General features: G+C 38.2%; 1 pseudogene and 2 gene segments (V, D, J or C); all 3 read right to left on the reverse strand.

Annotated features, from left to right (window-relative positions):
- Positions 1-1,654: 1,654 nt before the first annotated feature.
- Positions 1,655-2,221, reverse strand: LOC131405454 (T cell receptor alpha variable 14/delta variable 4-like). The segment is given in 3 exon segments: positions 1,655-2,000; positions 2,125-2,131; positions 2,173-2,221. Coding segments are annotated over 3 exon segments (402 nt in total).
- A 6,437-nt stretch (positions 2,222-8,658) lies between these two features.
- On the reverse strand, positions 8,659-13,499 carry LOC131405455 (uncharacterized; annotated as a pseudogene).
- Positions 13,500-28,702: 15,203 nt separating this feature from the next.
- On the reverse strand, positions 28,703-29,338 carry LOC131405456 (T cell receptor delta variable 1-like). The segment is given in 2 exon segments: positions 28,703-29,079; positions 29,259-29,338. Coding segments are annotated over 2 exon segments (432 nt in total).
- Positions 29,339-72,089: the final 42,751 nt, after the last annotated feature.

Raw genomic sequence — 72,089 nt, forward strand, 5'->3', positions numbered from 1 at the left:
ATGCTATGAAAGGAAAGTTCTCTTAAATGTGTATACACAGATGGATATGTAGGAATATATAGAGAGAAATTTATTTGCAGAGAAGGAAAGAAACTTCAAAATTCAATGAGGAACATTAAAAGTGCTTTATAAACTGAGAAAAGTAGCATTTTCCTGAATTAAAAAAAAATAGGAGAACAGATATTTTAAATGCCAATATAGTCATTAAGTGCAATGTCAACTTTCCGGTTTCCAAATATTTTTTATTTTGTTTCTGTTTCTTTTAATGGATGGATATTGAACATGAGTAAAATGAGACAGAATTGTTAACATTTATATTAAAAAATAAAAGTATAAAAATTACCCCCCAAATTCTTGAAAAACAGTAATAGCGAGCAGTCATTTACCCTCACAGGTAATAAAATTTCATGTAAAATTATCCTCTCAGGTTTCATAGAATAAGACACATAGATAAATGGAGCAAAATAAAGCATGTGGAAAAGAGGAACTTAGTATAGTACAATGATGGTGATTCATATTAGGAGAAAAGGATGCCATATTTATGTACAAATAAACAGGTTTGTGTTTCAACGGGGGACATTCTTCTCATGCCCCTCTACTATCCACTAAGTATTGATCATTTTATGGATAAGACTGCTAAAAAGTAGGTAAACCTCCAGAGGGAAATTGAGCTCTTTCCTGCTAGAGATGTTAATAAGATGGAATGAACTCTTAACGTAAAGTTTGTCACATAGTAGGCACCTTAGAAAGTAAATGTGAGAACGGTTGATTCACAGCAAATAAAGCTAAATTAAACTAATTCGTTAAACAGTAGGAAACAGCATGATACATAAAAAGAGGAAACAGAGAGATTTCCTGGCTTTCCTTATTGAAATCAATGCCTGTAACATAACTGAAGGAAATCAGAATATGTCACCCCACATGTGCCTGTTTGTCATAAAAATTATTTTGAGATGAAGGAAATTATGAAAGAGTAAATACAGAAAAGGCTCCCCCTTTTCTGCCTAAAGGCAGGAAATAACTAGTTCTTTTATAAAAGAGAGTCTTATCAGCCCAGAGATGGTGCCAGAGGAATCTGCAAACAAACTTTGTTAAACCAAATCTTATGGTGCATGAGGACTGTGGCCCATGGTTGGACTGCCACTGGCCCAAACCCCTATGTTTTGTCAATGCTTCACAGATTTATGATTTCTTTGTCAGTTTAATTCTTAGGCCTGCCAGGGAGTCAAAGAGGGTAGAGGAGAACTTTTCCTCCCCCGCATAATACATACTCAGTAAATATTTATTGAACAAATTGATCTGAAAATCCAACATTCACTTGTATTTTTCCTGATTTTTCAGTCATATGTTGCTGAGCTTCCTTAGCCAATTCTGCTAGCACAACTAATCACCAAATGGCAAATATTTTATGTGGCTGTTCTTTCTCTTCAGTCTTTGGTCAAAAATACTGTATGTCTACCATAAAGTCAGTGATTCAGGGGTAAGGACGTTTTTGATGAACGATAACTCAGGACAGGGTTTATGAACCTAGAAAGGTATATTCTTAGAGTGAACGTTTTCTCTCTAACCCTACAGCTGTGTTGCCACAGTCTTAGCCACTTCCTGTGTCTGTGATCACAATTCCCTGCCTTGGTCCCTACAGCAGGTGCATGTTTCAAGGAGAGCCCTGGAGTTTTGATACACCTCCCTCCAACATATCTGTCACTGTGGACTCACTCAGGGCACAGAAATACACTGCAGAGTCCTCCAGTTGTGAAGCTGAGATGACAAGGTTGATGGATTTGTTTGCCTTCTGGAAATTCAATGAGTAGCGACCTTCTGAGGCATTTTGCTGATAAGAGTTCTGACGAATAAGGAAAATCATCACCCCACTACTGGGCTGCTTGTACCAGAATAGGCTATAACTTCCACCACTGGTATCATATGTGCACTTCAGGGTCACAGCCTCCTTCTCCTGCACTAACGTTGCCGGTTGGGCTTGATTTACTTTCTGGGCAATACTGGATCTTGAAGGAAAAACGATAGAATCAGAAAGCTTTGGGATATATGGTGTGGGACAAAAAATTCTATTTCATACCCTTCTATCCCTCCTTCCCAGGGTACCCGCAAGGCACTGGCTGTAACCCTGGTCCTTAGGACAGAGGAGGCATATTCCCACTGTGCCATCCCTACCTAGCCACATTGAAGCCATGACCACCTTCAGAAGGCTGGAGAACACCATGTTTGAGTTCTTCCACTGGATGGAAAATATCTTGTTCTTCAATTTCAGAGCTTGCACTGTGAGGTGAGCCTGAGAGAGTGAGAGAAGAATTACTGGGTATGTGCTGCTGCTGCCCCAGGACAGGAAACAGGGGCTTCCTCGTGTAGCAGGTTGGTGTTAGTCACATCAAACTTCTCTGTGCACTGACTGATAGTCTCACCTAACCCAAGCTTCCTTTTGAATTAAACAACTCTTATTTTGAAGACAATTACATCTGAAAATAAACATGAGTAAAATTTTATATTAAAAGTAAGATTGATGATTCAATCTAATGCTATGTTCAGTCATTGTATCTGTAATGGAACTGGGTGGGTGGCATTTGTTTAAAAATACTATGTGTACTGGATTATGGAAAATACATAAGATGTAATTATCATATATCCTCACAGCTACCTATGCTGTTGTTTCACCCAAGGTAGAAATAAATCACTTTATGATAAGAAGTGAAAGCTTATTGGACTAATCACTGTTGCTCTTTCGATCTATCTATAGTTACAGCAATATTCCTCCTCACTATCAATGTCAGTTCAGTTGCCTATCTAGGGCCAAAAGCGGAAAAATCTAATCACAATGTGATGAAGATTTTAGACTGAAGCCCCTCAGACATTAACTCCTGTTACAAAGTTCTCCATCTCTTTTCTTTCTAGTTTTGACAGCCCAGGTCTATTCATACAGACCAGAATAGACACTAGAGTTTTGTCATTGAGTTATCCAACCGATGATTTATACTTTTCCCATTACCTCGATTGGGGCCCTAATGAACCACAGTAAGTATCTATATTCTGGATGCCCTGGTCTGAACAGAATATACCCTACATGATGCCATATACCTCCATAGGACAGCTGATCATAGGATTGTAATAAAACTTTCTTTTTGTATGTATTTTAAAAGTAAGGCCGTGCATAGGAATATTACTCAACAAAATGGAAAACGACAAATATCCATTGCCTATCTCTTGATACAGTAGCCAAAGCTAACTATTCTTCTCTCAAAATAATTGTAGCCTCAGCTAAATTGGTGAAGCATCTTCAGATCTTACACTGGAATCTCCATTAAATCTGATGGTACCCCATACCATGCAAACTGTTCTGCTAAATTATAGAAAAACACACAATCGTTTTCTACCCGTTCGCTGAATATACATGAAATATTATTCATTTTTCTTCATATTATTCAACTTTAATACATTTCTCAATCAAGGGAATATCATGATTGTACTTCTGTCTTTCAAGAAGTGTCCATGTCCAGAACAGATTTGTTTTAAAATATCATGCCAATTTCTGCATCAGTAAGTTTTTTAATAATCTTATCTAAAAATTGGAAGAGTCATACCAGACTGTTTATGAAATAACTACTTCAGACTCCTTTGTAAAATAAGTCCCTTAGCAGAAGCAAAATTAATTCAAGTGGCTGAACTTGTGGATCTCTCTTGGGCATGTCAATTTACAAAAAATTATATTTAGCGTTAGTTAATATGTTTTTAATGTAGTTCACAGCTTCCAAATACTATGTAGACAATGAAATTCCTTAATCATCTAATATTTTCTTAACCTTCTCAGATATCTCATGTATCCCTATTAAAAATGGCCACAAAATACATGAATTACTTGATGTCTTCATACAGCTCAAAGAAATTTTTGTCATAAAGACAAAGTGTAACAGTATAAAAGACACTGTATGAGCTAGGGAAAAAATACTTGTGCAAATCATGTTGCTAAACATCCCTTTCTGACTAAAAAACTTCCTTATGCAATCTCCTCTTTGAGAACACAAAGAAAAATCCTTGGAAAAATTCAATAATTTCATCTTCGACGCAGAAAATGTGGCCCCTAATTTTGTAAAGATACACTAGGAATTATTGATTTGTTTAATTCATGAAGACAAGATATATCAAAGCCAGGACAGTTGTCTGCTAGAGCCAAATGTTCTCCAATGAACATTCGCTAAAATCCTCCAGAGACAACACATCATGGTACGGACATATTGGCTGCAATATAAACAAACACTGCTGGGGAAACTTTTCTAGTATAGCAGAAAATGGGGCTAATTCAAGCCTTTCTTGGGACCAACAAAATCCCATAAAAACTGTAAAGATGGGGTATAAACTGGAATACTATCCCAAGCAAACATTTGAGTATCTGCAAAAATATCTTACTTTCCCTCCCTGGGTCATTTATATATGGCAGTAGTATCTTGTTTTCTACATGGGTTGAAACACTCTCGTGTCAGAAAACCACAGCACTCACAAGATAAAATTCAACTTGATTTTGTGTTTGCTACCTGTGCCACTTCTATTTATCTCTATATAGAGGAGCAAAGTTCTCTGGGACAGTTATGAAAAGTTTTGCCCTCACTCAGAAACTTCAGGTTTCTTAACACCCCTCTAACCTCTGAAAAAATGGAAAGAACAAATGGAATATTAAAACTGAAATTAGTTACTGTAGCAGACAATCTCGAACTCCTATGGCCTAAAGCACTATTAGGCTTAGTTCTCAAGGCCTTGCATTCTACCCCTCACAAAATCATGTGTTGCCTCACTACGAACTGGCCACTGATAGGCCCATGTAACTCAGAATGTCCCAAACCACGCATATTCCAATCTTTCATAAACTGAACTCAATAAATAAACCCATGATACTCAGTCTTTTCATCAACATTCACACGTTGCCTTTCTTTAATCAGCCCTTACATGACCTTAACCTGGGTGATTTGGTGCTCTGAAAAATCCCAGAGAAAGACTGCCATTGAGCTTGTGAAAATGAACTGATTAGATAGTACTTATTGCTAGTTCAGCAGGTAAAGTACATCATGCATCCTTAATTGACAGGAATTAAAAAGTTACTTACACTAGAGGTCTTAAATTGAAGTTGGCACTCCAGAGAATGGTGAGAAGCAGACAGTCCACAGAAGATGAGTACTGACCCAAGATGCTTGAAACAAACATGTAATGGCATAAAGCAGACGGCTCCATCCAAGACCATTAGAAGAAAATTCTCCTAGAGGTTTGGAACTGCTGATTGTCTTACTGTCCTTTGCATTCTTTTTGTTTCATTGTTTTAGTGGTATTTCCCACTAAGCTGGATAGATATAAATATATAACATATTTCTGATTTACCCTACTTTGTTCTCTTACTAATAAAATAAATTGCTAAGGTAATGGCTTTACCTGAAGCAATAACCACCCTAATGCTGTAATTCAGCTCTGCAAACCCATTGCTAGTGCAACAAAGCTAAAGAATTGTTGGACAGGTTATTTAATATCAACTCCTAGAAAAGCCGAATAACAACCATACCTCAATTAGCATGGCTAAAGTGAATTTTGACCAGTAAAATTTGTCTTAAAATGTTAGACAAATTTAGAATAAAGTTGATGTAACTAGACTTATGTAAAGAACATGTCTCAACGTGGTTATATGAGATGATCCAACACTACCCTGAACCACTCCATTATTGATTGCCATAGCATTTCTTTTATAGAACTGTAACTACAATCTCCAAAGGAATTCAAACACTTGAAAAGATGATTTATTCCTATAAATAGACTTAAAAGTTCAAAATATCAGGCATAGAAAAAACTAAGAGTGATGGAAGAATCAGAGATCATGCATGTGCCCAGTGGCATGTGCTTCTTCTTACCAAGATGCAGACTTTTCAAAAAGACGTTTTATTGTATGGTGCCATTCATATGACATTCTTAAAAAGATAAAAATATAAGAGAACAAATCAAGGTTTCAAAGGGTTAGGGATGAGAGTGTGTATAATTACAAATGATAGCACAAGGGAGATTTGGGGAGCAATGAAATTCTTTTCTATCATGATTCTGTGATGGTTACATGAATTTATACTTTATATGAAAATTCAAAATTCACACATGTAACTGTACACAAATATAGTCAATTTTCCTATATGACTTTTTTAAAATAAAAATTTAAAACTGCCAGAATGTAAAATAAAGTAATTGATGTAGTTTCTATTTTCATGATTAGATTCTGTCTAATATACACATTATTTTCTCAACTTGGAAAAGAGAAGCACCAGCCATGCCAACTGTGAAAGGCAAAATAATGACCCAAAAGACAAATTAATTAGGACCTAATTCCTGGAATCCGTGAATGTTACCTTACATGGAAAAAAAAAAACAAACAAACTTTGAAGTTATGATTAAGTTGATCATTTTGAGATGGGGAGATAATCTTGGATTATATGGAGCAAAAAGCAATTACACGTATGCTTCTAAGAGATGCACAAGGAGATTTGACAGCAAAATGCAAGAAGCTAATGAGACCATGGAGGCAAAGATTGGAGTGATGCGGCCACAAGCCAAGAAATGCCAGCACCCACCAGAGCTGGAAGAGGAACAGATTCTCCCTTAGATCTGTGGAGCAGGTGTAGCCCTGCTGACACCTTGAAGTCAGGCCAGTAAAAATAATTTCAACTTCTGGCCCCCAGAACCATGAGAGAAAAAATTTATGTTGTTTTAAGCCACGAAACTTGTGGTAAATTGTCCAGAGGTGTAGGAAACAACTACACAAACCATGGTGAAGGTTGAAAGGTTGAATGTGTCTCGATTGAGATAACTATGTACTGACGCTGCACACTCTTGCTAGAGAATTTCTTTTCTTCCATTGGATTAATTCTCACCTAAGTCTGATAAAGCAGTTAAGCCAATAGTAATTGCACCCTCTCTCTTCTAACTTGGATTTAAGAAAAATAAATCAGTAAAAATATAAGCCATGCTTCCCTCTCACTCCGTTATCAGTCTCAGAGGAAATGGATCAGTCAAGAATCAACTTACTTCTACTGGACAGAAGCTAGTGGGTTTAGTGAGGAAAATAATCAAAGCCGGTTGAAGGCTGGGCTACAATACTGACTTTTCATCTTAGGATGTTTTAAAGCAAATTTAACCTAGTGACTTTTCCTATAAGAACAAACCACTTGACTAATAACTAACAATCATGACTCAACCAAGAGGTATCATCTCACCATAGCAATTCCCAATTATATCCATCCTGAGGAAGATTATGAGGGATTTTGAAAATAGCCTACCCTTCACCAGGAGTGGGACAAGGAGGGAATTAATGTCTATGCAAATTTTTGCTTTCCCTTGATTTATATACAACGCTAGAAGAGTTAACTTTTTTCAAAAAGAAACTTGTGAAAGTAATGCTTAATTCAGTCAAAACATGAAAAATGATGTAGGGAAATTGGTAAGAAGCCATCTCTAAAATAAACATTAATTCAAATGCCTTCTAGAATCCACTAATATAGGGAGAATGGTAAATGTATATGAAAATTTTTCCCATGTACCCAGAAAGAAAGATTTCAATCATAAATGTAACAATAAAAATTAAACCTCTAGGAATAAACTTAATTATCTTAAAACAACAGAGATTTATGGAGAAAGGCATAGATAAAGGGAAAGACACACTATGTTCTTCGATAATCAAATATACACGTTCAGGAGTTTATTCTTCACAAACCAACTTATAAATTGAATTTAATCACAAAGCTTATTAAAATTTAAATTAAAATTTTGAATATATAGCAGATTATCCAGAGTGTGCTATGTAGCACTGACTAAAAGACACAACTTTCCCTTCTAAATTGTATGAGATAAATGTGAACATATACTAACAAAATTTGAAAAAAAAAAAAAGAATAGTTTTGTGAGTCTAATCTTAAACTCACATTCTTGAATAAATCACTTCCTATTTTAATTTCCGTCAAACACACAAACAATATATACATCACTTGGCTCTAATGGAAAACTCAAGTCACATTTGCTAGACTAGAAAGTGGTCAGAGCACAAATTTTATCACAAAATATAGAGAGGAAGAAAATAAAATATAGTCATGACTTGTGAAAATCTCTCACAGAGCTGTTAAAAAGCAGGTATTAGAGAAGACAATGAAATTGAGAATGCTCAATTCAAGATATAATATTAAGTGGGAAAAATCAGAATCCTAATTATACTAGAATTTATGAAGAGAGTACACCAAATATTAGCAATAAATTATCTGGGTGCAGATTATCAATTTCACATTCATATATTTTCCATATTTTCTATATTTAGCATGTAATATCTTATAATCAGCAAAAAATAACGTACACAATTTTTGAAAAACAAGAGTTAAATGTTCATTCATAATAGGAATGTGATATTGTTACTAAGAATTTATTTATATGAGAAGAGTCTGAATAGCAAATATAAAGTCGTCTTTAAGTCTGAATTTCAAAATAAAACATTACTAACTCCCTTCAAGAATCCATTAGGCAACAGTCATCCAACAAAATATTCTAACACTTTCTGGATCATCTTTAACCTAATCTTCTTATTATACGCTTTTAACTTCTAATACATTAGTTTCCACTTGCAGACACACAATATGACAAATGCTATAACTGAAGGTCTGTGCCAACGGAAAGTGGGCTGCCCCAGTCATGGGTGTGAGTAGAGGTTGCAGGTGCCTGGAAAGCAATGTGTACTCGCTGCACAGAAGTAGACAGCTGAGTCTCCAGGTTGGGTAGCTGTGATGTGCAGGAAGAGATGTCTGAGTTATGGTCTGAATAAGAACAGTTGATAACAGAGCTGTTTCCCTCCTGTACACTGAGGGTAGAAGGATGCGGCTCCACATTCTCTCCTTGGCTGATCCCTATGCAGAAAGAAAAAGTAAAAAAAAAGAGAAAGTTTCCCAGGTGATTACGCCCCAGAATGTTCTTTTTCTTTTCTGTGGTAACTAGAGGAAACCTGAGTAAAGCCAATCTCCTTCCTGGACTTCTAAAGAATACCCACTGATATACTCTGTTTCCCTAAATCCCTCAACTCACAGTCTAGCTGCAGCAACAAGAACATGAGAAAAGCTTGAATGGATGTCTTCATTGTTCCTTCCAATTAGGATCAATTACACACTTGTAATCTTCAGCTAGCAGAGCTACTTCTGTTATCAGATTATTCCTTCTTTTCTCTAACATCATAGTGGTTTTTCACATTGCCTACCCAGCCAATAAGAAAAAAACTCAGCTTCTGCCATAAGCCTGTTCATTCAGACTGCACTAAAATGAACCCTCCACATCTTATGCCTCAGCAGAGGTGCACTACCATCTTGTGGTCACAACTCTAACTACTGAACTCACTGGTTAAACGTTCTGTTTATCCTGCGCCTGTGAATGAATTAGACACATAAAGGTAGCAACAGGTTAAACAAATTAGGTCTCTGATCAGAGATTAAATGCACAGTAAGAATGTAGAGATCAAGATTTATGTCTCTGCATACTACTGAGTCATTGCTAATAAGGTGGAAAGAGATAGATGCTATTGGTGTTTATTCAGCGATGGATTGGGTTTACATGTTTGAAGTCAGGAAAGCACCAAGATTCACTCTCTTAAGCAAAGAAAATATACAACCTTCCTTTTCAACCAAATCTACCATCCTCATTTGTCTGTTATGGAGAAAAACACTTTCTAAAGGGAATATGTAAGCCAAAAATCAGAGTAAAAGAGAGAAGATCATGCAATATTTCAAATACCTATTATCTCAGACTCTGCTCATCTAAGCTCGTCTTGCTATTCCCAGAGAATTGACAGTACCAATAGTCAACATGTGGAAAGTTCCTTCAGTAAAGATGATTGTGATAAGAGATAAAAGATCAAATCTCAATGATAAGAGAGCAGGGGGAAAAGTTAGGAAAGAGTTTGACCCATAGATTGGGTTGATCTGCAATGAGAAATATGACATGCTTTAAGAAATCTATTCCTATGACTATGTGGATTATATACTGCAATGTATGAGAGAAAGAGTAGAAATTCTCAGAAAACATCAGGTTGCAGATTCAAAAATGTAACCATACGTATGTTTATCTACGGGGGCTTTTATTTTCTGATTGAAAGGGATGGCATATCCTAAATGCAATGCCTGACTCATATCCTTAGTGGAATTTCCTCAAAAGTATAAGCCAGCTTTCCTGGCATGGATCTCTTCTGTCTTGGCTATTGCTTGCTCAGATTCCATTCTCTATCATATTTCTCCCAAACTCCACTACAATGTTCTCTCCTCAAGACATTCACAAAATTTCTCTGTCCTGTAAATTTTCAGAATTACCTCCCTCTACCAAAACCCTTTCTCATCTACTTTAATAAATTGATATTTTCCAATTACCTCTATAAGAAAAAAAAAATCTAGGGAAGTCTAAATATAGCTTGTGTCTGCTAGGGGAAGAGTACAATTAGGTAACTGATCCTAAAGAACTGATCATGAGAAGTGATTCCTGGGAAATCAAGACTATCTCATTTCCAGAAGTAGAAGCCCCTTTCCTGTGACTTGTAGTCACTGATTCTCTGGAATTATGGGGAATAAATATAATCATCTTCCACGTTTCACATCCTTAAAGATTTAAGAACAGCTATGACAAAGAATCACAAATCAACATGTAAATTTGTATGCAAATATAAAATGTGTGTGTACATATATAAAAATTCTTTATTCTAAGGATCTTCCTCTATTCTATCATCCGTCTTCCATAGGATAGAATTCCCAAATCCTACATTGGGCAACTTTACATCTTCTTAGAGGCAGATACTTGAGGTCAATATTTGCCCTTTCAAGTTATGTATCCAGAACAGAACGTTAGAGTTTGAATATGCTCTGTTCAGCAGTGTTCCTTATGTTAATTGTAGCCATCCCCCCGACAATTTGGACCACATCTCAGTGGGGTGGGCTTGCATTGGGCGGTTTCTCTTCGCTCAGCAGTATGGTTCTTCAGGAAGGAAGCAGGGAAAAGAAGTCTAAAGAGGAAGTGAGGAAATCCAGTTTCTTTCTACTCTCACCTCATTTACTATTTAATTGTTTCATACTGGCGTCTTGAATTTAGTTTCTATATTTGTAAAATGAAGTTGGACAAAGGATTTCTAAGGGCTCTTCAAGCTCTCAAATTCCTTTATACTATTTAACAGAGCAAATATTTTTTTAGGACTGGTCCTGTGCAATGTGAAGTGGTGTGAAAGTGGGGAGGAAATCAGGGAAGACCAAGACAATTTTCACATCCGCATGCAATCTAGTGGGTCTGAGGTTGTCCCTAACCAAGCCTGGGTCCTCTTCAGTGGCAGAGACAGGGTCCTCAGAACGAAGTCCTATCTGGGTTTTCATTTCTCCTGTAAGATCAACGATGGATCAAGGAGAAACTAAATCCACACTAAAATAGAATAAATGGGACTTTTCCACTGAGTATAGAGGTCACCATAGGCAGTGAGATGGGGATGGACTCTGTGGCTGAGACTTGAGTAAGCAGGATGTTCCTTTTCAGAGACTTATTTCTTATTGTGTATATCTATAACATATCACGTACTTCTTGTGAGAAAAAACAAAAAACTCAGCAACTTGTAGAACCTGGAGGAGGTGGCTGAGCTTACTCATATGCAAAGGGAAAAACACTTTCTTAAACAGCATAATTGGTTTCTGGCTTCTAACTCTCTCCTTCCAAGTTTAACTTGGGTGTTCAAAATTCCCAGCCAGGGATGAGTGTATAATTTGTGGGATCCAGTGAAAAATAAAAATTTGAGGACCCTTGTTCAAAAAGCAGGGAAAAGTGACATTATGAAATAAAATATAAAGCTCTCTTTAAAAAATATTTTCTTATTTATAAAAAAACAGTAGGATTTATAATGATACATAAATAACAACATAGACTTACAAATTGCAAAAACATATTTTTGGGTCATAGTTTTATATAATACAGTAACTAATAACACTTTGTTAGTGTGAATCTTGGCAATAATAAGGTTTTCCTAGCTTGCTTTTCTGAAAATTAATTTATTAGGTTGTTAAAATTTATACCTTTAGTTTCATTTCAGTTAATGTCATTGAAAGCAATGTCAGTTGCTGTTGAGAAATGTAAGATTGTAAAATAATTATTGATAATTTTTAATTTTGAGAAGGATATTTCTGTTTCTGCAACAGACACTAGAACTTTTAAGAGTACTTTATAAGCTGTGAAAACATCAGCATAAACACATGACAAAAGAGTATGAAATACAAATTCTAGTAAATCTAGAGCTGATGTCTAGTGGAAAAATTTTTCTACAAATGATTTAACTCTTCATACCAATCAGTTTCATGTAAGTCTCAATCTAAAAATGGCTTCATGATTTGTATATAATTCAGAATGCTTGTTTATGCAATCTATCACTATGTCTTTAATTACAAGCAAAATTAATTTTAAACTATCCTTTGTGATAATATTTGGCTCTTTGAATTAGTTCAACTTTCACATCAAAATTACATTCTTTTCATTGAAGCTATTATCTTTACATTTAATTTCTATTTCTAAGCCTATGGATATTTGCTTTCCAAAGTTTCAGTGATTTTCAAAATAAATTTCTAAACTTTTTGAGAATTCTAGTATCTCTCTGAGATTTTTTTTATTGCAATGTCCATGTATAAACTTTTATTTTGTAATAATTTATCAACAAGGTTTACTGCCACCTCCTTTGGGGCTCTGCAGAGCCCAGATTGCCCCAGCTTGCTGTGCAAAGGCTACTGTGGGGGCAACATGCCTGCCCCATGGAAGGGGTGGGGCTGCAGGCTCAGCTGCAGTTTGGGTACAGGCTACAGAGCACCTGGGAGCACTGTGCCTCCACTGCACAGCGGTAGGTGGCTGAGTCTTCCAGTTGGGAGGCTGTGATGTGCAGGGTACTATACAGTTCCTTAGAGTTCATTGTGGAGTTTAATCTTCCATTCTGCTTCATCCCTGAAGTCATGAAAAACAGATTGATGAAGCCGCCCACAGGATTCTGTCTGAACCACTGCACATTGTCCACAGTGGTAGAAAAATTGCACCTCAGAGTAGAGCTGGTTCCCTCCTGGAGGCTCAGGGCTGTAGGACTCTGCTCCACCTTCATCCCTCGCACCCCTGCTTGGAAAGAGAAAAACAAACACAAATGGTGTCACCGGTGAGTGATTGATGCAGTTTATAAATTGTACAATATTCGAAGAAACACCCATGAGGATGTAAGACCCTCTAGGAGCTTTTGTCAGCTCTCCCTTCCTGCCCTCCCACTGTCAGCTGTGGAACACTTCCTAGTCCCCCATCTGGGACGCCCCAACTCACAGCAAACCTGGACCCACAGAAGACCCAGCAGAGCTCCCCAGTGTCTCTTCATGACTCTTTGCCAGTGGCTGAGGTGCCTTCGCCCTTGGTCTGGAGGGTGTAAAATCCCGAGTCCAGATAAATTTTGTTCTTACAGTCGATATGTTCCACCAGAATCACTGAGTACCAGTTGCATCTGAGCTCTGTCATTCACTTAACAGGAAACTCCACCCACAGAGTCCCAGTGAGACTGCACAGTGGTCTCTGCAAAATTGTGGGCATGAACAGTGCGGGGAGGTAGAGGCAATATTTCCAATACGTGAAGATATGAGGTTTTTTCTTGTAACACTTCATGTAAGAGAAGTTGGTGGTTACTGTGTGAGGAAGAGGGGTTCATACTTCTGAAAAGAATCAGTGTCTCAACCGGGTTAAGTAGAGCCTTGAAGAATCATGAAGCCTTTAAATAGAGCCTAGGAAGAGTGACTGCATTTTCCAAGTTGCATAGTTTGACATAGAATTAAGAATCCAGTTATATGAAAATTCTGACAAAGGAAACCAATCTGATATCATGCAGTGTGCTTTAGAGAAGTCAATATATTTTCTTGAAATCAGGACAGTTCTAGAAACCCAAGACATTCTATGCAGTCACCATCTGCATGGAAAATGATTCCAAAAAGAGTTACATTGGTGAAAAGTAAGATATATGTATAATGTCCACTCTAGCTTAATTTCTACCTCTCTCCTTCTTCTCTCCAGACCTATATAGCATATGTGATCAGACCATACATTGCTGGTTAAGTTAAATATTGTCCTTTTCCTTTTTTCCTTCTGTTAACATTTCCTATTGTTTTTTTCTTTTCTTTTGCTCTCCTCATTATTCTTCTTCCTTCTACTCTCAAGGGAGATTTATGAAAAGTTAGAATATCCGACATATTGGAATAATTTCCAGGTCCATGGATTTCGGGAACTTTAGTCATAAAATTAAAAAATTGAAAACAGGTAATGGAGATGTTTTCTGTTGAGCTTTCAGGCTCACAATGCCCAGTTATATTCCAATCCCCATACCTCTGCTCAGAGAATCATCCTTACAATGGACTTATAGAGTTATGGGCTCCAGCTTTCTGAGGTATATATAGAATGGCAGAAATGAAAACCTGAGATGAACTTTACACAATCACTCTTCCTCCCTTCCCACCTTTGCTGTCTATAATTTGACTGGCTCACTGGCTCCCTGGTCTCCTTTCTTAACTGTTCAACCCTCTGGGACAATCAGAAATGTCTTCCTTTCTTATGAATCCTAGAGTGCCCCCTAGTGGACCGAAACCATCAACAAGCCCACTTCAGACCAACTATGTCAGCAGTCACACAACCCCAGCAACATGCACTCTGTGTTTCCTGATGAAGGAAATGTGGATGGTCAGAAAACAGAATAGCTGATCAGATTAAATAGGGGTTAAAAATGAATCAATTTCTACTTTTAAAATGTTATTTGATGGAAATTAATGTCTTAAAATAATTTGACAATTCTCATCTTGTGCTATTTGATTTATTTTACTTAGTTCAAAATAAATCCATAAACATTTGCTGAAGTTTTACCATTAATGAGGTAATTTACTAGGTCTTATGAATATACAAAAGGAATGAGACAGTAGTTCATCATCTATTGGGCAAGACAAAAGTATACATAGCAATAATAGAGTCAAAGAGTAGGACCCTAAGAGGAGTGAGCACTAAAAGCTGTCTGATCCCAGAGGAGGGAGAAATACTTATACTTGTTATGGTTAAACAAAATCTTATAAAGAAGGTAGTTATTTTCTCCTTTCCTCGCTTTTTGATGAAAAGAATAGAGGAGACTATGGATAAACCTTTATGATGGCTTTTATGACTTTTTATTAATTTTAACAATAGGAGGAATCTGTGAATATATGAATTACTAAAGTAATAAAACTTTACGTATAGACGAAAATCCTCTTTGACTACCACTCCCAATTTGACCTTTCATCACTCATCAACTTGGAGTTGATAGTCCAGTCGAGGTGTTTGACTATAGATTTACACAAGTACACCAAATATATGAATCAATAGAAAATACGTAGCATTTTATTTATAGGTTTTCATTTAATACATAATGAAACATATTGTGCATACCTTTCTGGAACTCACACTATAAACTCGATAATCAATCTCGTAGGTTCTATTATATTAACACACAGAGGTCCCTCTGCTCCACTGTATTCCATATCATGGATATACTACTGTTCATACAGCCCATCTCCTATTGATGAACAGTTAAGATGTTGATTTTTTTTTATCTGTGAAACACAGCACTGCAATGAACCTTTCTGAGCATTCCTCTTTACTCACACATGCACATTTCTCTAGGAGCAGAAACTGGGAAGTAGTGAAGGAACAAGCCCTGAGGCTAGTAGGTGAAAATCACTCCAGGCCATGGGAAGATCAGAGACAGAGCCTCTGAGGAAGAACACAGTGAATTTAGGTTCTGAATAGTGTGTATTTTTTACTATTTTTCTTGATCTGCATTTTTCTTGATTTGCTCATTTGATAAAGTTTCTTTGAAATTACTATCCTGACATATAACTGGTATTTAGTCTGCACCAACCAGCCGCTGAGGTAATTCTAAAGATAGTAAATCAGCAAGAGAAAAAGTACACGCAAGGAGAAGGAGTGCTATATACAAGAGGAAATGTTAGAGAATAACATTGGGCACGGAAAAATAGATGGCTAGGTACAGATAAAATTTAAGGATATTTGTCATAAGAATGACAATTCTTATGTAATAGATTTTACAGTTTATAAATCAGCAAAGAGGAAAAAGAAAACTTTATCAATGCAATAGAAGACAGACTACTAAAGAAAAGAAAGAAAACAAGAGTCTATGGAGCAAAATCCAGCCATTTGTGACAAAATCAAAAAATCAGAAATGATTCCAAATAATGACATTGAAGAGCTAGAAATGATCAGAGAGAAATAATTGATGTAGAATAAAAACAAATATATATAATGTGTGCTAACATATTTTTATAAGAATAAAAGATTGAAATAAAATCAAACTTGTAATAGAAAAAATAAACGAGTCCAAAAACATCAGTAATAAAAACACATATAAGGAGATTTTATTTGATTGAATCAAAACAAAAAATCTTGCTACATACTGCTTACAAGACAAACTTAAAAGAAGACGGCTAAGAAAGCTGAGCACATAGGAAGGGGGGAATTCTTCCTGCTGCCCCTTTGTACAAAGACTTAAGTCCCCTCCCTCACTCACTAACCCACCACACTGACCAAAGAGATACCCCAAAGGGAGGTCAATTCTGCTGAAGGGGCAGTAAAAGAGGAGTCCAAGAGACACCACCTTAGTGAGCTAAATTAACTCCTACAAAGGTGAGATCTAGTAAAAAAAAAGAGGAAAAAGGCAGAAAAATTAAAAAAAATTAATATTCAGACAGACAACAGAATGGGAAAAAGGGAAAACTGGAGAGATGAAACAGAGAACAAATTAAGGTTTACTTACAGAAAAGGATAAAATTAATATTGAGGACACCCCATAATCTGATACAGTAGAGGATAAGGAAGTGTGAATAATAGCTTTTCTGAATGACTTATAAATGCCTATTTCAAGGTTCTCTAAAAATACGTTAAGAGAAGGTGGGAAACCTCCTCATCAAAATTATATCTAATAGTTTTGTGCACCAGAAATTAGGGGAAAATTTAATCAAAGGAGATTTCAACTGTCTTGTTAATGAATTTCACTTTTACTTACTCAGAAGGTTGTTATTGGCTGAATTCTGTCCCCCTCAAATTCATATGCTGACCCTCAGTACCTCAGAATGTGACAATATTTGGAGACAGGGCCTTTAAAGAGGTATTAAGGTAAAATGGTCATATGGGTAGGTCATAATCCAATATGACTGGTGTCCTTACAAGAAGAGAAATTTGTGGACACACATACATGGCATAGACGAAAGACCATGTGGGGACACAGTGAGAAGATGGCCATCTGCAAGCCAAGGAGAGAGACCTCAAAGAAACTAACCCAGCCAACGCCTTAACCTTGGACTTAGAGTCCCGTGTGTAAGAAAAAAGACTCTGTTGTTTAAGCCACCCAGTCTATGGTATTTTGTTAAAGCAGCCTTAAAAAACTAATACAAGGGTCAATTTTAATATCCTATTATATGAAATGTGTTACAAAAAGGAATTTGAAGTCATAACTAGACATAGAACATATTTTAAATATTTTAACAATCTGTCTTTTATACTCATATTTTAGTGCATTTGTTTACTAAATAAAAGATTCCTTGTCTTAGATATCCCCATAGGAACTGTACATGGAGGTCTAATTATCCTAACAACTTTTTTAATGTGTTAAAAAGATTGGAAATGTGTATTGAATGTGTTGGGTATTTGATATTAAATAATAAAATGGTGGAATTTTCTTCATAAGTTACCAAATAAGCTTTCCACTATTTTAATTTTCTTTTATAGCAAAGTGCTTCTAAATCTTAAACTAAAAATTCTCCGGAATAACTAATTAGAAGGGGTTATGGCTACATGGCTTATACATATTCAGAACTTGCCCCGACAATTGTCTACAAAGATTTATAGTAATCGTATGTCACTTACAAAGTAAGAATGAATATACCGAAGTATTAGGATGTGTAATTTATAATAAAACTTTTTCCACACAGGCAATAGGTATCATATATGTGTGCCATTTAAATTAAGCTTCAATTCTAAGGAGAGTGAATTGCCCTGCTCCAGAAAGAAAATTCCAGGGGTGGTCATCTTGCATTGTAATACAAAGCCACGATAGAGGAAACTACAGTTCAGCTATCCACATCTTGATCGATACCTGAAATTTTGCTAAGTAGCATACAGAATATCAGATGTTGGGTTTTTACTAGCAAAAATTAGTGTCATGTTAACTAGCATAATGCATACTAGATAATATTCTTTAAATAACGGTACTTAAGGTACGTACTTTGGCTAAAATATCTTATAGACACACCCTACTCTTGCGTGAATAGGATCTAAGACTCTAGGGCAGACTGTACCTTGCACATTTATGCATGATACCAAAGACTCATCCCTAATTCTCCAGTGTCTAGGCAGTGGTGGATACAGCTGAATGGATTAGCAAATCGTGATTTATTCGTATAGTAGGACACTCACTAATAAAAAGTAATAAACAACTGATACACACGAGAAAATGGGTGTATCATGTTGACTGAAAGAAACCAAGCACAAAAGAATACCTGTCATTTGATTCCATTGATCTGAAGTTTTAAACCAGTTAAAATACTTCTATGATAATAACAATAATAGCCATTGTCTTTAGGAGGTGGGTTGACTGGAACGGGACACATGAAATCTGCTCAGGCGATAGAAGTATTCTGCCTTAGATTGCTTTAAAATTATCTTTCCCTTCCCATCCCATTTTAAAGACATAAAAAGTCAGAAATAAGGATATATTCAGGGAGTTACATGCATCTTTCTTGAAAGGTGACTTGGAATCACAATCTTCAGGCACAGTCTCATTAGTGCATGAATGCTTATTTGTGTTCTAAGTCAAAATAATATATCTTTAAAAATTGATTACAATTTGTCTCTGTGGTATAATGAAATTTTGTGTCAAAATGTGTAAAATCAAAATTACATTCATTGATATAATAGCTCATATAGTATTTCCAAATTCCTCTTAATATATTTTTATCTTAAGAAGTTTCTCATAATTATATAATAATCATATAAATGAATAATACAATAAATAAATAAATGGCTCTTGAAGAATGACAAGGATTATTGTAAACTTAATCAGATGGTGAATATAATTGCAGCTGCTGTTCAGATGCGGTTTCCTTGCTGGAGTAAGTTACCAAATTCCTTGACCTTTGATTTGGGTATTGATATGGAAAATCATTTTTCCCTCTGTACACATGTGAGGAGACGCTAGCTGAAGCATTCTTTTTTTTTCATCTGGAAGGGCCAGCAATATACCTTCATTATTTCACCTCAAGGATATGTCAACTCTCCAACCCTGTCCCATTCTATTCCACAGGGAATTTATTGCCTCTCTATTCCACAAGATATCACATGGATCCACTACCTTGATGGACACAGGGAGCATGAAATAGCAACTACTTTAAACATCTTGGTAGGACCCATATATGCCAGACAGTGGGAAATAAATCCAAGGAAAATTTAAGGGTTTACTCCTTCAATGAACTTTCCTGAGTTTCCATGGTCTGGGACAAGTTGAGATGTGTCTTCAAGAGTGAAGGTCAAGTAGCTACGTTTGGTTCCTCCTACCATTAAGAAAGAGTTACAATGCCTAGTATGCCTCACTGGATTTTGGAGGAAACATATACTTTATCTGGGTGTGTTGTGATAGCCTAGGCCTATTTCCAGAGTAATCTAAAAGGCTTCCAATTTTGATTAGGGCCTAGAAAATTGAGAGTTCTGCAACAGGTCCAGGCTGCTATGCAAGCTTCCCTCCACTTTGGTCATATGACACAGCCAATTCAATGATGCTTAGTGTGTCTATTGAGCCTGTGTGAAGTCCCTTAGGTGAATTAAAGAGCAGACCTTTAGGATCTGGGAACAAAGCCATACCCTACTCTTCAGATATGATCCTTTTGAGTAGCAGCTTTTGGCTTTTTACTGGGACTTAGTAGAAACTAAGTATTTGACCATGGACCACCAAGTTACCATGTGATCTGAAATGCCCATCATGAAGTGGGTGTTGCTTGACCCACAAAACCATAAATTTGGGTGTGCATAGGCGTGGGAGTGATATACATAAGATCAGGATTGAACATTTCTTGAAGGTACATGTCAATGGCATTAGTAAGTGGCTCAGATTACCATGACTTTTAATTCTGCTACACAGCCTCATCCTTTTCAGCTTGCACTGATGACCTCATCAAGAGTTTCTTATGACCAGTTGACTGAAGAAAAAATATTAGACCTTGTTTATAGACTGTTCTACACATTTTGCTAGAACCACACAAAAGTGGACATCTGTAATACTACAGTCTCACTCATGGATGAGCTTGAAGGACAGTGATGAAAGGAAATTCTACTTTTATTGAACACCTTTGGATAACTGGTGAAACAGAAGTCTGGGGAAGAGGTACTTGGATAGAGGTCTCAGAATGGTTATAGAGTGTAGAAATACTTGTGTCTCACGTGAATTCTCACCAAAAAGCAACCTTAGCAGAGGAGGATATTAATATTCAGGTGGACAAAAAGATCTGTTTTATAGATGTCAACTTCTTTTACCAGACACCCTTGTCCTTGCCCAATGAGCTGACAGGCTAAGTGGCATGGCAAAGGGTTATGCATGGGCTCAAGAACACAGACTTCCACTAATCAAGGCCTATCTGGCTACAGCTGCTATTGTGTGTTCAATCTGCCAAGAGCAGAAACTATGATTGCACTCCTAATGTGTCATTTGTGGCACCCATGGAAATGTGCCACTCAAGTCTCTTACAAGAGATCCTACATGGGGACATAGTTGACTGTTATCTTCATGTATCATCTCTCTGGATCTACCATTATATTTGTACTGGGACCTCAAAGTCAAGCAGCTCCCAGCCAACGATTGAGTGCTGGAGTTACTCATGCTAGTCCATTCCTGAGGGATGCAGGACTCCTCTAATGGGCAACTTTGGCATTCACACTCCCCTTCAGCCTGGTCAAAACTTTCCTGGAACTGTGCTGCAGACTGAGGCCCTTTGTGTCCAATGCTTCTTACTTGCTCCTCTCTTTTTATAGGAGTCCAATCTGCATCACAGTCTGAAGATCCTCTCTGTCTACTCCAGATCGTATCCCTTTATTCTTCAGAGATGTTTCCTCCAATGAACCTCTTGCATGTGTAATTCTGTCTTGGCATATGTTTTTTTGGGGGAAATCAAACTGATAACAGTTGGTATCAAGAATTGTTAAAGAAAACAGGTGCGGCTTGGAACTGACTTACCACCCCACAGGCAAAAGAGGAGTGATATTCAGAGCGTGTACAGTGCCTAGCACAAGGTGGAGGCCCAATTGCTGAAGATTTCACTGGTGGTTATGGTGATGAGGCACAGTAAAATGACTCCAGCACTGAATAACCAAGTAGGCAAAATGGTTCCACCAATTGATGCTAGCTGTCCTTCCTCACCAACTCAGTGGAACTGTCATGATGAGCATGTGAATAGCATATCTATGCCATGAATGGCTATGGACTCTATCCATGGGCCCAATAGCATGGACTCTCACTTACCAAAGCTGATATAACCACTGCCAACTCTGAATTTCCAACCTCCCAGCAGCAAAGATCAATACTGAATCTTGGTATGACACTATCCCCCCCAGCACGTCACCAGCTGCCTGGAGACAAATCAACTACATAGGCCTCCTTCCATCTTGGAAGGGTCAGTGGCTCATTGTTATAGGTTTAGATACCTATTCCAGGTATTAATTTGCCTTTTCTCCCTGCAGAGCCTCAGCCAGCGTTATAGTCCATGGTCTTGTGGACAGCCTGGTCCACAAACATAGAATCCCACACAACATAGCACCCAAGCAGGGAACTCACTTCATAGCAAAGGAGTGCAGGAGGTGCAGGGCTGTGACCATGGTTGAATCAGATACCACACTTTCTGAGAGCAGCCACCTTCGTAGAGTGCTGGAATGGCCTACTAAAGCTGAAATGATAACCAAAGACAATACTTTACAAAGACGGGGTGCTATCTTTCCAGATGCAGTATATGCATTAAATCAGAGACCTCTACAGCCCTGTGCTTGCAATAGGAGGAATACACGGGTCTGGGAAAAAAGAGATGGAAGGAGGAGTGGCCTCATTTACTTTCACTCCCAGTGACCAACGAGGGATTTTGTGCTTTCTGTTCACATAACCTTGGATTCTGCAAGATCGGAGGTCCTGGTCCCCAAAATAGATGATTTCTTGCCAGGGAACACAACAGGAGTCCCATAAAACTACAAATTACAGCTGCTGTGCAACAAGCCACCCCAAACTTAGCTGCCTTAAAACAATGCTTTATTGTCATCTCTTAAATTTCTGTGAGTTGAGTGTGCTCAGTTGTGTGGTTCTTGTTGTGGTTTCACCTGTGTTTACATCAGATGTTAGGAGGACTGAAGTCATTTAAAGGCTCAATTGGGCATGACATTCCCTGTGGCTTCTACGATCCCATGATGGAGCTTGGGATGAGGTGGCTGGAACAGCTGAGGGCTGACTAGGCATCTCCCTCTCCATTTGGGTTGCCTGAGCTTCCTCACTGCATGGTGGTATCAGAGTAGTAGAATGGCTTACAGGGCCACTGCCTTTCCCCTAGAGCAAGTATTCCAAGAGACCAAGAGAGAAACTGCAAAGCTGCTCCTGACAGAGCATCTGAAGTCACATAACCTCACTTCTACCACATTCTACTGGTTACAGTCAATCACGGAGCCAGTCCAGACTCAAGGTGAAGGGACCACATGAGTCTGAATACTGAGAGGCATGGGTCATTGGAGGGCCATCATTGGAGACCAGTTGTCACAGATGCCTTGAATACTTTCTGAATAGAGAGATTCTTACATTAATAAATATTCTCCTTCCTGATAAATGTTTATGGAGAACCCACGGTATGTAATGTAGTATTAATGTAAGTAGAAGAAACAGAAAATACATTACACCTATCCTTAAACTTTATACATTCTACTGTGAAATATTCGTATTAACACTGAAGCTAAGAGCAGGCTGAGAATCCCCGAAGTGAGAATTAATGTACTGGTATTGATGGACAATGTGTATTATAGCTCTCTGAAGTGAAATAGATATATTGATAGTAAGCTTCTGTACATAGCAGTATCAACAATAAAACGATGGAATACTTTCTTAGCTCAAAATTTTCACAACCCAGTGATCATTAATCTGGTAACCAACTCATTCCTCATAAAACTTGCTTATCTAAAAGAATTGTTTATGAGGATACATTGACGTAAGTGTCAGAAATGGTACACTTGTAAACTATAAACAGTGATAAAACAAGAGACAGCTTTTAACTTTTCAAAAAGAATTCATGATAAATGTGATATAAATATTTGTTTAATAAATGAATTAGAATACAAAATAAATTCTTGAATCAAATTTAATATATAGTTATCTGAACTGTTGTTTCTTTTTAAGTTATAACATTATTGCTTACTCAGCATTATCATACTTGACAATTCTTGGAGTGTGTCTTAATCCTTCTATTGTCCCAGACTTATGGCTTGATGAGTATAAAAGCAGACAAAGAGGAAATAAAAATCAAAAGACAGTGTCATGTCTAGGTGATAAATAACATCATTTATTTATACATGCTTCAGATTCTCATTTCATTTGTTTAATAATTCAGACAAACCTCTGGGCTACTGGATGCTTATAGTCAGCTGGATAGGCAGACAAGAAATACACCAACAAATATATAATATAATGTCTGCTGCTGATGATTGCCATAAGAAAAATGAGACAGGGTAAGGGGAAAGAGAGATGGGTTGGGTGAGTGCTATATTATGTAGGATTGAAGGTAGGGCCTCTCGATGAAGTGGCATTGGAGCAGTGACATGAATGATGTGATGAATGGAGCCATCTGGGGCAAGAATATTCAAGTACAAAGACTCAGGGGTGGAAGCCTGCTTGGGGCATTCAAGGAACATCTAGACTTTTCTAGTGGGTAAGTGTGACCACAAATCGAATGAGAAAGGTGAAGAAAGATCGGAAATATTCAGTAAACTAGATAGACTTCTATTTGTCATGTTCTGTGTAATGCTGAGGATATCAAGGTGAAAAAAACATAATCCTTGCCCTCAAGGAAGAGTATCCTAGAGGAAGCAGGCATTGTAATATAAAAAGATAATTGCTGTTCTGGAGGTGTGTGCAGAGTTCAAAGGGAGCCAGAGGAGCGAGACTTTAAATTTGCCTGAAAGATGAAAGAAAGCTTCAGAGTGGAGATGTCAGGGAACCATGAGGAGGAGATGGTGATGAGGTTGGAAACTCCAAACAAAGAGAAGGATTATATAGAAGGATGAAGGCAAGAGGGTTGATAACTCGTGGTATTTCCTGAGTTTGGTAGTTTGGTATTTCTAGAGGGTCATTGCTGATGAGAGATGTGCCGGGAGATGAGGATGGATTGGTAGCTTAAGGAACTTCATGTGTGGGCTTGTGTCATGCCAAGTCTGAAGAATATTGAGAAGTGAAGTAAAATACTTAAATTTGCCTTTTACACAGAGCCTTGAAACAAGGCAATGTCATTAACTAAGAAGTACAGAAGTAGAAGAGCTTGGAGTAGGGGAGGTGAAGTGATGGTGGGTTTTAGGCTTATACAGTTTAGATGGCCCAAGGGTCATCTGACCAAAAGGCAGTTGGATATATGTAGGTCTGGAGCAAAATCAAGGTTAGAGGAAAAACAGTCATTAGCATATAGGTATTAGTTGCAATCGTGATGTGATCAGAGAAGTAGGCTAAGGTTGGAGCCAGAAGTACAGCAGCATTTAAAGCAGGGAGGAGAGGAGAGGTGACTCTACAGGAATTGTCATAATATCACTGACCAAATTGTGTTCTTATTTTTATTTACGAGCCTAACTTCCCAAATAGACTATGAACTTGAAGGAAATAATTTTATTTCATCTTTTTTGTGCTTGTATTCTTAGTAACTGACTCAGTGCCTTGCTCATGGGCTACTTTATATATATATATATATAAAATATAATATATTATATATATATATTCAAATGAATGAATGAATAATTAATTAAAAGACTCTAAGGTTTGGCATTTCTGCTTGGTGCTTTCATCATTTAGTGTGGCATTTCACAGCAGTAGTTCTTGCAACTTTTTATTTTTATTACTTTTTTATTATACAAGGAATAGAAATATATTGAAAAAAAATTAGAAAACAGAAAAGCTAAAAAAAGTACCCTGAATTCCACTACCAGAATTAATTATTGTTAACATTTCATGTCTATATTTTTAGACCACTGCTTTCAACAGAAATACAATGTGAGCTACGTACATAATTTTAAATTTTTTAGTACCCACATTAGAAGAAAGTATAAAGAAATATATAAAATGAATTTTAATAATATATTTTATTTAACCCAATAAACCCCAAAAATCATTTCAACATATAGTTAATACAAAAAATATTAATGAGATTGTTTACAGTCTTTTCTTCATACTAAGTCTTTGAAACCTGGTACATATTTTACACTTACAGCACATCTCAATTTAGACCTGCTACAATCCAAGTGTTCCATAGCCACATGTAGGTAGTGGCTATGTATTGGACAGCACTTTTCAAGACTCTTTTTGATGTACAGTCATGCACTGATAACAATGTTTCTGTTAATGATAGATCACGTAGAAAATGGTGGTCCCATAAGATTAGTATCATATAGCCTAGGTATGTAGTAGTAGGCTATACCATCTGGGTTTGTGTAAGTACACTCTATGATGTTCATACAATGATGAAATTGCCTGATGATGCATTTCTTAGAATGTATCCGTGTCGTTAGGTGACACATGACTGTAAATATAATGATATATTTATACATAAAAATGCTATATCTATGTATAAAAATTACAATTCTTCCTCCACAAAAATTAGGTCATATGAAAACTACAATTTTATGTTTTTAAAATAAACTTTTTATTTTAGAATAGTTTGAGATCTACGGAAAAGTGAAGATAGCACACGTAGTTTCCACATACCTCACACCCAGTTTCCCTTCTTATTAACATCTTACAATGATACATTTGCCACAATTAATAAACCAATACTAATACATTGTTATTAACTCAAGTTCATATTATATTAGATTTACTTAGATTTTACCTAATGTCCTTTTTCTGTTGCAGAATCCCACCTAGGGATACCACCACATTACGTTTCGCCATCATGTCTCCTTAGGCTCCCCTTGGCTATGACTATTTCTCAGACATTTCTTATTTTTGATGTCCTTAATAGTTTTGAGGAGTACTAGTCAGGTATTTTGTAGAATGTCCCTCAATTGGGATTTCTCTGATGACTTCCTCACGATTAGACTGGGATTATGGGCTTGAGGCGGAAGACCACAGAGGTTAAAGTGCCATTTCTCATCGCATCCTATCAAGGGGACATGCTATCAACATGACTTATCTGTTGATGTTGATGTGATCATCTGGCTGAGGTAGTGTTTATCAGATTTCTCCACTGTCAAGTTACTCTTTTTTCACCCTTTTCATACTGTCCTCTTTGGAAGGAAGTCCCTATGCACGGCCCACACTTAAGGAGTGTGGGGTTATGCTCCACTTCCTTGAATGTGGAGTGTCTACATAAATTATTTAGAATTCTTCAGCGTGAGAGATTTGTCTATTCTCCCTCATTTACTTATTAAATAATTTATTTATATCAGTGAATCATGGATATTTATTCTATACTTAGGGTTATTACTCAATACTACTTATTTATTTTATTGCTCAAATTGTTCCACCTTTGACCACAGGGAGATTTTTCAGTTGGCTTCTATGCCCCTTTGACACAGCCCCATCATTTTTTTTTTTCAGCTCTATGGGGTGCTCCAGGCTGCTCCAATCCTAAAATCAGTCATTTATCCAAGGAGCTCTGGTTCCTTTGATTGGAAAATGGAATTAGAAACTGAGGTATGGGATATAGGGATGCTCATTGCCTCTAGGGTACCCTCAAAAGCATCGAGAGAGAAAGATGTGAAATAGATTTTGAAAGATGGTGGTTTCCAAAGGTAGAAATGGGGAGGAAACACATTGCAGGGGAAGCAAGTAGCAGGAGCAGAATTGTGGAGTTGGGAAAAACAAAGTCTCACAGGGATGCAGGAGATTTGAGCTGGCAAGATTCTTTGGTGGGACACTTTGGGATGATTAATCTGGCAGCACTAAGCAAGGTGAACCTGAGCAGGAAGAGTCTGAACAGGGAGAGAACAGCTAAATGCCCAGTGTAGCAATGCACGTACAAGTGTTCAATTTGTCCCTCCTCCTTACCACACAGGGTGATGTGGGAGGAAAGAGCTGAACAACTGCTCTAATCTGAACAGTTTGAGGAGTTGAATCACTTCTGAACTGTAGTGAGCCAAAGATAAAAAAGTAATTTTAAAGTATTTTGTTTAATTAGTTCATTTTACCCAATGCTATTTTTATTAGTGCTTTTAGTTAGGTCTCTTTTGATGGCAAGTGATATAAAACTCAAATCTAAATAGCTTAAGAAATAAAAGAAATTACTTGTGTTGCATTCTTGGTGTCCCATCAAGATTCCCTTGTTCTTCACTACACTTCAGTGCACCCTGCAGACTTGCTCCTGCCAGTACTTGGTTTCTTTGCCTAAGGGCTTTCTCTTACTGTTACAGCCTGCTAAATGCTGGAGAATTAACACTCCCAGGAGCTGTCCTTGACCAATGATACACAGGATTGTGGACATCAATACCTTGGCTCCTTTGGCCCTCAGGCGGGATAACTTGAGGCAAGTGTTCACACTGGTTCCCAGAGATTCCCAGGCAGGATTAAACTCCAGGTGCCCACAGTGGCAGCTGGCTGGAGAACACACCCTTACTGGCTGACTTCCCTTCCTGTCACCCTCTCCTATGCCCCTGCCATCAATCCTGGGTTCACCTCCCAACTAAACCACTTCCACCCGAATCCCTGTCTGCTTCTGGAGGAAACCAACCTAAGGCAGCTGGGGTGCACAACTGAAAATCCCAGGTAGATCTCCTGTAATCACAGCAGGGGCCGGGGCCTCAAACAACGTTAAGGGAACTCATTTTCACTGTCTCTTTTCAGGATCCTGCTCTTCCCTGGTGGTGGGAAAAGGGCTGCTGGCAGCTCTAGGTTTATATCCTAGCCTTTTGCATCCCCAACAGCACTCCCAATAGTTCCCTATTGAGTTTGAGGATCTAGGCATGGTGATGTACCCATTCTTGAACCCCTCCTTGCGGTCAGAGAGATGAATTTGCTAATTGGTCAGGGGTCCAAGGGTAGAGTCACACTCATCCAAACCCAAACATAGGGTAGGAGGAGGGGAGGCTTGGTAATCTAGGGAAAATCAAGCCATTGTCACCAAAAATGGGGGATGGATGTTGGGCATGCAGCGATGACAGATCCACACCTCGTTCAGCTTCGCTTTATCATCCTGAGGCACAAGTTTCAGAGATGAAAATGCTGTTGAGGTTGGGGTCTTGTAACCACAACTCTTTCTTTGATACCAAATGTGGGAAGATTGTTGCTAGAACATTCATTAGCTTCCTCTCTAGACCCATCAGTGCCACTCACCATGCCTTCTGTCTAACCTCTTCCTGTCCTGTGGGTTGTTCTCTCCTAGGCTTCTGGAGCAGCTGGCTGGCTCATGCTGGGTCCTGGGGTTTTTGTAAGGCTCTTCCCACTACTGCTGTCACCGTGGGTTGGTTGTGCGACAGCACAGAAATAGACAGCTGAGTCTCCAGGCGTCAAGGTTGAGATGGTGAGCTTTATGGTTGGTTTCTGAAACACCACAGAATATCGTCCTTCTCTTGAGTTTCTGTCTTCAGAACCTAGATGAATGAGGTAAGTCATCTCTCCACTGGAAAGCTGTCGATACCAGTACATCACATAGTAAGTATAACTGACTGTGATCGTGCATTCCAAGGTCACAGATTCTCCCTCTTTTGTATACATTACATTTGTAGGTTGATTGACACTCTGGGAATTGCTGGAACCTGTAGAAAAGAAGAAAAAAATGAGTTATCTGATGACATTGCTCACAAGAAAGCCATCACAAATAGCCAGGTTTCAACTCAGAAAATAAAGTGGAGAAAAGCACAGTCCAGTTCTATTCCAACTTCTCTCCCAACCCTCCCTCCTCTGGCCCCAGCTACACGGTTGGCGGGCTCCCTACCAAAGCAGATGAAGGCAAACACTGTGCACAAGAGAGCAAGCGGCCCGGGCTGCATTCTTGGGGCTCTTCCCACTGGTGAAATGGCTCTTATTCTGCCGGCCACCTGACAGGCTTTTGAAGCGTCACTGGAGCTTGGTGGTCCTGTGGTCTTGCTGCTGCACAGCCGGAAATGGGGTTTCTGCATACGCCAGCTTAGTCATGTCACATGCTGTCTCTGTTTGCCCTTCTTCCTCTCTTCCTCCAGGTCTATTACTTTTCTTGAATAAATATATAACATGTAGTATATTTTTTGATTATGACAGAAAACTTGCTCAATGTAGACAAAACCAAAAAATATAAAGGAGATAATAAAAATCCAACTATATATCATTACCCAGAGATAAATATTGTTAACAGTTTGTTGTGTTTCTTTCAGTATTTTTTAATATAAATATTCATAGTTTACAGGAATTGGGATCATTTTGAAAATCTTTTTTTGTTTAACATTGTGCATATGAATATGCCATCATGTCATTCAATCCTACGTGAAAATGTGATTTTTATAGCTTCCTACTGCTCTGTTTTGTAAGTGTAACTTAATATGTTTAAACATCATTGTTTGACATTATTTTGTTTCCTGTTTTGACTATTTTAAATAAGATTCAGTGGACATTGTGAATATAAGTCTTTGCATTTTGGTGATTTATTTGTATGTTAACTAGATTCTTTTAAAGTTTTTATTATGGAAAATTCCAACATCTACCAAAGAAGAGAGAATAGTGTAATGAAACAACATATACTCATCATCCAGCTTTCACAATTATCAACTCTTGGCTAATCTGATTAATCGACACCCCCACAACCCTACATATTTACATACCTCCCATACCTGATTAGTTTGAGGCAAATCCCACACGTCATGGTGTTTTGTTGTGTACTTTGCTCGGGAGACTCATTATGTCAGGTGGCCATTTGGTCTGTGTGTGTGTGTGTGTGTGTGTGTGTTTGTGTGTATGTTGTTAGTGACTGTTGACAAGCAATGGCTAGATCTATTGTTTGGTTGGGAATTGGTTTGCAAATGACATTCTAATTATATTATTTCTACTTCATTTGTTAGCTGAAATATTTCTATAATTTTGTCCTTGTCAATTATTTGATTACTCTCCGAGGTTAAGTGGATGATTCCTTCCATTTATCAGTTTTCGGGATAATGAATTTGTTCCCCTGTACGGGGACCCACCATCCCTGTTTGCCTGAGATGGAGGGGTTTCTCAGGACATGAAGCTTTCAGTGCTAAAACCTGGATAGTCCCAGGCAAATCAGGACAAATCTCCAAAAGTAGTTGAGGAGAATTCTTTTATGAACCCATGGATTTAAACATACTTGATGTGTTTCAATCTATTACATTCATTATCTTGTTGATGCAGGAATTGTCCCATCTTTAGCCAGCAGAAATCTTTTCCAGTTGGCTCCTGAGTCCTTTTGACATGGGCTTGTAGTCTTTGACAGCTTCCTAGTTTTCTGTATGACCAGATATTCTAGGCTCATTTCCTACGTGTCCTCCCACAGAAATGGAACCAGTATCTGTGATTAATGATAGCTGTGTTTCTTCCTTTCTAGTCCTAATGTTTTTATTATTTTACCGCACTTCTTAAGACCTTTAGTACAATGTAGAATAGAAAGAATAATACTGGAAATGTGTCTTTTTCAAATTTTGAAGGGAATGCTTTTAACATCTCACTTTAAAAGAAATTCAAGGATTCCTTTTGTCAGGTTAAGGAAGTTCCTTTTTCTTCCTAGTTTGCAAAGAGATTTTAATTATAAACACATGTTAAACTTGACAAATCATTTTTCTGCATTTAGTGAGAGAATTTTAGAGTTAATATATTCAGGTGGTATGTTGCACTGATATTAAACCTTCCTGATACTCCTGTGTTAATCCTAATTGATCATGATGTATTAGCATTACTTTCTAATATTCAATGCTAGTTTGATAATATTTTTAGGAGCTGTCACTGCTTTATGTAAGTAATATTGGTCTACAGTTTTTGCTTGTCATCTATTTTTGCTTGTTTTTGTCCTTGTTCTCTTGGTCTCATAAAATGTAAGTAGCTTTCCTGTTTTTATTATTCTCAGTACTTAGGTACAGTTTGTATAATACGGAAAATATTGGTCTTGGTTTGATGTAACTTGCCTGTAAAACTATATATGTGTGTACAGAGCATTAAATTTCTTGAATTTACATGTGATTTCAAAATTTCTATTTTTTCTTGTCAGTTTTGCTAGATTACAATTTTTAGAAAGTTTTACATTTTGTCCAAGTTTCAAATTTATTTGTATGAATTTATTCCTTGCATTTTCTTGTAATGATTTAAATTTTTACTGTGCCTATAGTTACTATCTTCTTTTACACAATATTTTTTGTGTCTTCTTTCTTTATTTCTTTGACAATTCTCACGAGAGATTTGTCCATTTTCTAATTCTTGTCAAAGGGCCACTTAAAATTGATCCTTTCCCTTGCTTCTTTGTCTCTATTTCATTAATTTTAACTTATTGTTACTATTTTTCCTCCTACTTTTGTTGTTACTCTTACTCCTTTTTAAAACTTTTTGATTGAATGTTTAGCTCATTATGTTCAGTTTTTTGTTTTTAATATATATATATTTAATAAGTGTGATTTTAAAAATAATAATAACACTTTTGTTAATTGAGGTATAATTGACATACCACGTTATGTTAGTTTCAGGAAAAGTTGCTAAGAGAGTAAATCTTAAAAGTTCTCATCACAAGAAAAAAAATTTTGTAGCTAAGTATGGTAATGAACATTAACTAGACTTCTTGTGGTGGTCATTCACAATATATACAAATATAGAATCATTATGTTTAATATATTTTTAAGGCTATAAAATTTTATCTATGTACTGCTTTAGGTTCATCTCACAAGTGTTAAAATGTCGACTTTTCATTATTGTTCATTTGTAAATATTTTAGCAATTCTATTATGATTTCATCTGTGGTTCATGAATTATTTAGGAGTGTATTTCTTTTTATTCGAAGTTTGCTTTTTATTAATAGTATCTAACTTTGTTCATTGTAGTAAAAGAACATGATCCGTATGATATTGATTCTTTAATACTTGAGATTTGCTTTGGTCCATTTGTGGTCAATTTTTCTGATTATTTCTTTAAGGTAGATTTCTTGATGTAGAAATTATGAGTGAAATAATTTTATATATATTGACAAATTACCCTCTAGAATGATTGTACAAATTGATATTTCTATAACATTACTCTAAGAGTTTTCGTTTCATGACATCCTTAGACACATCAGAGAGTCTAACGCTTAAAAATGATTTGAAATTTGTAGAGAAAAAATATCTGTTCATAATTTAATGTGTATTTGTTTATCACTGAGGTTGAATTCTTTCATATTTTTATTGTTATTTTTATTTCTTAATTTGGAAATTATTTTTTCATATTCATTGTCTTTTTTTAAATTGATGTGATTTTTTTCTAATTTCTTTGTAATAATACTTTATTTTTAAAGGCTATTAAACGGGTTTGTTTATAAAAGATCATTGTCTCAGTGTCCACTACTGATTCTTAACCAGGTAGGTAGGCAGCCGAATTTTTATTATGACAGTGTCTGAGCTCCTTGAACTAACCACGTACCTGAGACCTCCAACCCCAGAACTCACCATTACCCTGCTATATCTTTACATATAAACTACAAAACTTCTGTGGCCTTTATCTAGGTTGTTTTCTGAGAAATATTTCAGAAGACCTTTATATCCTTGCTGTTGAAATTGTCATTCCAGAAGAGACAAGGATGACATGAATACCCATGGGTGTGTGTAAAGGTTAGGGTGACCTGTTTAGAGAAAGGAGACAACTGTTTTTCACCAAGTCATTCTTCTGAGAGGAGTTTGTTATAAAGGATGGACTTGTTATAAAGGGAATTCTAGCCAAAGAAATGATCATGGAATCGGGAGGTTCTCTGAATGAAGACGTTTATAAGCCTGGGGTAGGGTATAAGAAAGGGTTTGGGAAAATTGCACTTGTAAGAGAATGAAACAGTTGGTCACAGAATTTCCTAAAGTTCAGGAGGATTTTAAAGAAAATCTGCCTTCAGTGACCTCAATATTATTCAGGCTTCTAATTCTCAGCCTTATCCTTTTCTGTCCCAAATTCAGCCCTCTCACCAGTCCCCAGGGAATGTCAGCATCTTCTCATTGTTCTCAGTCATGTTGACGTGCTGGATTGCCCCCTGCAGGCCAGACAGAGGAGCAGCCTCCCCACAGTGTTCTAGGACAGTGGTTCAAGCCTCGCAGCGCATTAGAATAAATTGAGGAGCTTTAAAAAAAATGCTGATTCCTGAGCCCTAGACCGGTGTAGGGACACCTCCCAGCATCACTGTATTAAAGTTTACACTTTAGTAAAAGCTAAGGTAGAAATGAAAGCAGCTGCTCTACAATAAATCTAAACGCGAACAGAAGCAGAATTAGTAACAACGGGAAGGTGAGTTAAAGATGTTGGAAGAGGGAGAAAGGAGACACTTTATCTGTAGATTTCCCAGTCTGAGAGGGAACCAGTTGTACAAAATCTAACACTGAGACTTGAAATTGGAGTATGGCAGATTTTTGGTGTATATTTATGATGTTTTCATGAAGGTGTTCATTTTTGTATATGTAACTTGGCTGTTGATTACCCAAGTTTGGCCTCTTAATTCTCAAACCTTTACTTTTCACTCAGCTTTCCCTGGGCTCTGGGTGGCTGGAGTATGACCAGGGGTCAACAACTCTGAGCTACCAACTAAAATCTCATTAAGAGCTTGGTATCTGTGTCAAGACTAGCATTTTGAGAGCTATACTTCTAAGCCAACAGTAATTACAATGTTATCTTTTGGAACCATAGAATCACAAAAAATTAGAATTGAGGAGCCCCTTTGGGGCTACCTAGCCTGACTTCTTTATTTAAAAATATGAAAAGAGCGATCAGAGCATTTTATTTTTGGTAAACAAACAAACATAAAGGATAGCTACCATATTCAATATCTTCTTCTCTGTCTCTATTACCTGGTCCACTCATACTCTCAACTGATGGGGTACAAAGACCTCAAAAGTTCTCAGCCTGCACTAGTTAGGAACTTTTCCTATTTCTAGTCATATGTAGACACAGAGTTTTCCTTTCACTGGCTCTACCTAAAAGAGGCAAAAGAGGCACTGCTAGTGGTCCTATCCACTTTCTCTAGGTTGTTTCTGGCAGTTTCTATCTCTGGATGTAGAAACATGGTGGATGTGGAATAGCTGGGAATAGGTGGAGGGAGGAGAATAACAGTCCTTGAAGTGCCTCTCAGACCAGTGCCTATCAGCCAGTCTTTATGTTTATGAAGTGACTTTCTAGTTCCTTCTGGATTCTTGACATAAAATCTGGTGCATCAGGCAGGGATGAGAAGATTTTTTCTAAATACAGCTCTATCTGCCTTATAGAAAGGGGAGATGCCTTTCGGATTCTGGTATTAGGTTGTGTGACAGAGTTACTGTTCAGTGTTTTTGTCAATCTTCATGACTTTCTGTGTTTTCTTGTGTCACTAAGGAGAAAATTAAAAAAAAAAAAAAATTGCCACCTGCTGTTCCTTGCCATATGGATTTCTCCAAAACGGCTGCTAACTTCATCAAACCCATGAGGAGAGTCTCTAGAGCGTGCTTTCCTGACAGAAACTGTGAGATAAAAGTGTGTGTTGTGTTAAGCCACTAGTTTGTGGTAATTTGATATTTAGCAGTAGAAAACTAATATAGATTTTGGCACTTGGAAGTGGGCACTTCTGTAACAGATATCTAAAAGAGGCTGAAAGAATTTTGACGAGCATAACGGAAAAAGCCAACATTACCTTAATCAAACTATTAGTAGAAATCTGGACTTTAATGACACTGCTGGTGAAGTCTCAGAAAGAAGTAAGGAACATGTTATTGGGAACTGGAGGAAGCAGAATCCTTGTTAGGCAGAGGCAGAAAATGTTGTGGAATTGTCTTCTGAATTATGTGGAAAGCTGAACTTGGTTGTAGAGTTAAAGAGATTTCTAAGAAAAGTGTGAAGGTGCCACTGGATTTCTTCTTGCTGCTTATAATGAAATGCAAGAGGAGAGAGATTAACTAAGGAAAGAACTGTTAAGCAAAAAGGAACCAGGACTGGATGAATCTGATAATTCTCAATCTAAACAAATGCTAAAATTAAGATAGTATGGCACAGAGGAAAAGCTGAGAGTATGGTTCTATAACCTTTTGTTAAAACCTCAGAAAGATTAAAGGTGGGAGTATTCAGTTATACAAAGGGCTCTTTAAAGAGATTAAGAATGTGCCTCATTGATCCTCTCAACCAAACCGTAGGATCTCTGGAAAGCTTAAGAGTATGGTCCCTCAGCCATCTGAGTAGGAACCAAAGATATAGGTTATCCAGAAAAGATCTGTGGTGTGGCTTTTCTTTAAAGGCGTTAACTTCATTGAAATCCGTAGGAGACCCACAAAGTTCTTGAGAAAATTATTTCCGCAGAAACACTGCCAGCTTGGACTGAAAGGGACAGAGAGTACAAAATAAAAGGAGGCTGTCAGACCCCTAAAATTCTACTGGCAGGAAGCAGGCTGATAAAACTACTCAACTGCAAACATGTGTTACCTTTCATGAAAGAGGAAAGATGACTGAGAGAGGGAACTAGAAGCCAAGAGGGCACAGTTGAGTATTTATTTCCAGGCCTTAAAATCTAATCAAGGACTTTCCAATGTTTGCCCAGCTAGATTACAGTGACTCCTTCTTATCTTTCATTTTCTCTCTTTCTGAACCAAATTATCTATACCTATTATTCTATATCTTCCCAGTTATGTCTATTCCAACATTATATGGGGTTTTGGGGGCAGATCATTTGTCTCTTCAGTTTCACAGGTTGACAGATGGAGAGAAATTGTGCCTTAGGAGTTGTACTTAACAGATTACATCCAGGAGCTGCATTTGAATCTATTCATGATTTAGGTGATGCGATTTTGACTAAGCGATGATGCTATATGGGACGATGCTTGGGATCTTTGAGGTGTGTGTATATGTTTGTGTGAATGTATTTTGGAAGTGAGAGTGAATCCTAGGGGGCCAGATGGTGGACTGTGGTGGATACACAAATGCCTGCCTCCTGTTGTCCACACCTTGTATAATGCCCTCTCTTGAGTGTGGAAGGGAACTATGACTTGCTTCTAACCAATACAATATGCAAAATTGATGGGCTGTCACTCTGTTGTTATGTTACGTTAGAAAAGACTCTGTCTTAGCAGACTGGAATGAGGGATTCTCCTTGCTGGCTTGAAGACGTAAGCAGACATGTTGAGCAAGTCCATGTGGCAGAGGACCTGCAGGAGACCTCTAGGAACTGTGGGCAGCCTCTGGGAAATAAGGATGGCCTCTAGGTGACAGCTTGCAAAAAGCTGGGGTACTCAGTCACACAGCTTCAGGGAAATGAATCTGCTCAACCTGAATGAGCATGGAAGTGGATTCTTCCATAGTCAAGCTGTCAGATGAAAAATGCAGCCCAGCCAAGACCTTGATTACAGCCTCGTGACACCATGAGCAGAGGACCCAGCTAAGCTGTGCCCAGACTCCTGACCCATGGAAAGTGTGAGATAGTAACTGTGTATCGTTTTATGCCACTAAGTTTGTGGTAATTTGTTACCCAGCAATAGAGAGCTAGTACAGCATATGTCATTTATTTTAAGAATTTAAAGGAGATATAACAGTATATATGCCCCATAGAAGCCAAAATGGCACCTATTGGTTAACCATTGGTTACAAGAAGTATTCCCCGGTAATTTTTTGAAGAGGCTACGACAGGGCTTGCTGATCAGGCACCATCTTAAACTGCAAGTTTCTAATGGGGAGTGTTTGAGTAGGGGAAGAATATGATCAGTCATGTGAACACAAATATTAAGTAATAACTTTTCATGAGAGACAAGTGTCGTAGGAGAGACGAGAGCTCTGGTTTTTGACCTGTTTGTGATGGAAGGGCCCTTTTGAGCAACTGATCACAATTATGAATCCATTCCCACTTACATACATGAAAAAAGTTGCACAAAACATGGGGTAAAGGGTTCTACATCTCCTAAAGTTACATTGGTTCCATATTAGCAGCTCCCAACTAGAGGCATGAAGAAGAGTTAGGTGGCTTCTATAGTTACCTTCATGAAAAGTAATAAGAGATGAATCAGGTTACGGATAGATGTGTGAATAGTCAATATTCCATATACAGATGGAAAATTTATGATTGAAAGTGGAGGCAAGGGAGGGGAGAGAGTCAGTGATGACATGAAGATTTCAATTTTGTTTCCTGGAAAAATAATGGTGTCATTAACAGAAACACTGTATAAACACAGAATAAGAGAAAGTAGTGGAGAAACCATAAGTAAATCTCTTATCATTTCTAGATACTAGACTCAGGGATTTTTTAAAGATTCTATCTCTTTTACTGGCTACAGTAATTCCAAGGCCTCTGAGCTTTCATTCAATAAAACTAGGAGTTTATTTATTTCTCTGTGAATGGCCCCAAGGAAGGATTGTCTCTGAGAAGAGAATGGCCTTCTCTTTACCTATTATGGACATAAATGTCGTCACCCCCCCCTCCCCAACAAATTCATATGTAGAAGCCCTAACCTCCAATGTTTGGAGGTGGAGTCTTTAAAGAGGTAATTAAGGTTAAATGAAGTCAGAAGTGTAGGATCCTAATCCAACAGAACTAGTGTCCTTATAAGAAGAGCAAAAGACACCAACATTGCACACATACAGAGAAAAGGCCAGGTAAGGACACAGCAAGTATGTAGCAGTCTGGAAGCCAAGGAGAGAAGTCTCAGGAGAAACAAAATCTGCTGACACCTTGATCTTGGACTTCCAGCCTCCAGAACTGGGAAAGATAAATTTCCGTTGTTTCAGACACCCAGTCTGTGATATTTTGTTAGGGCAGCCCTAGCTGACTAAGACACCACCCATTTAGGGGATCTCAAACTCAGACCCCTCCTCAATTTCCCAGGTTTTATGTTCAGTTCTCATGTGTTCCTGAAGCCTTCTGAGGATAAGAGTTTATCTGAGACAGAGATCATGGACTGTGGGTCCTCTCTTCTGGCATTAGGGGATACTGCGGTACTCAGAGTCTAGAAGGTTTTGTACGGCACATCTATTTTAGGAAATATCTATAGTCTATATGAAACTGAAAAATCACTGTCCATGTTTCATTGATCCCTCTCACCTGCTTTCTGGTGACTGTGCCTTTACTTCTAACCTACTTTGTTCATTATAAGGGTATAAGAGGAATAGGTATCACACGCCTCCTACAGTGAAGATGTACTGGAAGACCACTATCTCTGGAGATGGCCAACAGCTTTGAAATGGACAAGGCAGCCCCTTTTCTGTGCTCATGTAATGCCCCATCCATATCTTCTTGATACATTTTATATTTTTGTATCTGACATGTCAAAAAATTTGTGAGTTCCTTGAGGGCAAGGACTATGTCTTATTCAAATTTATATCACTGGCACTGACCATAGTATTTGTCACACGGTAGATGTTCAATAAATGCTTTGAGTGAATGGTTGAAAGGTTCTCTTAGCTCAATATTGTCTCCTATCCTCCAAGGTAGTGCCAATCCATAGGAATTCCCATTACAGAGGCTCCTATTTGAGATTCCCAGCAGTGCTTCCGAGTAAATGCTCTCAGAGATGGCTGTGGTAATTTTACTGAGAAAATCTTGATGAAAGTAACAGCTGCTAGAAAATGGTGTTTCCTAGGAGCCACTACTGCACTAGTGCAACTCATTCATCCTGCGATTCTCTCTCTGTGTGGAATAGTCCTCATGTTCTGGATCCACATTGTAGCTCAGTTGCACTCTAAGATCACTCTTTATTTGGCAACTGATGATAGAGCTATTTTAGTTTAGATGTGGTATCACACAGATTTTCAAAGAATTTCCTAGAATCTTGATAACTTGCATAAGAAAAACAAGGTTACTTAACTTCATATCACGTCACACTACATTAGTTACTGTCCCCAGATTGTACTTCCATCAATCATTCTGGGATTTTATTGAAAGTTCCAAGGAAAGGTTAGAGAAAACGACCTGGAATTTTCAGATTTACACTCTGCAGTTCCGTATGGGTTTTGATTAAAAAGTAGCAATTCTAGATGGAGATGATCTCCGTTGTGTTGGAGTTCTAACCCCAGGAATACAATAATGAGCTGCTGAGATGAACAGAAATTTAAAACCTGGCTGGTCATGAGAGTTTCAACTGCTAAGTAGCCATCTGCTCATGTGTATCCTGGTCTCTAGCCAGTTAGCACAGTTCTCTAGAGTACCAGTATAAAAAGAACCTTGGTGTTCATGAAAATCACCTAACTGTGCTTTATTCTGCAGAGAGCACAACTGTCCTAGACAGACACTGTGCAAATGCATACCATCTTATCTCAGGGAAAGTGACACTGGAGGCATGGTTGATTGGCACCAAATTACATTCCCTGTGGAGTGGCGTCAGCAAGGTGTGCAGGGGTCACATTTTTGGGGCCATATGATTGATGTTTATATGCCTCTGTTGGGTGGAACCTCCTTTCCCCTTGTTTTGTGTTTCCAAGCAGTAGAATGTCAGTGAGTATAACAGTTCTGACTTCTCTCCATCCCCTCACTCACTTCTCCCAGAGGAGGAAAAACATTTCCCGATCACCCTATTGAAATTTCACCCTTCAATCTCTCTCAGCCTCTTGTTCATTGCTTTCATAACACTCATCCTAATTTGCATATATGTTGTTTATGTATTTATTTCTCCCCTCTCTCCCATCAGACTATAAGGAGCCTGTTGTCGGGTATATTTTTTTCTTCGCATTGTATCTTTGTCATCGTCATGGTGTCTGTGACCTCTCCACAAATAAATGTAATCTAAAGCAACATGATTGCTATAAGGTTTTAGAGTTGGCAAGGGTGAGGGAGATTATCCTTAGATAGGTGTGAATCAAGGGTAGGATTTCTGTACAAAAAAATGGGGAGTAGAGAGTCTTTGAGGCAAACGAAATGGCCTGAGCAAGAGTGTGGAAGTGGCAAAGCGCACTGTATTTTCAGGGAAAGAAAGCAGAGTCTCAAGAGGAGTCCTGAGATGTCCTGAAGAGGAGATGGGCAGTCCGGAAGACTGGTCTGGCCGCACTGGGCAGGATGGGTTAGACTAGGCGGGCAGAGCCTAAAGATGTGTGAGGGGCCTGGAAGTCTGCAGTAAAACCAGCTGTGGGAACGGCTATCCTAACGGCTTGTCCTAACCCACCCTCCTTACTGTGTGCTCGGAGAGGAGGAGGGGATGACGTCAGAAATGTTCCATCCGCCACATGTAGACAGTGTGGACAGCTAGAGGAGTTGGCTTGGTTTCTGAGTTCCACAGGGAGACAAAGCTCAGACAGCAGGCTGTTTTAAAAGTGATTTCCTTGTTTTGAGCAAATAATACTATTTTTATCTGCTGCTCAATTACCTCAGGTACTAGATTCAGGGAGGAGAACGCTTCTGAGAAGGAGGTCTGGACACCATTACTCTCTCTATTTTCTGAGCCCAGGGGTGGGAATGTTTTTCCAGAAATAATCAGCAGTTTCCTCCCCAGACCTCGGAGGACCAACCACCCCCAATTCCGGTTTCTCATCATCTTCCTGAGTACATGTGTGGCTGTCTCCAGGTTTCTGCAGCCTGCAGTGTTTTTTGCTAGCTCCTGGGTTTGGGTTGGTTTTTGCTGCTGATTTGCTCTCTGTGCCCTCTCTGAAGAGAGAGCATGGTGATACAGATCCCTGGCTGTAATTGTGAGTTGATGAGGTTGATGAATTTGGCCTCTTCTTAAAAGTTCACTGAATAGCATCCATTTGTCAAATAATCATTCTAACTACACAGAAGAAAAAGATAAATCTTCCCCCTCTGGAAGGCTATTTGCAGCATTCAAATATTAATCAATAACACAAATAGTATTCTTTCAGACTAGAATCACAGCTCCTCAGTCCTGGATTGATGGCCCTCAAGGTCTTGCTGGGGCCTATAGGAGAGAGGAGAGAACAGAGGGTGTTTCCTGATGGACTTCTTAGTGGATGGTCAGGAACTCCAGGTGTCAGGGAACTTTGGTTCAATTTCCCATGCTACCCTGTGAATCGCCCTGCAATGAGTTCTGACACCAACTACTTGGAGTTATGCCAAACTTCACAGAGGAAGAGCACAGTCCTCTGCAAGACTGCCTTGCTTCAGACACCAATTGAAAGTTCAGCGGTCCCCAGGCCACCCTCATTTTTGACCAGCTGGCTACAAATTTGGGGAGTCCCATACTTCCTTAGGTTTAATAGTTTGATAGAATGACTCACAGAATTCAGGAGAGTGCTATACTTATGATTAGTTTCATTACTAAAAGATGATAAATGAAGTAAAGATGATGATGGTAAAAAGATATGAATTAGAACCACCCAAAGGGAGCAATGCATAGGCAGACATCTGGGAGGGTTCTCAATATGAAACTTCTGGTCATCCTCTCCTTGTGGAGACCTGGAAGGTGTTTACTTCTCCTGGCCATGATATATGACAATATATGCAGAGTACTGCTAACCAGGGAAGCTCACTTGAGCCGTTAGTGATTAGAGGTTCAGAGTTTTTATTGGGGCTTGATCACACAAACTGCTCACGTGGCTGACCTTTAGCCTCCAGCGCCTCCTGGAGGTTCTGGATAATACCTTTTGTTTCTGGGTCCTCCAGAGGTGGAAACTCGCCTGGCATGTTCCAAAGCCCCCACCATAAATCACATTGTCAGACTGATGGTTGCCAAAGTCCTCAGGCAAACAAAAACACATCTGTCAAGCAGGACATTCCAGGAGCCTAGAGATCACCTCCCAGTGGCTGAGGGTAGAGGCCAGACCTGCCTTTGGGAAAGTTAATTTTTCACTATAAAGGCCACAAACCACTGGCAGATAGAACCTCCTCCATTCCCAAGGCTGCACAGCCCAGAAGGTGACACAGTCCCATGTTGGGGCCCTCCTGACTAGCAATGAACACCATCACAGTCCAGACTGGAGCAAGCAGGCTGGGCTTCCCTTCTTGAAAGGTCTCCTCTCTGCCTCAGATCCTGACAGGTCATATGCAGAGTTCTTGGAACCACTGTCACTACTGCCCCAGAACAGGGAATGGGGTTTCTGGAAGGACCAGCAAACAGCACATCTTGCCAAATCCCTGCTTGTTGATCTTGTTTCCTTGCTTCCTCCTTTATACCTTCAGGTCTGTTTCTAAAATGACAGTCACACATTCTCCAGACCAAGGCTTGATTGTGCTGTAAGATGAATGAAAACTGAGATTCATTGATTCAACAAGTACTTTTGGAGCGCCCACTATGTGCAGATATTGTGCAAAGTGCTAGAGATACTTTAAGTAAGAGAAACACGGTCAGTGGTCTCACACGGCTTAGATCTGGTATGGTAGGTAGAGAGCCACGTAAAAGGATCTCCACCAGAAAAGGCATCCCAGAAAAAATGACATCTAAATTAAGACCTGATGGATGATTATGAGTAAATGGTGTGTGTGCATTTGGTGGGGGGCAGGGAGTGGCAGGATGCTGGTTGAGAGAGAAAGTACCAGGCAGAGGAAATAAATGTGAGAAGGGTCAGAGGTCATCAGTGGGCTCTGCCCACACCCTGAATGCCTGATCCTTTCCAATAAGGATCTTCCTGGAGGAGGCCCTTGAGGTGTGACCTGGCTCTTTTCTCACAGGCTGACTTAGGGCCACTCTCTGTTTCTCAATATGGGCCTCAGTCCACCATCCTACATTTAATGTCCTGCACCCTGGCTCTGAGACTGCACCCACTCTGACCAATTTTTTACCTATATAAACTCATTTTCTTTCAGCTCATTTAAAGGTTCTTCCACAGAGGCTTTCAGAAGGATAACTATAGACAATAGAAATATGTTCTCTCCTTTAGGATACTATTATTGGTATCATAAATGGTGCACCTATTTTATTTAGTAAGTCTTACGATTGAAAACCATTTTTTTTGTTGGTTGAATTATTTCCTTATTATCTCATATGCGTTTTATTTCATCAACAAAAATGTAAGTTCAGTGTGGCCAGGAACCTCTTTCTACAACCTCATTTCTTCACTTTTCTTTTTTTTTTTTTTTTTGCAGGAATAGATAACCATTAAAAGTGTTTAGAAGATGTTACTTAATGTGGGATTTCTCACTACGTTGTAAATGCAGGTGATAAAGGAAAAACCAGACAGTATTAGACTATTTCACACCCCTTTCTCCCCTCTTCATGCTCAATTAATAATCTCACTTCTCATTTCACTAAGAAAACAGAAGCAATCAGAACACAACTTCATCTTCTCACTTCAAATCTGCCAGCCCTATTGTATCTGTAGCCATGTTCTCTGCCTTTCCTTCTGTTCAATGGATGAGCTGGCTTTCAGATGAGCAGGGTTCTGAAAGCCAGCTCATCTGAAAGCCAGCTCCTCCGTTTAGGTACTGGACCCCATCACCTTTGCTACCTCAAGGACTTTATAATGTCAGGTTCTCTTCTCTGTGTTATCAATTTCTGTTTCTCTGCCAGATCATTCCAGTCAGTATATATAAGTATTCCATACTATCATCTATGTTCTCTCATACCCCAATAAAATGGCTCTTGCTTGATAGTTTTTAATTCAGTGTCTCTGGGAGGTAAGAAAATGTGGGTTTTCTTGTGTTTTCTCACCGATTTCTCTGCTATGTCTCTCTTCTCCCTCTCCCAGAATTCTATAAAATATTTATAGTATTTTTTTATTCTGACTTCAAAGAAACGCATATTCATTATATATAATGGGAAAACAGTGAAAATATGAAGAAAATAAAAATCACCTTTTAAATAAAACATGCAGAGGTAAGCTTTGTTAATAACTTGGTGTACTAGCTTTATATATGTACATTTACAAAATTGTAAAAATGTGGTTTATTCAGTTTTATTTATTATATTTTTTCGCTTAACAGCAAGAATATTTTCAGATCATTAGTGTGACTGCATCTGTACACAAATTGTTACGATTTATTTAGCCATTCTACTACTGGTAGACATTTGTACTTTCCCCAATTTTTGACATAATAAGAAGTGTACAATGAAATACTTCTGTGTAATTATTTATGCACATTTATGATTATTTGCTATGAATTAAATTTGTAGGAACAGAATTAATGGGACAAGCACATAAGCTAACTCTCTCTTTCTTTCTCCCTGTGATAGCAAAAGCTCAGAATCCAAAGTACAAGTTCTTTCCACCACTGGACCTTTGTGTCTTCAATCAAAACCTTCAGATGTTCCAAAGTACACCTCAGCTCTTCACTTCTGCAATGGCCATTATAACTTTTCTTTAAAAGTAAAATCTCTAAATTACAAAAGTGATTCAAGCTGGCTGTTACCATCATATAAACCAGAGATGGGTAAAGGAAAAAGTTGATCTCTTCTGCTCCTCTGCTTCCTCTCCCACGCTCCCCTCTCTTCCGCCAACCCCACCATCTGGAGGAACCGGTAGCATGTCGATACAGTCTTACTGTAGGCTTTTATATGTATAGGTTTTATTTCGTTTTGTTCTTGTATAAAATTGAATCTTACAATAAGCAATATTTTTCAACTTTCCTTCTCCAATATATCACATACTTCCTTCCAGGCCAGTGCACATAGTTATAATATGTTCTTTCCAAAGGCTGCTTAATAATCACGATATTCTAGATTACTTGCTACTTCTGGGTCAGCAATTTGAGCGGGACTCAACTGGGTATTCCCTCTAGTCTTGGTTAGACTCCCTCAGACATCTGAGGTCCATTGTGATCAGCTGTAGGTCAACTTTGCTGATCTTGGCTGGGCTCTCTCACATGCCCAGGGCCTCAGCTGGGTCTCGGCTGACTTGGCTCTGGTCCACGTGGTCTCTCACCCTCCAGGAGGCTATCCTGGGCTTATTCACATAGTCAAAGCAGAGATCTCAAGAGAGCAGGCAGGAGAGTGCAAGGTCCCGTGAGGTGTAGACTCAGAACTTTCACACTGTCATTTCTGCCACATTCTATTGGCCAAAGCAAAGCACAGGGTCAGCCCGGATTCAAAGGATGGGGACACAGAGTCCACCTCTTCATGGAAGAGCTGCAAAGTTACAAAGGGCATGGATTCAGGGAGGCACATGCAACTGTGCCCATTTTTGCAATCTACCACATAGAGATATTCCATTATTTAGCCCACCAGTCTTGATGAGTATTCAAGTTATTAATATTAATCTTCTTAAGAGTTTTAGTAAATATTGCCAAATTCGCATTTAAAAAGTTCCTACTAGCTTACACGTTAATCAGCAGTGTATGACAATGTGTTTCACCACTCTCCCATTATTCTAGGAAGGACCTTTCCCTCCAAAACTCCATCAATTTGTTATACAAATATGCTATATCTTGTTATTTGGTTTGGTATTTTGTTAATTATTTGTGAGATTGAATTCATTTTCAAATGTTTATTAGCCATTTTTTTTTCTTTTGTGAATTGCATTTTCACGGCATTTGTCCACTTTTTTATTGGGGTATTAAATTTTCTTTATTTTTTAGACTATAAACCAGTCTGTTATAAAAGGGCAAGAACTTAGATTATTCTAGAAGCCATCAGGCCAATTTTGTGTGTTATCTAGAGTGACCAGAATCTGAGTCCTTAGACAGCATGCTGGTTCCTTGAGTTAAATTATGCTCAGGTCATACTTGAAAACAAATTCTAACAGAAATCTCTCATACCTTTTGCTTTCCAAGAAGACTTTTCTCAGTTTTCATGGATAACATTAGAACAATTTTCTTAATTTTTTTGTTTTTAGGAAGTATAAACTTATAAAATTTTAGAAAACAATGGAGGAGGTTAAAAATGCTAAGGAGCAGAACCAAGACACTTTATCTCTTCATGACATTTGAAGGAAGTAGATTCAATTCAATTGATTTATCAAGAATCATCTATAAGCAAGACACTGTGCTAGATGCTGCTGATGTTGAAATATGAATCAGAGGAAGGTACTGCTATCAAAAATTTAGAGTCTAGTACAGCTTATGTGTTATTGAGGAATCGTAAGACCTCTGAGAATCCATATGTGCACTAGACACGGTCTATGGATTGAATAAACATCAACCACAGCAGTGATTATAGCTAACCTTTACTGAGTGCTTTCACTGTGTCAGGCACTCTGAAAAGTTTATTCTATGCATATTTGTCCTTCTAGGTTAAAATTATACATGGATGTATTGTGATTGGTAAAAAGCCAACCAAACAAATTCATTTAAAAGGTTTACTGTTACTACTTTTCAATCAGTGGATATTAAAAATCTATTACTATTTGCAAAATTTTTGGCTTTAAGAAGGAGGTCTCCATGTTTAAAAACGTTGAGATCCACCGAACAATAGATGGGACTGGGGACAGAACATCTCTGACTGAGTATTGACACAAGATTAAAAGTCAGGGATGTGATTGATCACAGTATAAGGTTCAGGAATTCAGCTATTTGAATATCAATCCTTTTTTTTTTTTTTTTGGTGAGGAACATTGGCCCAGAGCTAACATCTGTTGCCAATCTTCCTCTTTTTGCTTGAGGAAGATTTGCCTTGAGCTAACATCTGTGCCAATCTTCCTATATTTTGTATGTGGGATGCTGCCACAGCATGGCTGACGAGTGGTTTATAGGTCCACCCCCAGGATCAGAACCTGTGAACCTTGGGCCACTGAAGTGCAGCACATGAACTTAGCACTACACCACCCCTGAACGTCAATATTAATCTAAGTTTCTGGCCTGTAACCTGAAACTATCTCACGGTCCTCACTGTTTGTGCCTATTTTGAGTTCCCAGGCCCGGTAGGATGGAGAGGGGTTCCTGTTGGGGGACCATGGACCTTCTTTGGAGACTGCTTGCAGGGTAGCTGGTGGCTCATTCAGTTTGTGTGGGCTTTTCTGGACATTTATTTTCAGGGTTTAGCGAGAGTTGGGTAGGAGTTAAGAGACAAGCCAAAAGTGAGTGTGAGGAAGAAGGAACACACCTGGGCATCTGCTAACTGCCTAGTCCCAGTGGGAACAAAGGCCTGATCATCAGCACTGGTCCTCCATCTTTCCCTCCTCCTCACTTTGCTTGCCACAGACCTTGGACTCCAGGTCGCAGGAAACCAACTAAGAGTCCCAGGCCTGGGAGCTCCTAATCCCTTAGTCCTCAGCCACATCCTCCACATCTCCTCATCCTGGTGGAGTCAGAGTTTAGGAAAAGGACATGTTACATTGTTGCACACAGTTAAAGATGAGAAGGGAATGGTGTTTTATTCATCATCACTATCATACTCTCAGAGTATTAAGACTTACTTGTTGAAGACATGATAAATACGAAAAACTTTAGAAAAGTATCCCGATTAACTATTGAAAATGAAAAAAGACATTTTCCCCCTCCTTTGTAGGTTTCAAGCGCTTTTGAAGTTGAGAAAACACTGAATAAATCTGAAGGTAAGTTGAATGCTGTCAGCAGAAGATATTGTTGTCATTTCAAATAGAGGTATTGCATTGTGATGTAAAAGAAATCTCTTAGAATCGTCTTATTGTTTTAAAATTCATTTTTACAATGATGAATGCCTTTAGTTATATACTCAAATTTAGGAGCATCTGCACAGTCTTCTTATATCGGTTGAGTAAATTAGACCTAAATCAGCAATGCTACATTTAGCTGTTTACTAATCGCAAGGTCTGTGAGTCAGAACAGCCTCCCAAGGTAAACACAGTTTACAATTACAATAACCAGTGTTTTCTAACAAACATCTAATAAGCTAGGTTTCTGTAACAAACATTCTTAGTTAATAGTTCTTGGAATCATTAGGATACTATTTTCAATATTATAGGAAAGCTCTTTGCTTATGTGCCAGACACTGGCATCTCTGTGGGGTACCTATTATTTACCATCCTGATTTTTCAAAAAGACTGAAGTGTGGAAAAGTAGATTAATTTGTTCAAGGTCACAGAGCTAAAATATAAAGGGTCTGAATGCACACAGACTGTGTACCGGGAGCCTGTGCTTTTTATCTCTGCCCTGTACTTTTACTTCGTTTTACTAAACAAAGGCTTATTGTGAGCTCAGTGTTTTTCAGTCTCAGATGTGCTTGTGTCAATAACTTCCTAAAAGGTCTCTCCAATTTCCTTAAAAGAAGTGGTGTTCAGTTTTAACTAGACTTTTAATCATGGCCAAATCAACCATGTTTTAGGCTCATAAAAATTCCTTTCCACAAAGAGCTGCTGGGAGAAAGAATACATCTGTTCACTGAACCATTATTTCACATCTTCGAGAATATGTGCAGCCTGGGTCTTTTCAACACTTCACTAAAACATAACTCAGTGTAATGAGGTCAACCAGCAGCTTACATTTTAGTAGGCGACAATAGGGAATTTAAAAAAAGACGCCATTTTTCTATTAAGCCATTCTGTACTTGTGCTTGGTGACACCTACTGATTAATGACCTCCTGCTGGCGTGGCCAACTCAAGAGAGTACCGACACAGATGTTTACAGACAGTGTGGGAAGCAGGGGCATCCGTTCTCTTTTTGAAGTAATGCGGTCTTCAGGTTAGATTTATACTATTTTTTATTGTTAACAGTGGCTCCTATGAGTTTCTAAGAAGGTGGAGAACGAATGATTGTTAGGCCTTGAAAGTCAATTTTTCAGATATTCCAAAACATATGCTCGTCAATGGATTTGTTGTCAAAACAGAAAAGATTGATAGAGAGGAGGGCATTTGTTTAGAGAGTAGCATGCACTCCTCTGCCTTTGAGTGCCCTTAAGGGAGACCAATTTGCAAGGCTAGTATTTACTTTCATTTGACTTAGTTGTGGTATTTACACAGTAATGTTTTCAGTTTAACTTGGGAATGTTGTTTTAATTCCTATACATGCTGCATATAAAAGCGTCCAAATGAATTATCTTAGGTGTTTACTGTTTCTCAATGTTTATTTATGGGCCTGTTTGAAATTACTGTTTGCCAGTCACTGCCTTCATTCTAATATACTGTAAGCAGACTCCCCAAACAGGAATATGTCTTCCTCTGGTGACTCTAGTATCAAATTCCCATGTTACACCAAATTCCATACTAACCCAAGCTATTTCTTTCAGTAAGTATCCAGCTTGGTGGTTTTCAGTTGCAGGGTTTTGGTTTCCTGTCTCAGAAACAGCACATCATACTTGGTAGGCCCGAGAGGATATGTAATACATGTGAAAGCCATTTGTCATTTGTGTAGGAGCAGAAAAGACATTGAATATGGCTGATCTGGTGAATAGAGTTGTAGTGAGTAAACATTTTGCAATTTACTCAGACATACAAACCAGGACAGCTTTATTTTTTGTAACAACTTAATTTCAAACTCCAGTAACCATTTTGCCTGGTATCAGAAAACTTACTTTAATATAGGATTTTCTCAGTTAAAGCATGATTTTTTTAAGTCAATTCAAGGTTTTCTCCACCATTTCACATTTCCTCCTCCCCCTCCTTGGGATGACATCTAAGTTGTAAGGGTTAATTTCCCTGGTTTTGGTGTGCATGTGAAAATTCATCTGCTCTGATGTCAGTCTGATGGAACGGGGCTGTCAGGCTCTCTGGGCCCATTGGCACTACTGCACAGCTATCTCTGCCCTGGGGGAAACTTGCAAGGACATTGTCTCCTAGGCTTTCTAACAGAACTATTTGTAAGTCTCCTCCTCTCAGATTCCTACAAACCTCTTTGGGGTTCCATTATTGTCCCTCTCACCCCATTGGTGGGAGAGGGTATAGAGGTAGGGCATAGAGATCCTCACCAAAGTCTTACTTTTTTACTTTTGTCTCCATTGCCTATAGGAACTCCCAGAGACCAAGAAGTTTGCATTAAATCTAGGGCTGCATAATTGGTCTTTGTATCAACCTGTATTCTCAGAGATCTTTTTTAAGGTTTAGATTTTTTTTAGAACTCTAAAGTCATAACCCAAACTCAAAACCTTTTTATTTCATTCTACTGTTCCTAGAGGAAGTTTCCAAATTTTATTTTGAAGCTTGAAAGCAAAGAATTTATTTATTCTTTTTTCTTTTGTGTTCATTGTGCCCTCCCTCCTCCAGTATAAGAAGCCAGGACTTCCTGCCTAACATGAGAAGGATCACAGGGCAAAGGGGCATTATCAGAAATAAAATACATGTCAGCTCATATAAAAATGTTACTTTGTCACAAAGACAATTAGGATTGGGGATCACGATGACTGGTTTACCAATATTTTTCTATAAGATCAGAGAAAATATAAGTGATTAACTTCCAAGAAATCATATGGGGCACTGTTAAGAGCATGAACTACAGAGTCAGATGGTTTGGATTCAGATCCTGGGAGTGTGTGACCTAGGGCAAATTATTTAACCTCCTTGTGCTTCAGTTTCTATAAACTGGGCTAATAACTGAGTTGTTATGAGAATTAAGTGAGTTAATATATGTAGAACACTCAGAACAGAAACTGTTCAATAGCAGCACTTAACGAATACTATTATTATTAGGTGTTGCCAGCCCATGTTGAAAACATTTAAAAGTGATGATCTCATATGTACATGTGATCCAAACAACATATGTAGTCATCAAAACTGAGACATTTAGTTCTCTTTCTAGTTGCTTTGCTCACCTTATCAACTTTTAATTGATTTTTCACTCTCGATATGGAATTGCTCAATACAAAATGTAGCCATCCAAAGTTGGTCAAACTGTGAGGTTAAGGGCATTGTCCTCCAGATTGCCAAGTCTACCCCAAACTTCTGGCCCCAATTGCAAGGAGTTAGGAATGAACTACAAAGTTAAAAGGAAGAGTCTACACAAAACTATCTTCACCTCTAACAACTGCAAACCACCCTTCCCCAAACCACACTTAGCTTCCATAATTTGCTAGAAAGACTCACAGAACTCTTTGAAATCTATTATACTCATGGTTTCTATTATTACAAGAAAAATACATTTAAATCAGCCAAGGTAAGAGATGCATAGGACAGTCTGGGAGGGTTTCAAACTCAAATCTTCTAATGTCCTCAGGGATAGGGTACCTTCTCAGCATTGTTGTGTGACAATACCCACAGAGCATTGCCAACCCAGGAAGCTCGCCTGAGCTTTGGTGTCCAGAGTTTTTATCGGGGCTTCATTATGTAGGCATGATTGATTGATTGCCCACGTGGTTGAACTCAGTCTCAGGGTTCATTGTTAACATGTAAACCAAAGCCACCACCATAAATGATATGGTTGGTCTTTCTTGCATGGCCAACCTCCCACCCTAGGACTGTTAGGTATGGCCAGCCACATGCTGAGTCATCTTAGCAGCAGAAATTGTCAGATGTGGTCCAAGGTGCCCACCATCCATAACAAAGACACTCCTATGATTCAGGCGATTCCAAAGATTTAGAGATTACCTGCCAGAAGCTGGGACAACGGCATGTCTTTGAGCAAGGCTAAATTCCTTACTACACACTAGTAGAAGAATAAGCAAATCACATTGTCAGTAATCCAAATTTTCCCATTGTTTCTCAGGGCCTGGCACACTATGGTCTCTCACCTCAGCCTGGTGCAAGTTTGGAGATGATAAGTCTAACGTTGTTTCCGTGTCCACTCTGCATACAAACAAATGTGCTCTCTGCAGTTTTCCATGTTGATACCTGTCTTTGGGTGAATTTTCTTTAATGTCTTTATTTTTTTGTGTCCAATCATATTAAGCTATAGCTCCACTCCCAGAAGCACTGGTTCAAGTGCTTCCAATCTTCTTTGGGCAGTATTTGAGTTAATGTGTCACAGGGAGTAACCATACTTAGGGAACAGCGCACCACAGAGTGAGATAGATGCCTGGTTGCTCACATTCATTCATCCATCAGCTATTTATCTCATTCCTTTGTGCCAGGCACTATTCTGAACACAAGGCATTCAGTAGGGGTTGGAGGGTAATGGGAAAGGAAGATATTTGTTCTACAGATAATCACACAGAAATACATAGAAATTGTGATAAGGCCTACAAAGTAAAACCTGTTTTACTGTTGCAAAGAAATTACAGGGTTCTTTGAAACAATAAAACAGAGGGAACAAATTTAGATTGGGGGGCAGGAAAGTCCTCATTGAGGAAGTGACATTTAATTCAAGATTTAAAGAACGGGTAAGGATTCCCCAAGGGACTGGAAAATGATTTGATATGGGGTGGTAAGAATGGCTTGATGTAAGCTCTAAATTTAGTCTTTGAACTGCTTCCCAGCTCCCACCAAATGAGGAAAATATTCCTTAATCAAACTTAAAATTCAAAGGCCCTTTGTATTAAGGTCCTAACGGGCTCTGGGGGTAAAAAAGAAACCTAGAGAAGGGATTTAGTGAAATTGTGAAGAAACATTCCAAGAGCGGAAGCCTTTTGAAAGTTTTCAGTTTGTCTTATTCCCGTGTCTGTAGCAACTGAAGGCTCTTTTCTATCTTTCGGGAGGTCGTTGCCTGTGGAATCTGCCTTATGAGATCCCTGTGCTTTCATTCTATGGTGTCTTGGGCCAGTCATCAAAATCAACTTTTTTCTTTTAGATAATCACTGTTTTACCAGGCAAAACAACCAGAAATCATTGTGAAACATTGCCAACTATTCCTTGTTAAGATGAGCCAAGTGTGTTGCAACAAAAAGGTAAAGGCTCCAACACCCAGCTTAACGTATATTGGAATGAAAGCCATGGTGGGCCTCAGACTAAACACTGTGAGATGTCTGTGTGGTAAGTGAGAAGAAAGAAAGAGTAATCGGCTTTATCTTTAAAAAGACAAGTGTTTTGGGAGGGATATTAGATGACTCACAGAATCATCAGGCAGGCTGGAGAAACATAATCTGGGCCTGACTTCCAAAAGCAATGACCAGAGCCACCCGTACAACTGGCCTGCTAAAGAGGTCGCTACCTCTGTCCCAATTATAGGACCACTTGATGGTGGTGCTGAATGATCTGGACAGGAGGCTGCCACCAGTGCCACCAGCCGCAGAACATGCAGCCAAACTGGCCCAACCAGGAAGTTACTGCTCCTGGCCCAGTTAATAAGCTGTTACAGCTGCCAACCCCGGAACCATGCAGCCTCTATTGCCCTCCGCCAAGAAAAGATGTGTCCCTGCCTAGACTATTCTTCATGTTGCTCATCTCCCAATTAAAGGCTCAGGTCTGCACCCCAGCTGCAAGGGAGCCTGCGAAATATAGTTGTTAAAAAAATTTCTACCTTGGGAAGGCAGAATTCACAGCGTGTGGAACTGTCAATATAGAGATCATGTTTGAATCCTTTCTAGAAACCATTAATGATAGTTGTTCTTTAAAGTAAAAAAGAATGCCCAAAGCGATATAATCACAAAGACGATTATAGATATAACAGGAAGATCCCAAAGAAATAGGAATCCTCAGTCTAAGAAGATGAAGAATGAGAAGAAATATGGAAAATATTTAATAATTTATTAGTGTCATAATAGATAGTGTAATGAACTCAACCATTAGAAACTGAGCGAAACTGAGGTTTGAAGTTGGTTTAGGTATAAGGGCTTTACATCATACAAAGCTTCATTCTCATGACAAGAGTCAGCATGGTTTGCGTTTATTCTATTTTGACATTATGTGTCAATGAATTCAGGGGTGAGAAATGAAAAGTGATTTTTAAAGGTATTTCATATCACAAAAAAACAATTAGGTTTACTAGTAGCTGTTTTGCCAGTGCCAAACATGGGTGACATTAATTTTTTTCTTTATTCTTTACCTCAATCAGACACGACTGTTTCCTAAATATTTATATGAAATGATTTTTTTGTTTGAAAATGCCCAACCACCATTAGTGACTATAGATAGAAAAAATGAAATGTGTGAAATTATTAATTAAAGAATTAAGGAATGTATGATCAAACAATAAACTCCTTTCTAAATTCTAGGTACACTTGAAGAGTCACTGTCCCCTCTCATACTTTTGGGTGGTTCTTTCCCTGGCCTGGGGTTCTTTCCACATGCCTGATAAGGGCTCTGCTGAATACTTGAGGGGATTCTGTGCAGATCTCCAGGGTTCTGTCTCTGTGCACCTCTCTTCTCCCTGGTGTTCTGTCCTATGAACTCTACCTCCTCCAATCTCAGCTCTGTCTCCTCAACTCAGGGAAGCCACTGGGTTCTGCCTCAATTTCCCCTCCCAGTGCCATTGTCTAGAAACTCTCCCAAGGCGATAATCTGGGGCAACATTAGGGCTCACCTCATTTGTTTCCCAGCTCTCTGGGATTGCTGTCATCATTGCCTGGTGTACAGTGTCTTAAAACTGTTGTTTCATGTAATTTGTCTGGGGTGTTTGTTTGGGGGGGGGGTTGTTTCAGATAGAAGAGTAAATCTGGCTTCTGTTATTCCATCTTGGCTGGAAGCAGAAATACAGAAAATATGATTTTTAATGGTTGTACCTATTATATAGATGTGGCAAAAAAATTTAAATCAATTCCCCTATTGTTAGACTTTTAGGTTTCTTCTTCTCCTATATTCTTTTAAACAAAGTTCTCATGAACATTTTAAAAACTTAAATCTTTGTACACATTTGATTGTTTTCTTAAGAAAAAAAAGGGAATTTCTAGAAGTAGAATTCCAGGGTCAGAGGGCATGGGTTCTTTGACATATATGGCCATATTAATTTTCAGGCCCTATAAAGTAGCTTTCTGCTTGATGGAGCACTCCATAGCAGAAGTGAACCCTGCGGCCAGCCTTTGCCACTAGTGGGATCCGAGGAGGGAAATCCTCCAATGGCCCTGTAGTTTATACCTGTTTCTAGGTCTTGGTCTGCCAAGTTAGTGTGTATTAGTGGGTCCTAATCTCTAAAAGTCTTTCTCTACTTGTCTCCTGGACTCACTGTTCTTTCACAGGCAGTAACGAGGGACGACAAGCAGGGTTGTTGTTTGTCTTTCTATGCTTGCCTTGAATCAGGCAGTATCTACACTACGTCTAGCAGAAAGTTTCTGCAGAGATTCAAGGTTTTCTATCAAGCTTCTTTGGACACGCAGCTTTACCTGCTCAAGTCCACTTTGGTTCTAATCCCCTGTGGCGGAACTATCTCTTCCTGTGACCCCAAATCCCATTCTACGTTACTGAACCAGTTTAGTGCCAGGCCTTAGCCCCCTCCCTGTCTTGTATTATTGAGCTTTAATGCCTCAACTATGAATTAAGAACAGAATTTTAAAATTTGTCTTTGCAGAAGCACAAATTGATATTTTATCAGCATATGTGTTAAATTAAGTTTTTGAACTAATTATATAATGTATTAGCTGAGACAACTACTTGTAGTACCTAAAATTGAAGCTCTACTCTCATGAAAATAAATAAGAAGAAACTAAATTAGAGAATGCAAAAATTGGGAAATGTAATGTCATCATATTTTATGGGTAATAAGGGGTACTGATGGTGGATATTTAATCTGAGGTTGAAGAGAGCATTTCTCACTTCTAAGCATTTCAGAGAAATGTAAAAATACAGCTTTAATCAAGTACAAAGATTTACATATACAGCAACACATGACTTCACTGGGTTGGTCATTCCCTGAATATTTTCTTCTCTATCTATTCGAGGAAAATTTTCTTCTAAAGATCTTTAATTTTATAATAAAATCACTTAGAAATCTAGATTGCATCAGAGAACTTTCATCACTGTATGGTTGCTGGAGTCTATCTATTTTACAGACTGTATATACTGAATGGTCAGTGATATCACTGACATTTCGGATACAAAGATATGGCCAAATTAGAATGCACAATTCAAATTCAAACACAAAGTTTGACCAGTGGTGAAAATAGCTTGAATATAAGCGAGTAGCAGAATAAAAAATACATGCTGGGAAACAGGCAGCTGAGAAAAATGTTGACTGCTGATTAAATGAATCAAAACCTTTCCATGGGAAGGAGGATGAACATGGTGGGAGAGCTTGGCTCAGCATGTTGAGGAATGCTTGTCTCTGAGAAATGATAAAAAATGAGCTCTTTGGTGGCTCTAAATACTGGTTTTGGATACGGGAGAAAAATTAGATAAGCTGAAGGGGAGGAAGCTTGCAAGGCCAGAATAACGACAGCTGGGTCTGAGAGAGGAGTAATTTGGTGCTGGCTGAATTCCATGGCAGGATATATAATTTTGGGGCAGAAAAAGTTCTGTCTTGAAGCATATTTGGAAAATATTTCTTGTTCATTTAATTCCTTGAAAATGACATTAATTTTTTTTTGAAGAACTTTTCACTTTTAAAAAGGTACTTATCTTCATGACCTAACTCAATACTGCTGATATCTTCTGATAAAGGTAGAGTATGTATTATTATCCTGGTTTTCCAGGTGATGAAAAGAAGCTGAAAGTGGTGATGTGACTTATCTAAAGTTATACTACCAGGTCAGTGGTAAAACTGGGACTAGGACTCCAGGGCTTTGCCTACTAAGCTCTGGAAAGAGGTCTTTTAACAGAAGACTAGGAATAACTATTATATTCACCTATCCTTAAAACCATTAATTGGACTCTTTCTAGATCTCAGACACTGGACTAGTTACATGAGAAAATCAGTGAGTGAGAAACACAAGGCTCTGTCCTGGAAAGAACTGATGTGCAAGAGGCATCTGATATAAGCCACTTGGCACTTGTGCACTTTTTCCCTCATGGGTCTTAGTTCTTACTCATTTTCTTGAAGCTTAGGTCTAAGAACCATTTTTGACACAGCAAATAACAAAATGACAGCTTCTCCTTCAGCTTCAACTCCAGCCTAAACCAGGATTATCCACTCACCAGGACATCATTGGTTAAATCTCGCTGCTTCTGCTTTCCACCATTTCAGCTGTCAATAAAATGAAAGATGTTCTAAAAGTTCGTTTACACCTCATGGAATTTCAACATCGGTTCCTCAGAAGGAAATGGGGCACTTGAAATTAGAATTGCCTTGATATGGCCATATAGTAAGGCTTTGGAAATGGAGCCTTGTCTGAGGATAGTAGAAATTGTTAGGCTTTTGGAGAACTCGGTTGGGTCTCAAGGACAAACAGAAGAGAAGGAAAGAGAGATGAAGAGGAAAGAGAAAGGAGAGAGAAAAACTTATCAGAGTGTGGTGGTTGGTGCTAATAGGCCTTCAATGGATTCCTCCAGGACACCATTGATACTCTCACTCCCATTGGGATCCTACTTTGAAAGTTGCCTGGTTGTTTAGAGCTGATCCTCTTTTGTGTTTTTTCCCCAGTTAGACTCCATGGAGCATGGTCTCAGGGCCAGCTTTGTGCCTTACTGCTTGTGTCTGAACAATTTGCTGCAAAATTTCCTCTTCATCAGCAGAAATCCATGTAAGATTCATTACCTTAAGACTTAACTGAAGAGACTTAAACATTTTATTGATAGTTGAAATGGTAGAAGATTTAAACAAAAGAAATAAGAATATGTCTGATGAATAACTGAAGAATGTCTGTCTTTGACATGGAAATGGAGTTAAGAAGATGAGTCCCATCTTTCTTTAACTGTAGAAGGGAGCAATATTTCAGGACTCAAGAAGACCTGGTAAGTTTGAAGAGGAAGTGTAGAATCAATTAATGTGTGAGCGCAGAATAAGACAGATAGCTAAAACAGTTCCTGGAAGCAAGAAAATAGTGAGGCACCTAGAAACCATATGGCCTCTCTAAATGGTATGTGGGGCAGAAGAAGAGCCCTTTAGAGCTGAGCATCCATCTTGTTCTCATTGACTAGCCTGCACCTGTGGATGGAATTGTGCCACAGTCAATTGACTTTAACCTCCAATTCCTCCAGCTTCGAACCCCTGAAATGTAAAGATTTCATGTTCTCATGATTGAGTTCAGAGCAACCAAGAGAGAATCAGGGACACCTAGCATCATATAGTTCTTGGGCCTGCTGGATGGGAGGGTCTTCCAACTGGTCCTTCTGACATTAGCTGCCTGTCTCTTTCCTCTTACTCCTTCATGGGCTCTCTCTGGGTAGATCCACTTGGCTAATAAGGTCTTCACAAACAAAGAAGGACCATATAATTAAGAAAATATATATTGTCCTCCATAATAGCTGAAAATGTCCATAATTTCCAGGATACTGGGGTGGAGTAGTGTTCTGGGACTTTTTTCTAATACCTTAAACCTCTTTGGGAGATGTTTTTATTTACTGCCTGACTGAACCGATTAATCTGAAGTGTAGTCTGAATAAACGGAGTTTCAACACTTACTCATTCTGTTTCCTTTTCTCCTGACTTTAGATCTTGAGCAAATAACTTTTTTGGAGGGAGAAGGGAAGGGAACCATGCTATTAATATGGTTTCATAAATTCCACAACCTTTCTTGACTAAAGGAAAAAACATTGCTTTTCATTTGTGCTTTGAGTTTTATTTCAAGTCCCAGTGGCCACAGAATCCTTGGTCTCATCCTTAATTGATTTATTTTTAAGTGTTCAATACTTCAGGCCAAGTGTAGGAGATCTCTCAGGGCTGGGAGAGGCTGTTAAGGATCATCTAGAAATTTTCTCCACATTATAGACTGTATCATTGGGGTGTGTGTGTAATGTATGAAGTTTCTGACTCATGACTAACAGATAAATTTAAGGATCATCCTGTCTATTGTGTAGCTTCCAAGCAGCAACGTTCCTAAACTTTATAATGATAAGACAATCTTTTTTGTTGTTGTTGAGGTAACATTGGTTTACAACATTATATAAATTTCAGGTGTACATCATTATATTTCGATTTCTGTGTAGATTACATCATGTTCACCACCCAAAGACTAATTACCATCCATCATCATACACATGTTAAGAAAATTTTATAAGTGAATTTTTATATGCTCTGTTATCCTGATCTTTCTGTCCGAGAGTACAATGTGACTTCTAAGAAAGGGACAAAATAAAGACACTTCATTTGTAAAATCTATTTCATGATCTGAACCTTTTTAGAGAATAAAGTGGGAATTTGATTATCATGAAATATTATTGAATCTCACATACACAAGCACACAAACACTTTTCAAATCATCACAAGCTCTGTTTTGAAAGAATACTTTTTTTTTTTTTCAATAAGCATCTGATATAACAGTAGTGAATCCAAACCTGAACAGGAGTCAGTGGGAAAAAAAAAAAACCACGAGATGAAATTGGTGAGTACACACCAATGCCATGGCAGTTAAGGATCTTTTTGGGCTTATGGGCTATGTTCTTAGGGCAAACAGTGTCTGATTGACTAGGCCTTTGTGTTGCAAAATTCTAGAGGGTGCCATCCCATAGGATAAAATGTGAATGGTGCCCTCCAGAATGGTGCAATGGGGGCTGCTGCTCATAGGGTCTTGGAACTCAAGGGTTCTTGTCTCACCTGTGTGACAGACACTGGGGTAGCTGTCATTGCTTAGTTCACGATTCCTTTACAGGTCTTTCTTCCCAACTGCAGTGTCTTCAAAGAGGGTAAATATAATTCTGAAATGTTACCTTGAATTTATTTAGAAAAAAAGAGGAGTATCATGAGATTTATTAGAAAATGATTAAAAATTTTTCCTTTCCCCTGAGAACTTACCTTGGCTGACACAATATTAGTCTTTCCACGTCATCGTTTAGTTTGTCATATATTTGTTACCCTGCAAGAGGTTTAGGTGTTGCCTTAATGAGGAATGGAACCAGGACACATGCTAATTCAATTCAAAAATTTAAACCTGAGTTGCTCAAACCTCAGGGCCCGTGCAGAAAAATACACTTAAATTATAAGTAAGAACGTGAGACAATCCCCCAGAGGTCACTTTTGTGCAAGTGAATCATTTACATTTATTTAGTGATTTAATCCTGCAAATTTATGATTTTGTAAATTAAATATGAGTTTCTGTCAACAGTAACAATGAATAGCACCTTAAAATAGCTCTCTCTTCCGAAAGCATACCCTGTTGTCTCCTTTTTTTCAAAATCAACCAACCAACAGAGTAACAAATTACTCCCTTAGCCTCTGTTTCTTTCTCTGCTATTGCTTTATTTCTCTGCTCCCTTTCCCAACAAAATTTCTCAAATGAACTATTTTTTTCTGCTTCTGTTTCTTTACTTCCCATTAGCTTCTTGAGCAATTTCAATTCGTCTTCCATTTCCACCACTCACTGCAACTGTTCCTGTCAAATGCACTAGAATCTCCTTGTTGTAAATCCAATGGTCACCTCTCTGTTATCATCTTAGTCAACCTCTCAGCAGACCAGTAACTTCTCTCAGTTATAGAAACCCCTCTCTCAACTCTTTTGGTTTTCTCCTGCCTTATGGCCTCTCCTCCTCAGTCCCCTTTGCTGCTCTCTTTCCCTTCTCTGCTCACCTTCTTCATGTTGCAGTGCCCAAGACTCACCCAAGCTCTCATCTCTTCACTAACTCTATTTTTTTCCTATCAAATCTATCTCACCATGTCCCTTGACCTTAAATACCATCCACATGTCAATGACACCTGAAGTTTTATCTCTATCCCTGACCTCTCCATTAAGCTCCAAACCTATCTGTCTAACTTCCTCTGAGATGTTTCACTTGAATTTCTAATGGGTATCATAAACTCAGCAAGGCTAAAATACCAATCTTGATTTCTCTTCACACCTGTTCCTATTCCAGTCTTTCCTATGTCAGGAACTCACATCAAGATGTACCCAGTTGCTTACACCACATATCAAGAAGTCATTCTTGGTTCTGCTCCTTTTCCTCTGCCCTCCTCCTGATTTGATCCATGAGCAAATCCTGTTAATTTCACTGTCAATTCTATCTCATATTTGAATGTTTTGCTTCATCTCCACTGTTTCCATTCTAATCCAAACCACCATCATTTTTGCATGGATTATTTCAACAGTCTACTAAATGTTCTTTTTTTTTTTCCTCTCTTTTTTCTTCCCCTCCTCTTTCCTTATATATTTTTCACACTGGGGCCAAGTAATGCTGTTAAGAAATGTAAATCAAACCATGTCACTGGCCTATTTATAATTCTCTAGTAGCTTCTCATTATACTTAGCATAAATCCCAAGTCCAAGTCACCATGGTTTTTGTAAGGCCTACATGACACCTCTGGGAGTCATCGTGCACCAACCTCTGTCTCATTCACTATGCTTTGGCTCTGCTCATCTTATTCTTGTTCCTGGAATATGCCAGGCTTTTCTCCACCTTAAGGTTTTTGTATTTGTTTTCCCTATGCCTGGAATGCTTTCTTGCCATAAAATAGCAAGTTCTGCTCTTTCTTTTCAATTGAGTTTCAACCCAAATATCATCTTAGAGAAGTTTTTCCCTGACCACTCAATGAAAGTATTTCCACTCTCACTCTATCATATCACCCTCTTTAATTTTTCTCTGAATACTACAATATCTGATTTACCTTGTTCATTTATTCACTAGAATATTAGTTCCATGTCAGTATACTCTTTTGTTTATTTTTTTCACTGCTATAACCTCAGGACTTAGAACATACCTGGTAAATAGCAAGTGCTCAATAAATATTTGTGCAATGATTGATTTATTTGTTTACTCTGTAGTTTTATATCTCTCTCCATACACCACTGATAGAAGCTTCATGTTTGGAGGGACTGTGCCTGTCTTGTCCATTACTATGTACCCAGTGTCTAAAACAATGTCTGGACCATAATAGTCCCCCAATAAATATTTATTAAATAAACAAATGGATAAAACAGTATGATTAATGTGCCCAGTATCTTTGCAAAAAAAAGTATACTCCTACTCTCATTCAAGAAAGATGGTTCAACATCACTTTCCGTGGCTTTTTAGTGAAGAGGACTCTTTTAATGCTGAGGAAATGTTTCATTCTTATGAATTTCTCACAAATATAATAGGCTCAGAATGGCAAGCTGTGCCTGCCCACTTTCCTGGGCAACAGTCTTATCCAGAGCAAGGAGTGCGGACACATACGAAGTGAACGTAACTACAGGGTGAACATAACTAGGTTATAAGCTCCTTGACACCAGAGTGGCACAGTCACGTTATATGCATGGAGCCTAGAAGTACTTTCTACCTAGTTACTCACACATATTTGCTGAATTGAAATTTTAGAATGTCAGAGAAAAAGACAGAATCCTAAACTCTTCAAGAGAGAATAAAAAGGTCCTGAAAGAGAATGATTCAAAATGGCATCATCTATCTTAACTGCAACCCTGGATACCAGGAAATAGTGGAACAATATCTTCAAAATATGGAGGGAGGCACCATGAGCTGCAACTGAGTGCTCTCTACCCTTCTTATTAAAAATAAATGAAAATAGTTTTTCTTCCCAAATACCGGAAATACTGAAGAAATTTCAAACTATAATTTTATATCCAGTCAATCAACTGTGAGAATAAAGATATTTTCAGAGATGTAAAGACTGACTGATAAAGAAAATCCCATGCATCCTTTATTATGGAGGTTTTGGAGAATGTATTTTAGCAAAAAGAAGGACTAAACCCAGAAATGAAGATATTTGAGATTCAAGATGCAAGATAACCAACAGAGTGAACGATGTTGAAAAGTCCTCGAATAACATTTGTGCACTAGTCCCAAAGGGAAGTCAGTTCACACAGGCAAAGGACAGAAGTCAAGGGATGGGGAATCTCTAGGGAAAAAAGAAAAAATAGATAATCTACTTGATATAATTGAAGGATTTGGGGGAAATTATTAACAACTATTTTTTCAAATCTGTTGAAAAACTAAGAAAAAATAGGAAATTGATAAAGAACAAATGAAAAAATGAGGCAATTATTAACTAAAAAGAAGTTGTACCAGAAAGAAAATTAATCCTAGTACTTATTTTGGCTGACAGTGACAATATTTACATGGTTGTAATCGTACATGTCCTGACTATTGATTTAACCCCATTGTGTGACATAACGATGTCAGGAAGGTGAGAGTGGTGGTGTGTTACCATAAAAAGAAGTAAATAGATAATGACTAATATTGATAAATCAAGGGTGAAGCATGTAGTTTAGAAATTGCTAAAATGGAGTTGGATTGGAAGGTAGGAGTAGAGCACGGTATTGCTGTTTTTTGGGAGGGAAAGGGGGGAACTGACCTTTGTAACACTATTGACTTTTTAGACATGTGCAGGTAGTACTTTGATTAAAAAAAAAGAAAAGGATTTAGTTATGGTAACATGTGCAATTACTTTTGTTGAGTAACAATAACAACGATAACAATAGTACTTATGTTTCAACCTAAGCATTCCGGTGGAGTGGGGAATAACAATGTAAGGAAGCCTTGGTGATATAAAGGTAGAGAACCAGTGATTGAGATGCATTGGGTTTGATATTGTGTTTCATGATTTTTCAAGCTTCCGTTAGGGACCTCCATGTGAGAAATTTAGAACCTGTGTTTTTTCCAATGAAGTCATTGAACTTCCCCAGGACCACTCTTATCAGTCTTTCATCTCCACACACAAACCAAACCATAGAGTCATTCTTCTGCCAGGTCTTCTAAAGCCACTCTATGTTTTCCCTAATACAGTTTTAAAAGGCCAGTGACTGCTGGGCATCAATAGGAAAGAATCTGGAAACTAAAATTATTATTAGGTGCTTGTTATTTATATCTCATTTATTTCTCCAAATATTTGAGGTATTAATCCATTGGTGAGTATAGGCAACTAATGGGGCACCTAACCCTAATGCAAATAATAGCTACCACTTGTCTAACACTAACTCTGTGCTGGGGACTGTTTTAAGCACTTTGCATGTATTACCTCATGTAATCCCTACAACTAGGAGTTAGGCACTATGATTTACACTGTTTCCCTTTTTTATAGCTGAGGAAAAACTGAGGCACAGAGAAAGAGTAACTTGGCCAAGATCATCCACAAGTAAGTGGCAGAACCAGTATTTTTGTACCCTGGTACTTTAGCTCCAGAGTCTATTTATTCCACTTCCAAAATAATAGATCATTTATTGTTCTGGTTAACAAAATTGGTGGTGATGCTTTAGGGATTAGAGATGGTCTAGAGGTGGAAAATCTTAAATTTTAAAAACTTAAATAACTTACATTATCTGTCCAATGAGAGAGACAGACAAGTCTGGAAAGACAAGAATGTGAAGAAATGATGCCTTTCAGCTTTGGGGTTTGGGTATGGGCTCCAGGTGCACGTGGAGCACTGTGACTCACAGCACAGAAGTAGAGGGCAGAGTCTCTGGGGTGGGAGGCTGTGATGTGCAGGGAGCTGTGACGTTCCTTTGTGCTGATTGTGGCACTTACTCGTCCCTTCTTCTTCATCTCGCTGCTCAGTGTGAATAAAGTGACAATGTCTCCTGCAGGGCTCTGTTGCAACCAGTGTAAGGTGGTAATTCCTATTGTGTAAGTACAGTTGATTGTGACGAAATCTCCTTCCTGGGCGCTCAGGTCCTGGGGACTCTGCTCCACTCCATTTTTGCCACTTACCCCTGTTCTCAAAGACATTGTCAAACACAGAATATTACCATTAATGCAACATTTCTACAAATTTCTTTTCTTGACGCATTTCCCAGAGGACACTCCAGATTAGCCACTCGGAGTCCCTTATCTCCCCACTGCAGAATTTTGAAAAAAAATCCATTTAGTCTTTCTGTTCCCATATCCAGAAACTCCCCAACTTACAGCTTAACTGAAGCCACAGAATAGCCAACAAAACTTGCCAGGTCTTCATCATTTTTACTGCAGCTGAGGCTCACACAGGTCCCTGTTACAGGATTTGAAGTATATGTTAGTTGGTCAAAGGAGTCTTTTATTATTATAGCTTCTCTACATTTACTTTAGAAATCAAATAGGATTCCCAGCTCATCAGAGGCAGCACAAATGCACACGTTTGTGCTTTTATAGGGCTACCTGCACAGTGAACCATCCGTGATCTTTTAAATAAAGTGCCCACATTGCCACCTAGTGGCAAGATGCACAGCCATTTGCTGTGAGGGTCAAATGGTTTGATGTATAAAACCAGACAAACCTAGAACCGAAGCTAGCATCACCCACCAGGAGTCCCATGAGTGGTTAGGTGGGGATGGAAGTCCAACGATTGTTTGGCTTCAGCCAGCTATGCTGGACCAGGTGGAGCAGGGGACAGCCTGTGCATTTCACATCGCATCTTCCTGAAAATCTAAGGACAGCTCTGTTCTCTGCTTTTTAAGGGTATTCCTTTAAATAACCCCAGTTTCTTCATATGACATCTCTGTTTCTCCACATGACGTTATTTCAGACTCTTTTCCTAGTCTTATCTTTCTTTTTTGGAATTGCTACAGGTTGTCCATGTCTCTTGAAACATTTCAAATGCTGCTGTCCTGACAGAGTGTTACTTTATTCATCTGGTTTCCACTCATCTGTGATTGTTATCTATGATCGTTCCAATGGTTTTATCACATTGTTGAATTACTTTGTGGTCATTTTCCATTTGGGGGACTCCTTTCCAGCCCATATCTCCTCCATTGGAAGTTCCCTTTAAGGGATGCATCAACAGGTCATGTTTGTACCAAGTGGCCTCCTTTCCCTGGCTATAGCTTATTGGATGTGGGTAATATCAGGCTTATTAATTTGGACTAGGGGTATAAAAACCAGTAGTTAGGCAGTATTTATCATAGAGCTATAAATTCCTGTGAGGTTTGGGCTAGAGTCATCCCTTGGCAAGTGAAAGCCATGTACGTACAAATTCAGGGTATTATGGAGTGGAAACTAAGAGACTTATAGTGGAATCTGGTCTCCCAAGACGAGAACTGATTATACATTCAGAGAGAGGTAGGTTCAGAAAGAATAGCCAATTCATGATTTTCTCCTTCTTGTGAGGCTCAGCTGTATTTTTTGCAAATAAATTTTATGAGATTCATCTGTATCCTTTCAGCAACTTCCTTTCTTCTTGGGCTAGTTTGAGTGGGTTACACATGCAGATTATTTTCACAAAAAATACTGCGAATCCAGGGTCCCTCATTCTATATATCACAATTGATTTTTATAAAAATACCTGCAGAAGTATATAGTTATTCCCATTAAATTTCATTTTGGCTGTTTCAGTCCATCTAACATGATCTAACATATTAGCTACCTACCTCAACATCGTGCTATTTGCACTTTTGATGGGCAAATCTTATGTGAATTCACATAGGATGGATGTGAATAGGTCAGGATGAAGGATAAAACCATGAGATACAACAATAGAGACAGTTCTCTAAATTGGATCTTTATATATGGTCATTCTTTCAGAGGAGGATCCATGGACTGTAGCAGTATGCAGAAGGGCAAAGTGAAAAGCGAATATAGTTTGGGGCCAAACAGACTTAAGTTTGTCTTAGGCCTGCCACTTCCTAGATACTGGGTTTGAGAAGTTGCCATAACCCTCCAGTCCTCAGTCTCCCATAAAATCAAGGTAGCAATACCAAACTTGTGGTTTTGTGGTGAGGATTCCGGATAACACTGGGAGTTAACAAAGCACAGTGGTTAAGAATGCATGCTCTGGGTTAATATACCTGTGCTGTGTGCCAACTCTCCTCTGTCTGACTGTGTTCTTGGGCAAGTCAGTTCATTTCTCTGTACCTCAGTTTCCTTGGGGCTAATAATTGTACCTACTTCATGGGGTTCTAGTGAAGATTCAATGAATTAATATATGTGATGCACTTGGAACAATACTTCATACATATTAAGCACTTGATAAATGTTAGTTATTGTGATTATTGACAGTACAATAGGGCTTGTGATAAATACATCACTCAATGAATGATATGTGGTATTATTACTTTATTATTTTCCTAATGATGTAATCAGAAACAAAATAGTCAAATGTCATGCAAACCTTTGAGACAACGTAAGTCTACATAAGTGCCTTGAACTTAGCAGCCTTGTTTAAAAAAATATCTTTAGAGAATTCATTCTAGCTCATACTGATCATTGTGTAATTTTCTTAGAGCACACACATTATCCATTAGCGTGATATGCTCTAAAACTTTACTGGGTATCAATCCATTTCTTCTGTGTTCATGGTTTGGAATTTCCCTCATTCCCCTTAGGTTTTCAAAGATTTTTCCCAAGAGCTTTTAAATTGTGCCTACAAATTCTCTTTGTATTTTGGAAATTAATTTAAATGATCCTGAAGACTTGATTATATTGAAAGAACCTAAGTCTTCTCTTAGTAGCTCTTCACTTACAGTTTCCCATTTCTTCTTTTTTCTTTTCCAATTTGAAAATTATTCTGCTTGACGGAGAATAGAGGATGAAACCAGGAGTTGAGACACTGCCTTTTGTCTATCTGTCACCATTATTCTATTTTCCTTAATATGTGAATCAACCTTCTCCCCCCTCCAACACTCTTCTTTTCCCCAGACTGTTCTAAAATGCCCTTTATGTTGCACTTCATATTTTCTTCAAGCTTTAATTTCACTCTGGACTTTCACTTTTTAATGCTTTCCTTAAAGGCTCATGCTATCTTTGTTATTCCCCCTTGTCTATGAGTCAGAAAGTCCACATTTTTATAATTTTGGGGTAGAATCTGAGTTAGTGTACTTCCCTGTGCTGCTATACATTTCCTTAGATGAATCCGTCTTTCATATTCTTACTGGAACTGTTTACATTGGAATAGCAAGAATTTAATTTGTTTTAGGGCTTCTCATTCCATTAACTACAATCATATTTATATTTTTTGGTTGTCTTTATTTTTAAGTAAAATTCACAAAACATAAAATTTACCACTTTAACCATTTAAAGTGTACAATTTGATAGCTTTCAGTACATACACAATGTTGTGCAACCATCACCAATATCTAGTTCCAAAACATTTTCATCATCCCCCAAAAGAAACTTCACACTATTAAGCAACCACTCCTCATTCCTCCCTCTTCCCATCCCCTGGCAACCACCTATCTGCTTTCTGACTCTATGAGTTTTGCCTATTCTGGGGATTTTTTATAAATGGAATATGCAATATGAGCATTTTGTGTCTAGTTTCCTTCACTTACCATAATGTTTTAAGGTTCATCCATGTTTTAACGTGTATCAGTACTTCATTCCTTTTTAGGGCTGAGTAATATTTCACTGAATGGATATACTACATTTTGTTTATCCATTTGTGTTGTTTCCACTTTTTGACTATTATGAGCAGTCGTCTATGAGTTTTTGCGTGGACATATGTATCTTGGGTATAGACATAGGACTGGAATGCTGGGTCCCATGGTAATTCTATGTTCAACATTTGGATGAGCTGCCCAACTGCTTCCCACAGTGGCAGCATCATCTTACCTCCCCACCGGCAATGTATGAGGGTTCTAATTTCCCCACACCCTTGATGATGCTTGTAATTCTCTTTTATTTTTTAAATTACAGCTTTCTAATGGGTGTGAAGGTGAGGTTGATTTGCATTTCTTTAACAACTAATGATGATATCTATCATGTGCTTATTAGCCATTCATATATCTTCTCTAAAGAAATGTCTATTCAAATCCTTCTCTCATTGTTTAATTAGGTTATTCATGTTTTTGTTATTGAGTTGTAAATGTTCTTTATACATTTTAGATACAAGTCTCTTATCAGATACATGACATATATGTTTTGCAAATATTTTCTTCCATTCTGTGGGTTGGCTTTTCATTTTTTTGATAGTGTCCTTTGAAGCACAAATTATTTTACTTTTGCTGAAGTCTGACTTATCAATGTTCTATTTTATTGCTTGTGCATTTCACGTCACATCTGAGAATTAAGTGCCTAACCCAAGATCATGAGAATTTGCTCCTGTGTTTTCCTCAAGGGTTTTATAGTTTTAGTTCTTATATTTAGGACTATGATCCACTTAGAGTTGGCTTTTGTGTGTTGTGTGAGGTAGGAGTCTAAACTCAATGTTTTATATGTAGATATCCAGTTGTCCTAGCACCATTTGTGTCTTGGCCCTGAAGCCACAACTTAAAAGTACAATTCTAAAGGTGCCATTTCTTAGCTTAAAGTCATTTTAAAAGCATTATTTTTAGGATAAATATTGAAACTCCTAAAATGACCTATAAAGCCCTGCATTATCTTACCTTCATCACTCTCTCCTCAGCTCCCTGAGCTCCAGCCAGTCTGCCTTCTTTCAGTTCTTGAAATCCCCACCACACTTCTCCTTCCAAGGTTCTCATGAGTACTTGCCCAGGACCCTGTCCCCAAACTCTAGGCTGGGGTGATCACTCTGGTGAACATTTTCACAATTACCTACAAGTCTCCTTGATAGTACTCATTACACTTGTAATTCATTCATCATATGATTCATAATAGAACATATATATAATATACATAATTTATTATATTTTTTATAACTTTAAAAATCATTTTATAAATATAACTATAATTTTTATAAAAGTTTGATTGATAAGCATAACTTGATAGGGTATAAGAATAAAGGACTTTCGTTTTTTGCACATTTGTCCACGCAAGTCTGATATGAAAGCTCCTTTCTTCCCATCCTCTTTGATACAAGTGTTTGTACATAACCTAATTTTCCCAGGAAGTCTGTTGTAGGAATTATCCCATTATAGCAATTAAAATGTTCAGAATATGTAATTGTGAAAACTCCAAATTTCATTTTAAGTCCAAGCATCCAGCACTGCCCCCCCCTTCTGGTCTGCTTCAGGTGGAGCCCACAGTGAGTAGAGCAGCATGGTCTCTTCCTTCTTCAGTTCTCCTCCTGATGCTTCCTTTCTTTCTCCACTAGTCTCTGGGCTCTTTCTGTCTCCTCTAGGCTTGGGATGGAGGAAGGAGAAATAAGAGGGCAAGAGAAGTTTTACCTAAATGGCATCAGTGTCCTAGGGTACTGGGATGTCTTCAAATATAATTCTCCTATACTTTTCAGGTGGGTGTTAGGCTGGAGGGAGCTCGCCAAACTGTTCCTAATATCTCCTTGCAAATTGGCATACGGGAGTACTGGCCATCTGTTGTTTGTTTTTGGTTTTCTGAGGCCTCAACCAAGCCTGAGAAATAAAGTGTCTCATTTTAATTTCTGATACAATTGATTAATGTTGACCTCTCCCAATAGACATAAAGTCCAGTAGGGAAGGGGCTATGTCTGACTTGTTCTCTTCTGTGTCTCAGTGCCAAAAAAACTGCTAAAAATGTGTAAGGACTCAATCAGTATTCATTGAGTTGGAAAAAAACGGTTGCCAAAAATGGCATGGATAGGGAGCTGGACGGTGTAGAACCTCAGGTCCTTATTGTGCTCTTAATCGTAAATGGCCTTGTGGAAGCTACTTTATTTCTCTGTGCCTCAGTTTCCTCATCTTTAAAATGAATACCTAATAGTAGCTGACTCAGAAAATGTAGTAAAGATGAAATGAGTTAACATGTACAAAGTTTCAGGGCTTATAGTGAGTGCTTAGTAAATGTTATCAATGATGGTGATGATGATTATGATACAATGATGAACAATATTCTGGGATACTTGGTTTGGGAAATACTTAATAGCTTTATAAGAAATAAGTCAGCATGGTATATCGTGGTGTAGTAGAGAAACTGGATTATTGTGATTGCTACACTCTGAGTTGTCCCTCAGCATCTCTGGAGGTGGTCATCACTGTGGCACAGGGTTTAGCTGTGGGATTTGTGGCAATTCCTGTCAATGCTCAGTTGTGTGACATGTCTGCTTAGCTGTTATTCTGACTTTCCTGTGCTCCTCCAGCCTCACTAGAAAGAAAAAATAAAGGGATGTGTTAAATTTCCTTCTTGAATCAAGAGACTGGTAAGTCTTTTCTTTTCTTTTTTTTTTTAAATCAAAAGCTGTCATTTATTGAGTAGTGGGAAATGCATTATTTCCTTTAACTGTCACAGCAACCCTCTGGGTAGGTTCAATTATTATCCTTTTTTTTCCTTTTTTTATTTATATATTTTAAAATAAAAATTATACATAATATATTTAAAGGGTACAACATGATGATGTGATGTACACATTCACAGTGAAGTGATTACTACAGTCGGGGTTATTAGCATATCATCTCCTCACATAGTTACTATTTTTTTGTGTGATGAGTGCACCTGAATTCTACTCTCTTAGCATGTTTCCAGAGTTCAGTACAATGTTATTAATTATAGTCCTCATGCCTATACATTAGATCTCTAGACATTCATCCTACATAATTGCAATGCAGCCTGGCAAGTCTCTTCTCAAGAGGACATAATACATCTTTATTTTCTATTTCTCCTACCAAAGTGTGTGTCCTGGGTAAATCCCTCAGTTTTAGGCTGATCCACTAGTTTGGAGAATGAGTACTAAATAGCTTAAGTCTTTCTAATATTGTATAAGGGCATTTCTTATTATTTTTGTTGTTTTATCTCCATGTGGAGGTGGAAGAAAAGAAAATAAATGTCAGCGTGTACTTGAGAGAACATGGAATATCGATGTTTATATTGCCTTGAAAAAGAAAAGGTAAACCCCATATTGAACATTCTGATTCCAAATGTATTATTTTGAATGTATAAATCACGGATAACTTCACAAAGATTAGTGACATCAGGTCATAAACAGTGTGATTTCTGTGAAATACCAAATTCTTCCACCCTAGGGAAGAGAGTGATGCCTCTCTCTCTCTCTCTCTGATATCACTTCACTCAGGTTTTTATTTGGGTCCTTAAGAAAGGAGCCATTGAGAGACAAGCTGACACATTGACCCTCAAGGCCTGAGGCAGGGATGAGCTTGGGTGGGGTGGGGTGATAAACTGGTGGTTAGCCAGCATGGTCAGGATCAGGCAGAGAGATTGTGTAAGAAGGCAGAACTCCTATTCTGGGATTTGCTACTTCCAGTGATGCTTTTAGACCTAATCTGTCCCTTTAACTCACCTTTTCTCATTTTATCCCTATGTTATATTTGTGTGATTATTTTTATTTCTGCTTCGCAGGTGAAA

This window comes from Diceros bicornis, chromosome 5 (assembly GCF_020826845.1).
Source record: "Diceros bicornis minor isolate mBicDic1 chromosome 5, mDicBic1.mat.cur, whole genome shotgun sequence".
Lineage (NCBI taxonomy): Eukaryota > Metazoa > Chordata > Mammalia > Perissodactyla > Rhinocerotidae > Diceros > Diceros bicornis.